The sequence below is a fragment of the Onychostruthus taczanowskii genome, unplaced genomic scaffold (genome assembly GCF_017590055.1).
Source record: "Onychostruthus taczanowskii isolate IOZ18803 unplaced genomic scaffold, ASM1759005v1 scaffold57, whole genome shotgun sequence".
NCBI lineage: Eukaryota > Metazoa > Chordata > Aves > Passeriformes > Passeridae > Onychostruthus > Onychostruthus taczanowskii.
In genome coordinates this window covers 1,846,674-1,917,769 of record NW_024503346.1, presented here as the reverse complement: position 1 = coordinate 1,917,769, position 71,096 = coordinate 1,846,674, and the positions used below count along the sequence as shown (strand labels likewise).

General features: G+C 44.4%; 1 protein-coding gene across 3 annotated transcripts; it reads left to right on the top strand.

The window, feature by feature from the left end:
* Nucleotides 1-13,285: 13,285 nt before the first annotated feature.
* On the top strand, nucleotides 13,286-40,163 carry ZNF217 (zinc finger protein 217). 3 transcript variants are annotated; one of them, XM_041417871.1, is made up of 7 exons: nucleotides 13,829-13,884; nucleotides 26,903-26,988; nucleotides 27,239-29,038; nucleotides 31,098-31,223; nucleotides 32,041-33,624; nucleotides 36,833-36,956; nucleotides 38,111-40,163. In XM_041417871.1, exons 3-6 carry the CDS (start codon nucleotides 27,640-27,642, stop codon nucleotides 36,940-36,942), a joined length of 3,219 nt encoding a protein of 1,072 aa, XP_041273805.1. In that variant the 5' UTR covers nucleotides 13,829-13,884; nucleotides 26,903-26,988; nucleotides 27,239-27,639; the 3' UTR covers nucleotides 36,943-36,956; nucleotides 38,111-40,163. The 3 variants fall into 3 exon arrangements, with proteins under 3 accessions (XP_041273802.1, XP_041273803.1, XP_041273805.1); XM_041417868.1 differs by lacking the exons at nucleotides 13,829-13,884; nucleotides 26,903-26,988 and adding an exon at nucleotides 13,286-13,374; XM_041417869.1 differs by lacking the exon at nucleotides 26,903-26,988 and having other exon boundaries at nucleotides 13,756-13,884.
* The last annotated feature ends 30,933 nt before the right edge of the window (nucleotides 40,164-71,096 follow it).

The window sequence follows — 71,096 nt, the reverse complement described above, 5'->3', positions numbered from 1 at the left end:
TGCAATCAGGTGTCGAAGCAGTTTCAGTTACAGTGTTGTGGTGAATCATTTCCTTCTGATGCTTGTGGTGATCAATCATGTGGGGCCCTCGTCTAGATTTTCGCACCAGCTTCAAGACAAAAGACGTTCACAAAGAAAAAACAAAATATTATCCATCTGTGGGTGCCCAGCGTGGATCTCGCCTCGCTTTGCTTGTTTTCAAACCACGGGGTTATCCAAACATTCTTCTTTTTGAAAATTTACATATTAGTCTGAGACAGGCTTCAGGAGGAAATGGCATAGAAAAAATATCAGTCTAAAATACAAATATTACATTTAGTTTTGAAAGGGTGTGTTTTGTTGGTTTGGTTTTTTTTTTTTTTTTTTTTTTTTTTTTAATTGCTGGCCTTTCTGAGCATTACATATCCAGCCCATATAACAGTCAGGAGAATATCCAGCTTTTCCAGAGGCAGCTTTGAAACTGCAGAACACATTAAAAAAACCCGAAATACTTCCATTTTTGGCCTGAAATAAACGGCAGCACAGGCCTGTGCTTGTATGACCAGGCATTTTTCCCTGCGTGCACAGCAAGCACGAATGAAGAATTTTCACCTGCAGCTATTTGGGAGAGATTGATTTGGATTCAGGAATGCATCCTTGGTGGAGCCCACACTGAGGGAATGCTTCAAGTTGGTCACGCACTCAAAATTGGTCTTGGGGAGGGAAAGTGGTTTGTGACTCGTGGTCTTTGTCATTGGCACCCAAACCCCCTGGCCTGGGTGCTTTCATATCGAAATAATTGTGTGTATATGTAATAAAATCGTGTGCTGATGAAGATCTTCAGCTCTGCCATGGTTCACTGGGAATTCGGGATGGTTGGAGGTGGTGAAACTAACAGCATTTGCATAAAAATGCACATGGGGAAATGAGAACATCAGCTAGATCATAATAATATTCCAAACTATTTCCAGTGTGTTCCCTATTTTTTTAGCTGGCTGATATGTTCAGGGTGGGTTTTGCTGGAAATGTAAATGAAAACATCTTTCCAAAGATACATTTTTTCCCCCTTTTCCTGATGGTAATAGATAATGGAAACAATTTTTAACTTTTCCCCATTGTTCTCTCCATTTTCCAGCCCCGTACCCTGGGGTCTGGGAAGATTATTAACTGTGAGGATTGCTTGCTTTCCATTGCTACTTATAATTATCAAACGGTTAAATGAATAAGGAATCAGGAACGTGACCTTGTCACCCTGACTCACGAGTGATTGTCAAGTGAGTGATCCCAGTAGGTCAAATGCTGAAGTCTTCATTTATTTGTTTCATTTTGCCACGAACGACAAAAGGAAATGCTGTCCTCCCAAAGACTTTGGTGCACTCAGACTTTTCAGATTTTTTAAAATCTGCCTTAAATCCAAGTGTCACAGGAGGGGACCTGAGGGAATGTGAAGTCCAGCCTGTGAAGACCACGTTGTGGGTTCCTGGGTGACACCAAGGGAATTCAGGCAGTGCTGGGGGTGGAGGTGCTCAGTGAGGAAATAATTAAAGTCGTAAGCAAAGTTCCAAACAAGCACGGCTGATGAAAGAAGCAAACCAAGGAAATGTGAAGGTTCCTGCTCTCCTCTCCTTTAATTCCTATCAATAATTCCCCAAACCAGAGGAGGGGGATGGGAACATTTGCATTTTCAGGGCTGAGGATATCAATCCTGTAGGGAGAGCACAGAATAGTGGTGATGTGGAGACTCTGGGATGTTACTGCCCTGCTGCAGGATTTGGGATGGCTGGATCGATACAACATTGGCTGTCCTTGCAAAGCACAACAGGTCAATAAATAAGTTTGTCAGCATTTTTCTAGCTTGCCACGCTGGGAAATAATACAGGTTACTAAAGAATTGTCACCTTTGATTTATAAAGCTAATTAAATGTAGGTGCATTGGATTCTCTCAAATCATTCAGCAAATTAAAAGATACAGGGGAAGGAAATTCTACAAGTGAGCCAGAGGAATACAAAGTACACCTGAATTCTCCTCAGCTCCTGGGGTGAGCTGCCCTTAACTCCTGTGACTGCTTTTAACACCTGCTTTAGTGCTGCTACCCTCCTCTATTGACAAGACAGAGTTTAAGATTCTAGGAATTCATTTCAACTTCAGTCTTGAAACAACAGATATTTTCCTGAGTGATTCTTGCTTTTTCTGCTGTTACAATTTCCTATTGATTTGCATGATCTTATATTAATAATGCTTGGGTTTACGTTTTTGTTTGGGTTCATTTCGTGTGCAGACTGGCTGAACTCTTGTACTAACAAATATTTCACATCCTTAGAGCAGACTTTGGGAATGCTACAGACAATTTTTGTTGTGTTGTAAATGTAAATTTTTGTTGTTATTGTAAATGCAGCTCCTGCAAACTTAAGTAACAGTTCTAGGAATTTTTTGTTTTAAATAATGGAATTTCCTTGGGCACCTTCGGCTTGCAAACAATGAGGGAATCCCTGATAAGAGTTTAATGTTTCATGGCATGAGGATTCCTTTGTTTCATTTTGATGAAGAATTTGGATTTAGGTGGTCTGCATCTGACTGCCATCCCAAACTGTGCCCTCAGCAACCCAACACAGCCTTTCCCAAGGAAAACAGCCTGGCTGGGGTTTCCTGAATATTGCTGGGTGAAGGGGTTGGGACATGTTCAGTCTGAAGAAACCAGGACAATGAACAGGGGGAAATGGAGTGGTTAATGGGAATTTCTGATACTTCCCTGTGGGATTTGGCACTGGGGATGGCAGGTGTTGTCTCCAAAGCCAGGAGTCAATAATTCCTGCCAGCCAGCAGCTCCCAAATCCACACAGCTCCTCCTTGGCTGTGAGGAGCTGATCTGGGCTGGTGGATTTCTGGCTGGGACTCCCTGGACAGAAACTCAGGCACAGGGAACAAACTCCACAATGCACCTGGGGTACCTGGGCTGCACCAGACTTGCTGCAGGTGTGTGAACCAACCCTGCACCCTGTGCTCAAAAACATCCAACATTTCCCAAAAGGGGCACAGGGTCTCCACATCCATTCACAGATCAGGGAATTCGGGCTGTATGGAAGTTCACCCAACACTGCTGCACAGAAATCCCAGTTGTGCTGCTCCTTTAGCCAGAAATCCCAGCTGAGGGGCAAATCCAGCCCTTGGACCTTTCTTGAGGAAAGAAAGGAAAAAAATTACTTTCTTTATTTTGGTAATAAAAAGTGGGGTGTGTGCAAATATCCAAGCTTGGAGCAGCCCTGCTAACCCAGGGTTTTGCATCTTCCCATTCTCCCTCTCCTTGGGCTAATTACTGCCAGATCCATGGATTTGGTTCATTTTCTGTCACATGGCCATTGTGTGGCATTCTTTAAAACTTTTATTCCCTGGCTTCAGTGGCTGTGTCCCACTCTTGTGTCTTGGGGTGTCCTGTGCCTTTCCAAGCAAGTTCTCCACCTGTGAATGGGTGTGGTGATGCCTTGCTGTTTGTGGAGGTGTGAACACATCAATCTCTTGTTCCCGCGGCCATCTCTGATTTCTGATTAAATTATGAGCAGCTTTCAGTGAAACTCGTGCCACCTCTGCAGCCTGGGCCTCTGTAAGACACTCACTCCTGCAAAATGTGGTTTTTAAAAGCCCCACAAACTCACATTACCTTGGATCTGTTCCTGTGTCAGACACGAAAGTCAAGGACATTAGGGCAGTGCTCCACCCTCGCTGAGCCAGCATCAAAAATGGGATTATTCAGAGCTATCTTCAAAAAAGTCTTTTTCCTCCCTTGAAAAATGGTCATGTAGAAACAAAGGCTGTTCAGGTGACAAATGTTTCTTACTGAGAGTAATTTAAATCAATGCAAATATTTATAAAATTAAGTATAGGTGAGTTTAGTGAGCCTGCTGACTTTATGTAACTGGTTATTATATTAAATGCAAGGTGTACTGTAACTACAAATCCATTAACGTTCACTGTGTGCCTCCTTGTTCAAAGCAGTTAACGCAGTTATGAACCTGTAAAAAGGATTAGTGATTTTATTACCTTAAGAAAGGATAAGGATTCTTTCCCCCTTTATTTTACAAATGTATGATTTTATTTCCGAAGCTGAAACAAAGGGAAGGCTGTGCTCCAGCAAGGAGATGCACTGCTCCAGGCTGACAGCTGGAGCACTGGATAGAGGATGGCAGCTCTTGATTTGTCAGCATGTTGCTATGGGATGGGAATCTGGGAGAGGAGTAAAATGCTGGGGAGATATTCTGGGATCTCCCGGTGCTCCCGCACGCTCCTCCATCCCTCCTGTCCACGCTGGCTGCGACTTCCAGGAAGGAAAACAAATCCTCCTGGTGAAGGCAGAAAGCACATCCTGCCCTTCCTCTCTTCCTTTGTGCACCGAGTTAAAAACGGCCGGAGTGAGGGGCAGCACTGAGAATGGGTTTGGGAAAGGGGAATGGAGGGAGGAGAGCACAGCAGAGCCCCCTTCCTGGGGAAGGGAAGGGAAGGGAAGGGAAGGGAAGGGAAGGGAAGGGGGACACGGCCAGGCTCCCCCTGGCCGGGGGATCCAGAACAGTTCTGTATGGATCCAGAGGCAGTTCTGTGGGGATCCAGAGGCAGTTCTGGATGGGATCCAGAGGCAGTTCTGTGTGGATCCAGAGGCAGTTCTGGATGGGATCCAGAGGCAGTTCTCTGTGGGATCCAGAGGCAGTTCTGGATGGATCCAGAGGCAGTTCTGTGTGGATCCAGAGGCAGTTCTGTGCGGATCCAGAGGCAGTTCTGTGGGGATCCAGAGGCAGTTCTGGATGGGATCCAGAGGCAGTTCTCTGTGGGATCCAGAGGCAGTTCTGGATGGATCCAGAGGCAGTTCTGTGTGGATCCAGAGGCAGTTCTGTGGGGGATCCACAGCAGAGGATAAATCTGCCTGCAGTAGAAATGCACAGGCACGTACTCCTAGCGAGCTCTTCCCATCTCTCCTGAGTGTCTGTGCAGGTAAAAGCAAATTAAAATTTGCTCAATTAGCTGCTTCCATGTACAATTATCTGGTTTACATACCCGAATTAGAATAATTACATGCCTAAAGCAGCCATCCAGCTCCACTCACATTTGCAATACTCCTCGAGTTCCTAATTTCTCTTGAAAATCCACCTTTTCTCTTGAAAATCCACCTACTCTACACCAGCATAATTACGGAGCTTTCCTGTATGAAACAATCCCATTCACTATCACCTTCCAATGTCGGCTGGAGGTATTTATCTAAACCTACACACACAACACCAGAGGACACAGCACTAGCAGGTTACGCTTTTCCTGGACTCGTTGAGGGCTTTAATTCACCTCTCAGCCTGCCAGAGATACAAGCCCTGAGCAAAGTGCCCGGCAGGGCAGCAGCAGGAAGGGCCTTTCCATGCACAGGGCTTGTAGTGGCACCAGAAGCCCTTGATAAAGCCACGGTTGCATCTGTTGGGCAAGGATTTTGTCAGCACCAAAAGCTGTTGTGGGAGACCTGGGAGAGAGGTCGACAATCCCACAGCTCCCCACTGCCTGTGTCCGTAGTCTATCCCAAATATTCTGCTTTCCTAACAACAGGAACCAGCTGTCTTTGTCCAAATTGTTACAGAAACTTCATTATTATAGAACTAGAATATCCTATAATTCTGGGAGAACACTCTGCTATTATAAAGCCCCATATCAAATTTTTCTCCTATTTAACCTGCAGTGACACCATCTCAGATGGATAAACTGAAAGTGTTTTACATTTGTAATTTCATATTTGATCGCTTAATTTCTGCTTTTGCTTGCACAGAACAAATGACCTTCCTCTTTGTCTCTTGTCAGTAGTTTAAGCTTAGAGTGTCCTCAGTGAGGTGTGTTACTGTCTTGTTTCAAAACATCCTTTTTAACATTACAAAAAATTCATTATGTTCATTTAAAAAAAAAAATGCTCTCAGAAACTTCATTATGAAGTAAGAGCTAATTTCTTTTGAGAAGGAAAAAAAAACCAGCCATACAGGAAATAATGCAACAATGGCAAAAATGAAGCAAAATCTGATTCTTTACTTTGAATAATATCCTGACCCAAGCAGCCTGCAGGAAGATATTCCTGTGTCCCATACACAATACTTCCATTGTGCAGAGCACCAATGTCACATTTTGAATTTCCACGTGTGAGTGGAACTCTGCCTTGTTGATGGGCAGATTTCAGGGGGCTGCAGTGTCCTGGCAGCACCGTGCCCATCACCCCTGCAGAGCAGGAGCTTTCAGAGTCAAAACTCCCCTTAAGCCCCTAAAATGCTGGGCTGAAACCCCAGCTGCTGGAAATGATGGTGCCTGCATTAAAGGCAGGAGTGTCATAATGACACGCACCAGCTGAAGCTCTGCTCTAGCCCCAGCCTTCCCATCCTCATCCTCATCCTCATCCTCATCCTCATCCTCATCCTCATCCTCATCCTCATCCTCATCCTCATCCTCCTGCATCCCAGCCGTGCCAGGACAGGGAGAGAAGATCCACAGAGGAAGCAGGAGCTCAGCATTTCATACAGGAATGATAACCTGGCAGGTTTGCTGGTATTTTCTGGCTCTCAGGAGTTGCTGCGTGTGACATTGGCAGAGTATTGACCAAAATTCCCCGCTGGGATTGTTTGGGAAGTTTTGGCACGAGTGGTGCAAAGAGGCTGCACTTCAGGCTCGGTACTGAAAGTTCCTTGAAAGCTTCTTGGATTTGGGAACTGTGGGGGTTTGTGTTCCCCTCCCGTTCCACCCAGCCCTGAGATGGCAAATGTTCCTCACCTGTCTGCCCCAGCACCCTCCTGCAGTTGTATAACCTTATTTTTGCGAGAAGAAGGAAGCAGAAAATACAACAAACACAAGAAATGCAAGGAGAGGGGTCAGGTTACTTGTCAGTGGTGAAAGGGGAAAGGAGAATGTGATTGGAAGTAAATGATATCTTCTTGCGGTGCTGAAGAGCAATTCTCAATCCCCTGTGAGTGAGAACATGAGGCAGCTCTGTCCCCATTAACTGGCACTGGAAAGCAGGGAGCTCTGGCACACCAAGGCCTTTGTCCACTGTCATGCTAATTCCCGGCTGGAAACAATTCCTGCTCTTTTAGCACCTTTCAAATGCACATTTTGTGCCATACCAGCTCTGCTGCATTCAGAACCCAGAAGCCTCGGGTTTTTCTTCCTGCATTTCTGATACAAGGAGGAAGTGCTGCCAGTACAATAGGAAGAAACAAATGATGATAACAAAGGCCCGAGCTCAGGGAATTCTTTCTGGTAGCAGATTAGGATGAAGGAAAAAAACCAAAAAACTGTTGCAGCCCTCCAAGAATGGTAATTCCATGTCAGGATTGATCAATATTAGCTTTCTATTTATAGAACACCTTTCATTCTGAGGCTCTGTGGTGTTTATAAATTAATAAACACATGAGCAAGAATCCCACCATCCATTATTAATGTTATCAGCACCTTCAGTTTATGAGAGGTAATTATCATTTTTAACAGCTTGAAAGTGGTGAAAAGAATCACAAAGCCACTTTTTGTATCCTCTTCTCTCTTCTCTATAATTTGGGGAATTAAATGCTGTAGTAGAACTATAGCCCAGTGAGGACACACTCTGAGGTAAATACTTTTGCAAAAGTATGGCTCAAAAATTAACCGAGCTGCCACGTTTTTCTGAGGGGTTACACCTGACAGAGTCTGGGCAATCTCACAGTAAAACCTTTATACAATGAACACTTCCTTAACTCTAAATTAATGTGCAGGATGCCTCAGTCTCTCTGTTATCTCAAGGCAGATAATTTTGTTTCCCTGCCCATGAGAAGTTCTTAAGGATCTGCCTGCACATCACAATTACAAGGAGCAGTAACTGCCACCCTTAAAGGCAGTTTTGGTCTCAGAATACACTTGGAATATGCCACAGGAAGTAAATGAATTAATCTAGAAATGCCTCCTTCAGTTAGGAAACATTTTGTGAGACTCCATTTCCATTATTAGAATCTCCTTCCATTATTTTGATGGCAGATCCTATAATAAATACTATTGGTGTGCTTGAAATTTTGATCTAAGATGAAGACAAAGAGGAGAAAAACTTCTATAATTGAAGGCAGAATAGAAAATGGCCCCAAAAAGGAGAAGTGGAAAAAAGGTGACATTTGAATTACACATACAGCACACGTGTCAGAACTGGAAAATGGCTGTAACATTCTGCTTTATCTACACCAAGAATCCAACACATTACAGAGCTCACAAGTCTGTAAAACAAAGTTGTTCAACTTATTTTGCAACAGGCTTGCACTGAGCTCGTTAATGGAGTGAGAAAAATTATATTAACAAATGCAGAATTTAAGCATGTCATCCTATCCAAACAATATATTTAGGTTTCAATTTTAGAACCAGTTCAGTGCACACCTACCTCTGTATGTGAGTAGTCAGCACAGGGTTGGGCTTTTAATATTAGACTTGTTTTTAATTGAAGAATGGTGTCAGGTGCTAATTAGCATGAGTGAATGTGCTTTTATTTTGCCATATCCAAGCCATAGAAAGAAGCAGTTTATAAATTGAGAGTGAGAAGGCTGTAAGCTCAAACTAATCAAGGAAGGGAGAGGATTAACAGCCAGTGTCTAGATCTAACTCTTGATATTCAGACTAAAAGCCATGTGATACTGGGAAGGACAATTTGGAAAGTTACAAGAAAAGTTTAAGGCCTCTGGCACTGATAACTGAGCCATTCTGGGCAGAGACTTCATCATCCGGAGCTGTTTATCTTCCTGAGCAGCATTTTTCATAGAATTTGTGTTTCACCAACGCATTTCTCTTCCCTCGCTGCCCTGCACAGATGCATGTGAAGCTCATTTCTGTTCCCAGCCCTTTCAGAAGGGCTGCATGCCGAAGAGCTCTTCTCTCTCCTCCAACCACATCTCAAAAAAGATTTTATTTCTCCACACAAATCTTTATTCTCTATCACTGAGTAGCTTCTGTTACTGCTGTCGTGATAGAGCCTGTCAAACAACAACCCTGGGCTTGACTAAATACCAGGAGGATCCCAGGGATCTTTCACCCCATGCGTTACAAGAAAAGAGAACATTCACGTGGTGCTGCGCAGTCATTTTGAAAAGGATCCATTTGCAGAACAAAGTACAGGAACAGAACTGCAGGTTGAGTAAAAAGAGGAAAAAAAGTGAGATGTTTTCTTTGAGAAATCTGTGTGCTGTTGAAGAAGCTTCTGTTTACTTGTATTTTCCTACTCTAGCGTGCTGTGATAAGGGAAAAGAAAGGACGTCATGCTCGAAGTCTGTTAAAGTTCACATGCGGCGAAAACAAAACAAAATCAAGGTCAAACAGAAAATCTTTCATAGCTGGACTGTCAATGCGCCTCGCAGGATTTGAAATCTATGAGTTTACACAGACAGGATGTATAAAGCAGGGACAGAACCCTCCTGCGACTCCTTTATCACTACAAAAACAAACTGCTGTACGTTCAAGGCGCTGCTCAGACAGCGAATTTTAGCGGGGCATCCAAACACCTCCAAGAGCCCAAACAGCGCGGGGGGCGCTGTGAGAGAACGGGCTGGAGGGCAGAGGGGGCAGAGCTGATGCTGCCCGGGGGGGCTCGGCACGGGCTGGGGACACAGCAACATTCCCGTGCCTGCTGCGATGTGGCAGGACCCGGTTTGTCACCTCGTGGCTCATCCGTGCCTCGGGCAGCTCGGGAGCCCTGTGGTGGCCAAATCTGAGCCGAGTGTGCCGGCGCGGCCCCTGCACAGGCGTTTCCTGTAAACACCGCCGCAGCCGCCCCGACAGCGCGATCCCGGCGCGGGATCTGCTCTCAAATCGTGCTGAAAGAGGCGATTTGTGCAAAAAAAACCCAAAAAAAACCGAGACAACAAACCGAGCAAAAAAAAAAAAAAAAAAAAAAAAAAGCCGAGACAACAAACCGAGTCGATAAAGCTTCTCATAAGTGATTCCATTTTCTGGCCTCGCTCTCGTGCGAGCGTTGCACAAACAATTTATTTTGTAAGCGAAGGAGGGACGTGATCCTGATTTTGCAAATAGATGTTGTTGTGCAGAAATGGAGGGTGTCGGGTTTTCTATTCCAGCTCGTGGCCCAACAGCCCAAACAGTTCTAAAAAGGACTTCTCGGCCATTAGGTCACACTCTGATTGTGGCTGCAAGCTTATCTCCTTAAAAGCCTAAAACACTGTGTATTTACTTTATTTATGTATTCATGCCAGCAAACAGAGAATTTCATTTAATAACTTGTAGAGCAGGGCTTAAACCCCCCCCCCCCCCCCCCCCCCCCCCAAAACAGCGAAAATTCGGGAGCTCTGGGAGAAGACTTGCCCAAGATCACACAAGAAGTCTGGGGCAGAGCTGGGACTGAGCCCAGCTCCCCGAAATCCCATTTGTGCCTTAATCACAAGACAGGCCAGATTTAATAGCTGCCTAAATATGAATCTAAAATGAGAGAGTCCCTGTGCAGAAGAATGCAACTTGGCTGATTGCTGCCAGGGACAGCCCAGACGTTCTGCTGCTCAGGTCAGTTGTTTGAGAAGAACACCCCAGCAACCCTCCAAAGATTTTAAATTTAGGTGAAGGCTTCCTGCTGCCTGCTCAGCTCTGTTTTCATTCTCCCTGACAGCGAGGGTTTCCCTCTGTGTGCTCGGAGAAGAGCAGGACTTGAGCCAGATCACAAAACTTCCAGCCTGGATTTTTGCATAATGTAATTGTACATAATGCAATTTAAAAGGACTCAGACATTTAAGTACGTTAGGAGTTTGGGGACTGCAGTGAAACCTGTCAGCTTTCAGCAGTGTTATTTTATTTCTTTCTGTTGTTCTGGAGGAGATTATCACAATTTTGGGCGTGCTGCCTGGTTCTAAAGTCTACTTTGGGGCTAGGTTTAATATTGCAAGACTGTGGAGTAACATATAGTGCAGAGCAGTAAACACAGGTCTGTCAGGGCGTTTGGTGTAGAAGGTTTTGCCTCATACACAAAATATCGACTGGGGAAGCCTCTCCAGAAAGGCAGCAAATGTCCTCAACACCGGGCAAAACAGAGGGAGAAGAAAATCTAGGATTTTCCAAGTTGGCCCTTGCCTCATATCAAACATTTCCAGCTCCATGAGCATAAATCACAGAGGTCACCGTGGCTAATCTGTAAAAATAAATTGGATGTTTTCATTTCACTCCTGTAATGTGATATTATATGATGCATTTTGAGCAAAAGAAGAAAAGTTTTGAAGATATTCTGAGCCTTTTTTTTTTTTTTTCCTGAAGCAGTCTTTTTATTTTTCTTATGTTTTCCACAGAGGTCCCATATCTCGGTGGATAAAAACCATGTGGCTCCTGTGTTCTCTGGTAAGTCATGTTTACAGTTATCCAGAGCCCTGGCTCAAGGGAGCAGCCCTTGGGATCAAGGGGGTCAGTAGATTTCACATGGAAAAGCAAAATTTTTAAAAAATTAAAGAAGGAGGGGGCAAATAAGGGGTTTTGGTGTGTCATGAGAACAAGAAATACCACAACACCTGACTCAGGGAGGCTTTAAGAGTACCAAGTTAAGAGCAAAAATACAAATTTAATATTTTTATTAGTTTGTGTGCCTTGAATTTGTTTTTAACTCTTCAATACAAGGTCTTTCAAAACGCTAACGTCGGAGCACAGCAAACAGAATACATTTTTAACGGACTGTTAAGAGTCATTTGGGTGGCAAAAACTGGTCCCTCCCACACCCATTTCCAGCAAAATTCTGCTTTGTTCTCGTGGCCTCGCTGCCATTTGGAGATCATCAATACTTAAAACTGCTCCTGTGCTTCAGACTGGGAGTGTTTGCGGGATCAGGTTTGGTCACATAGTGCGAGGTGGTGTGCAGCGAGTTCCAAAGAAACGCAGAGCTCTTGCAAGACAAAGGAATATTTTGCATGCACGGATAAACACCGGGCTCTGATACATCCTACTGGAAAAAAAAAAAAAAAATCGCATTAAACTAGCAGGGATTGAGCAATAAGCTCTCCTTTGTCAGTTCAAAACTCCATCCAGGGCTGTGGGAAGGCCGGGATTTAACACCTGGAAGGAAATCTGGGAAGGAGCACAAGGTAAATTCCTTTTCCTCATGGTTCACGTAGCTGATGGGCAGAGATTTTTAAACTTCAGGAAATTAGTGAGGCTACGTCAACCTTATGACCTTTTGAAGGGGCAGGACTTAATTATCTGTATTTTAAAATTTTGGTCTTATCAGGTTTGACTACTTCGTGAAGATAAATCTGCTTCAAGTCAGCGTGAGGCAACATTCAAATTTGCCAATAAAGATATTTCACCTTCCAGAATTACCTGGTAAGTAATTACCGTGTATATATTACACATTCTGTAATGGTTTTCAGTAATCTTTATTTGCCACCTAAATTTCAGCCTGGGTAGGGGTTGCTCGTTTTAGACTGGGAGAACATTTTGAGAACTTTAAAAAAAAATAATTAAAAAAAAACCCCAAAACACATGATTTTAGCTGCAATTATTTTAGAAATGTCCTCCATTCAGGCAGGATGATTTTTATGTTGAAGGAAACAAGCCCCTGGGTGCGATGTAGATGTAGTGATGTAAACTGAACTGACTTTAGCAGGTCTCGGTGTGTCTTTGGGGGAAAAAGCAGAGACCTCATGGAAACTCACCTCCTCCTTATCCCATTTACTTGAGGGAGGCGCTAACCTCAGTCTAGCGGAGATTAAGCACTTTGCTAACAGCATTACAGATTGCATTTAACTCCTAAAAACCTCCTCAGTGCCAAGTGGGACACTCGGAAATGTATTTTAAGTCTTTGCCTGCCACACTTCATGGATTCCTCTGTAGCATCCATCCCTCTGGAGCAGACAGAGCAGCTGGGTGTTCGAAAAAAATGAAAAGTAGATGAACCCTCGGCTCTTTTGGGGCAATTTCCGCAGTAAATCTGTGTATTCTGTCCCCCTGCTCCTCGGGCAGCCCTGTGTGTGCCAGGCCCCTCACGGAGCCCTCGGGATCATGGGGGCTGCAGCCACACGACAAAAAGGGTCGTGCTCATCACGTCCCCAGTGACCCACGCAAGGATTAATGCTTCTGAGGTGTACTGGATTTGTGTCTGGGTGATACCGGCTCCGTGGCTCGTGTTTGGCTGGGAGCCGCTGTGTTTCGGAGCGCGTCCATCACTCCTTGTCCGGCCTGAGGGGACGGGGCGTGGCCACCGCCGGGCGTGGCCCTGAGGGCGTGGCCAGCCTTGATTGAAACGCGCCGGGCGCGTGGCCAATGCAGGCCCCGCCCCGCGGTGGGCGTGCCCAGCGGGAGGGGCGTGGCCCGGGGCTGCCCGAGCAACAGCTGCCGCGGAGCCGTTTACAAACAGTGCCCCGAGCGCGGCGCGGCCGCTGCCCCGCGGCGCCTCGGCTCAGGTGAGGCAGGGCTGGGGGGCACCTGCCGGGGGCTCCGGGCCCCTTCCTCCTCCTCCTCACCTTCCCCGCCCCGCCGGGGGTACCTGCGGCAGGCGCAGCCCCGTCCCTCGGGCGGCCTCTGCCGTGAGGGGCCGGTTGTGCGAGTGAGGCGCGGGGGGGGGCCGCTGCCGCCGGGATGTCTGAAGGGTTTAGGGCGCAGCCCCCCCCCCCCATCCCGGTTCGAAGCGGGGCTCGGAGCCCCCCCTGTCCCCGCGCTGTCCCGGGGGCAGCAGGAGGAGGAGGAAGGGCAGCGCGGGGCCGGGGGGGGGGGGGGGAGGTCCAGGNCCGCCGCCCCCTCCCCTGGCGCCCCCGGACGGGGCCGCGCTGCCATCCAACACCTGGGGGGTCGCTGGGCCCCCCCCGAGGCGCCGGGCCGGGCCCGGGGGCCGCTCTCGGCCGGGGTGGGGGTGTGCAGCGACCAGAGACTTATTTCTTTGTGAGTCAAAGATGTTCCTGGAAGAAGGATTTGTAGTAAGTGGCTCATGGGGCGGAGGAGGAGGAGGGGGGGTTGTTAATGAAAAGTTTATTGATCCGTTTTGCCAGTTTTTGTTTCATTTACCTTTGTCTTTCAAAGACCAAAGCCTTCCCGATCATTTCTTTAGCATCGTGTTCTTTTTTTTTTCTTTTATTTTTTTTTAAGGGGAATAGGGAGTTTAGAAAATAAATAAATAAGCCTCAACTGACTTCTTAAGCAACAAAAGAGGTTGCCAGGAGAGGACAATAAAATTCTAGAATATCCAGAGATTGGATTTCATTCCTGTTCCGTGATGCCCCCTGGACTTTCTGGTTTGGGGTGTGAGGCTTTTTTTGTTTGTTTGTTTGTCTCCCACACAGAAAACCTGCACCCAAAGTAAGGTCTGTATGTTCTCTAATGAGCCATCCCATAAAATGTGCTGTGTGACTCCCAGTAAGTATTTGAATTGAAGTGTAATAGTTTTGAAGTGGTGGGGAACAAAAATCTTTCTGTTGGGTTATTGATCTGCTGATGAAAGGCGTTTGAATGTGAAAAGGGTTTAGTTTAGGGGGGTTGTGTGTTTAAAGGCTTTTTTTTTTTAAGGCAACATTTTTTTTTTTTCATTTCTGAAATGACCTTGAGAGCTTTAAAACTACATCAGTTTCTACCAGTGGGTTTGAGGGGGAGGCAGGAGCAGAAGAATCTAGTGAAAATCGAAAATAGAAATAGGAACTGAAGTATAGCTGCAGTGAAATATTTTCTTATAGAAGTATGTGAAAAGGGAAGTTTTTGTAAGAATGTGTGAAAAAGAAGAGAGGGAAATAACGCAGTTTCAGATGCAGGGAGGGGTGGGGGGGAGAGAAGGGAGCATATCATTCTTCACATTTTATTAGGCCGTGAAATGCAGCAGTGATATGATCTGGAAGACACAGAAATAAAACGCCTAACTACAAGTTGAATAGCAGGCATTGACTTGCTGACCAACGCTTCCATGCTTGGTGGGGGCTGCTTCTGGGGCTGCAAAGGTACCAGAGCACAGGGCTGTGACAATGGCTTGCAAATACTTTAACGCCATGTTTTATTGCTCTTAGGAGCTCTTCTTAACTGGAGGTTTGGGAATACGACTGAGACTTTAATTTGGGATGTCCACACTGAGGTTTCAGCCTTTCCTTGGATAATAGAAAAGGACAGTTGCAAATAAGTAGGATAAACTGCATTCTTTGGCAGAGGGGGAGGGAAGAGGGCGAGGGTGGAGGAGGGTTTTTTTTTCTTCCCCTTTACTAGTTCTGTAACTGAGTCAATATTTTAAGATCTGTAGCAGGAATGTGGCTTTGTGATCACTGATCGTTCTGCAACGTGTTTTTTTTTTAGTGAGCAATCTCGTCATGCTGAGCAAAATACTTGGATTTTCGATCTCTAGGCTCTCTCCTGAAATCACCATCTGAGTTTTCAAGTTTTGCCTTTTAAGTTTTTCAGGGTGGTGAATATGAAAAACAAATAACTTTAGAACCGTGGCTATTACAGTGATTATTGATTGGCTTGGCCTTCAGCCAAGCAACTCTTCTGCATGCAGCAGAGTTGCCGATTTAAATTCTGTGGATTGTTTTTCATAAGTTAGCATTTTTTCTTTTAATCTTTAAACAGCATATATGGCAGTTGAGGAACAGTAGATCAGTTTTTAGTTAAGGTTGTTCAATTATGTCTTCATCGCTTTGGAGTTGGTTGAATGACTTGACATGAGATTAAGCACAACAAAAGAAAAGGCAGGGGAACAACAGCTGCCTTCCAGTACCAGAGCTCCAGATTCTGAGCACTTCAGCGTTTTACCTTTTACTGGTACGTGGTGTCAGGTTTTAAATGTGAATATTTCTATTCTCCTTTTCTAGAAGCTCAATCTTGCTGATAACACATCAGCCACTCAAAGCCTGGATGTTCGTGTTTTGGGGGTTGTTTGTCTGCTGCATTTTGCAGAAAATGATCTGAGGATCTGATACTGAGCGGTGAATTGATCTCATTAACTTTTAAGACAAAAGTAGCAAACAGTCCCCACTAGTTTGTACTTGTTTAGTTACTGTGTGGTAAGAACTTTAAGGTGTGTCCTTAATGGCAACTGACGATTCTTGCTGCGAAGCCTTGTTTATTTTAGGTAGATATTTTATACAGAATTTCCAGTGGGACAAATTACTCCACTGACTGCACTTATTCTTTCTGAAGGCTGTCTGTGAGCATAAGCGAATAATTTTGTCATGCTGCAATCAGGCTATATTTAAAAATTGAAGCCATTAAGTTTTGCTGTGTATTTTAAGGCTTTTCCTACTTCCTTTGTTTAAACATTCTCAAACAGTGCATATCATAGATGAGTTTAAAACATTCATATGGCACTGTTGGGGCCGAATTTAAAATTAAAATGAATACCGACGTCCTTGTTGATCAAAATAGAAAAAGCATTTCTTTAAATAAGTGGATGTTTTCTGGTTTTGAGGGTGGTAAGGAGGCTATATTGGTGTCTTGTAAACAAAGTTTCATATTAAGTAGTCTTTAGAGAATGGCTTCCAGGCTTTGCATTAGAGGATTTCTTTCTCTCCCTCTTTAAGTGAATAATGTTTTTTGGTTTTGCTTTGTTTTGGTGGAGGGGTGGGGAGAGCAAGATTTAGGGTAGGGGCTGGAAAAGAGGGGAAGATAATAAACTTTAGCACCTTTTTATCAGACTGTCTTACACAAAAGGCTACTTGATTCTGGTTTCCCCTTTCATTAGATCACACTCCAAAAATTCCTTTTTGAACACTTATTCTAACCTTCAGAAATACCTCCTCTTGCCACTGTATTTTCATTTAGAACTATGCTGATAGATTAATACCATATTTTATACAAAGTGCTAAGTTATTACTGTAATCAGGGGGGAATTATTTTAAAAGGGAACTGTGGCTTTCACTTAGACTTTCAATCCAGTGATTACAGTAAACTTTTAGTTACAAAAAAAAAAAAAAAAATCTGAGAGTTTGCAATTAAGAAGCTCTGGGGAAACGTTAAGTAAATTTTAACTTCCCTTTGTTCTTTGGGACTTTGTGTTGTCCCAGTTCTTTCTAACCTGAATCTTGATTTGGAATGCATTGTCCCAGGAAAAGATTCCATCCAGTGTATATGTAAATACACTCCCTCTTTCCTGTGTTATGAAATGCTGGCATATGGAAAGAGCAGCCCCCCTTTCCCCAAGGTAAAACGGGCTGAGCTTTCTTTTCTTTGCAAGAAGCTGAAAGAAGAGTTTGACCTTTGAACTCAGCCTCACACTTCCACGCTGCTTTCAGGATGATTAAATAACCAAGGATATTTGCCTGTGTCTTATGCTTATTTATCTCACTTTAAATGTTGTAATACTTCACTGTTGAGGTATTGTCTTTAAATATAGCAGGACGAGCCTTTGGGTTGCAGCAGGGCTGCCATGTGCCAGCTCAGCTCTCACTGGGGACACTCTGCATTTCCAACCCCCCTCAGAGCCTTCCCCATCTCATACCGGCATGGTTTGCAGATTGCTTTTAACTTTTAGCCGACTTTGGGGCATTTCTGATCACCCCCCTGCCTTTCTAAGGTGACTTTAGGAAAAAAAAAGTTTTTCTTCCTGGTGCATGAATGCACTGAGGGGATTCTGCTGACTACTGTACGCTGCTTTGAGAGAGATGTGACTCATTCCACAAGAGATTTGCAACTGAATACAAAAGTAAGGAAAAGGATATGACCAAGCTATGTAAGATTCTCAACACATGTTGTATTTTAGGATTAAAAAAGCCTTTTTCAGCCTCAACTTACCTAGGTTTTTATGTGCTTCCAAACAGAAAGTTGCTTTGTCAAAATAATTTGCTTTTAGAAATCAACTTTTTTTTTCCCTTCAGTGAAATTGCCAAATAATCTCCTTTTGTTGCTGATGAAGCTTGTTTATGCCAAACGTGGGTGTATGTCAATGGGAAAAATACATAAAAACTTCTACTGTTGTAATCATATGACTTTGGTCAGAGCATAGTTTATAGCTTATCATAAATCTAGCACTCTTGATTCTTCCTCCTTTTTTTTTTTTTTTTTTTTTTTAAGCAGTGTGATAAGAGCAGACTTTGCAGTTTCAGAGTAGAGCAGTGTACATGCTGGGAAAAATGAGTTTGAAATTAAAAATATAGGTGACATACGTGTTTAGAAACACAATGAGATGGAATTGCTCATCAGGCTGCCTTGAGGATTTCAAAAGAAACTACAAGAGGAAATGTGGGTAGAACATGCAGGGAAATCTATGTAGATCAGGGTGACTTCAAGACTGGAGCAGAAAACCATGCAAGCAGAAGTGAATAATTGACTGGATGGTGCTTTTCTATGTGCTGCAGATTTTATGTAACTAAAAGTATCAAAGTCTGAGTTTGTTTATGCGCAATAGGTACACTTGCATTTCTCACTGTAATAAAGGGGGTGCAGTGTGCTCTGATTGAGCTGCATCAGGGAAACTGAGGCCTTTGTGTTGTGCCTGCACTTTGTTGTGATGGCAGAGAGCTGGATGGGTGAAATCCTGGGGGTTCTCTCAGCCTCTCCTTTGGTACTCAGGAAGAAGCAAATTAGATTTGTTTAGATTTACACAAGGACTCGTGGTTGGTACCATGTGGGCAGAATGGATGTAAAGGTGGCCCAAAGAAGCCTCAATTTCTGTTCACCTTTCCTGTTTGTTTCTAACTTTTTTTTTGTTCTTGTGCTGGTAAACTTGGAGCCTGAAGTTGCCTGTTAGCTCAGTTTCTTGCAGATGCTGCCTCTGCTTTACAGGCCAGCTTGGCCCTGTGCAGCCCAAGCTGTTGGGTACACCCCACACATCCCTGCAGCCCACTGCTGAGGGGGAATGTAAGGCTGGGGAGTTAAAAAGTCTCCATCAGTCTCTGGGAGATCTCCCACCTGCATGGGAGAACGGAGGCAGCTTTTGGAAGGGTCTCTTTCTGTCACTTTTCTATTTTAGTACCTTCAGATGCTACTCCAGGGCATGACTGAACTACAAGTAAATATCTTTTCCCTGGACTCTGTACCTTCTTCCATCTTTCAAGACTGCCTTTTGCAAGCACCTGATTGTGGTTTTGTTTGGGAGTGACAATTTCCAAGTGCCCTGCAGAGGACAGGGATCAGATCCTGCTCTGTTCCTTCCAAGGGGCAGCAGTTTGAGCTGTGCTGGGTGAGAGTTGGGTTCAGACTTGAAGCCAGGTGAGAGCACTAGGGCACATTAATGGCCTTAACAAAGAGAACTCCTTGGAAGTGACCACTGCTCTCAAATTCTGGAGTAGTAAAATAATCTCTTTTCCTGTTATTTCACCTATGCTGCCCAAAGGGATGCAACTTGCCTGTAATTGCTACAGAGGAACTCCTGGCTCTTGAGTAATAAGGAATTAAGTCTAATTTGGTAAACTGAATTTACCACTTCTTTGTAGTTGTGGCTGTTGGAGAGACCTTACATCCCTCTGCCAAGAAGTAAAAAAGTCAAATTTGCTTTTAAGGTCTCTGAAAATACCTTCTTTTAAATGAAAACCAAGACTAAACATACAAGGCAGTCTGTGTAAGGTGAGACTGACTCAACAATAAAAATGTATCACTCATTCCACCGAGAGCCTTTACCTGCTGTGGAGAGAACAATAAACTGTTTTGTAAGGTAAGGGGTCATTGCCAGTTTAAGTGCATGTAACTTCTTGATTTAATGAAGTTGCATCATCCTACAGCAGTGGTGAAATGTGTCCCATACTTATTTAAAATAGGATTATTCTTGTGTCTTTCAGCTCTTCTACAACAGGTATTGGCCACTTCTGTTGTCTAAAGAACGCTTTGGTTTTGTGGCTCCTGAGAAATTCTCTCCTAATCAGAGGGAAAAAGGATAAAAATCTGGCAATTTGAGCAGTCCTTCTGAACTTTAAAAGTCAATACTTACTTGTAGTGCTTCCTCCTTTAATGCCAAGAATTAGTCTCTTTTATATTTGCTCTTGCTCAGTGGAGGAAAAAACATGTGCAGAATGCTGCAAGCTTATACGTTGCCTGCTTTAAAAGGCCTAATTGCATCTTTTGATAGAAGAGGCATTCAGTTCTCTGAGGAGACACACTCAGCTCATCCATCCTCTGCCAAACCCCTGGTAGACATCTAGCCTTCAAGAAAAAGGGACTCCACAGGAAAAGGTTTTTTAGAGAAAGAGGATATCCTTTGTTTTTATTAGTATAGATGTCTGAGATGGGGGGAGGGAGTTTTCCTAATATTGTTCATTATTAACTATGAGTTATTTTCCACTGGTGATTAAAATCCTGTTTGCGAGGCTTCAGGGGGGAAAATGACTCGTGTGTGTGTCTGTTTTATCAGACTGCAAAAGGGCTTTCAACACAAAACCTTTTTGAAGTGTGTGTGCAGAAATGCTTGGATAATAAGTCTCAAATTCTGTGTACGTTCTGGTTGTGTTTTTGTGAATTGTTTTCGGATCATTGTGTTGGAAATCTGTGGTGGTGTTAGAAGGAGCTATAACTGAGCGTCTCTCCTGGAGGGGATAAAAAGGATAAGCCATGAAAGAGTTTAAGTTTAGGATAACTTTGAAATCTTCAAGCCTGAAGGATGAAGACTAACGAGGGGGACTTAAATTTGCAGATGGAGGGAGTGGAAATTCCAGTTTAGGGTCATCTTTTATGTTCTCTTTTCAACCTGAACATCTTCGTTTTGATCTTTCCTGCAACCGAAACAAACAACTCTCTTCCTCCCCTTCCTCCCCCTGAATCTCCATTTCCTTTACAAGTGCTCGTGTTGGTTCTTTATCAGGCTGAACTGTTACCAAAGTATAAAAAACAGTTTTGTGCTTGCACAGTTGGTATAAAAGGCTCCGTGTGGACGAGAAGCAGCACTGGGATCACTCACGTGCTCCTCCTAACACAGAACGCTCTGGGAAGTTGTGTGAAATGATCTACTGTTAAAGATGGGAGCAGTTCTTTCCCTCCCTAGAAAGCAGCAGAATGCCCAGTAATGAGGAATAATTCTTGGCTTCTGTGCTGCTCTGCAAAGTCAGGTTTTATCTGGGCTCACTTAAATAACTCTCCGCTGTTGTCACTGGAGTCGTGGGCAATGGACAATTGTGTTCTTTGAGAAATAAGGTCATGGTCTGTGGAGCAAATAGTGCATCATCTTCGCTGCAATCGGGGACTATCCCTGTGTCAGCCTGGGGTGGCAGAGGCATGTGTGCCTGGTGAGGAAAGCCCCTCCTGCCCCAAGCGTGACTCGCGTTTCTGCTGAAGCGCGCGGAGGAAGTGCCGCGGTTGCCATCAACCCCTGCTACCTGCAGGCACAAACCCGAAGTTCCACGCCGTGGACTTTGGAAATCTGACTCACCTTTTGGGGCAGTTGGTGAGTGAGAGCCTCGGGATGACACTTGGCTTCCCTTTCTGACTAAGTGTGGGAGCTTAGGGATGCCAGGGTACACCAGAACTGCTCCCGGCACTGACCTGGGGTCACTGGTGGCTTGTGCAGAAACCACCCTCAGCCTGGACACTGGAGGGGCATCCCAAAAGCTGGAGCTCCTAAATATTGTTAGGAACTATTTTAGGGTGCTGTTTCTGCTTAACTTTGTAGGTGTGGCACAGCTGCCTTAGCTTTATGCAATGATGTATATGTATATTAAAAAAACGTTCTAAAGGAGTGGAAGTTCAGCTTCAGCTCAGGTTTTAGTTGAGGATTTGAAGGTGTATTTATTTATGCATGAGCTGCTCTGCCTGTGATCAGTGTTACACCTGAACACAGCTGTGCCCAGATAAAACAGATAACATACATAAGGTAGTTTTTATTTGTGGTCCCAGTGAGGTGTTGTTAAAAGTGATGTTAACTGGTTTGTTTTATCTGTGGTCTTTAGGTAGGACTGGAACAACTCAAGTAAATCTTTGAAATTGGAAGTAAAAAAAGGTGTTAAACTTGTAATTTCCAATAAGCAACCAGCAGTGTAAAATCTATTTACCAGCAATCTGTTCTGGGGCATAAACACACCAAGAGGAAAGAACAGTTCATGTAAAATGACTCTTAATATCCTGAAACTTCTTGAAACATGAGGAAAACTGTAGGGTTTTTTTTAAAGTGGAAATGAGAGTTGCATGTAAGTTTCTCAAGTTCAATAGACCCAGTTAAAAATTAAGTTGGTTGATTTGCAGCAGCTGGAAGAAGCTGGTCAGCTAAGCAGTGATAGTTCTGCTGCTGGCCTTGAATTTGAGAATTTGGGTTTGTTGAGGTAGTTGTGTCTTGAGTGTTTATCTGCCAGAGAAGAAAAGTAACTTCAGTGTCCTGGATTTGGCTGTAACTCTTCAAGTTTTCTCACTTCTCTTTTTAAGAAAGTGTTGCAGCAACTACTTTAACTTCTGTAATTGTTCCAGGTCGCTTTTAACAGTTTAACAATAGTTTTGCAGCAAGAATTAGCAAAGAATAGTTGTTTATCCTGAGACTTGCCATGCAACTTTTATTCCCAGTGCCTCTGTAATGTGTTTAAAATGGGAAATTCAATGCTTAGACTGTGCTATTCTCTGAAAGGTGTGTCTAGAGTCTTTGTTACATATTCATGGAAATTTTGAAATGCAGGAAGTAGAAATGCAATAAAATTACTCCTGATAGGTCATTTCCCAAAGAAATCTTCAAGACTATGTAATATGTTGTCTTGGGTTGTGTAATTTAATGAAAATAAATTAAATTTCTCTACAGGCGCTTAATTAAACTTTTCTCTGTTTTAATAATCCATTTATATGCAGCAGGGTTTTGGTGTGGTTCTTAGGTTGTGTGGCAAGTGCAATGAAAACAAGATGTTCTCATGTGTCCAGTGGAATCTTTATGGGTGTTTTGTGGTGTTTATAAATGTAATGGGTATCGCTGTGAACCTGCTGAAACACTCAGCCAGGGATGACTCACTTGTGAGCTGAAGTGTGCTAAATGCTCAGGCTAAAACTTTTCCAGTAGTTTTATTCTGTATTCTCAGCTGAAATATATTTCTGGTGACATCAAGTGCAGTAGGTGGCACCCTGGAACTGAGGTGGATTGGTGACTCCAGGAGAAGTCCAGGGGAGCTGTGCAGGCTCCTCCTGCCCTGCTCACTCCCCTTGGAGCAGCCCCTGGAAGCTCCTGGAGGGGCAGGGGGGTGTTTGCAGGTGAGCCCTGCTCACTCCCCTTGGAGCAGCCCCTGGAAGCTCCTGGCTGGGCAGGAGGGGCAGGGGGGTGTTTGCAGATGGGCAGGGAGGTCACAAGTGGAACTTCTTGCCTTGCTCTGTGAGGGGGATAAGTAATTTTTTATTTCAACCTTGAGTTCATGTGTAGCGAGTTTATCGTTTTTCAGCTGTTGGAAGGAAGGATTTCCTGTTTTGTTCCGTTCCTTTGCTCAGTATCTCTGATACTGGTGTGTCCTTTTGTCTTCTGAAAGTGAAAGAAGACACAAGAAATGCAGGTACTGTACTTTTATTTGTTGAGATCCTGCACAGACCTTCAGCCGTAGTCGATCTCTGATACTGGTGTGTCCTTTTGTCTTCTGAAAGTGAAAGAAGACACAAGAAATGCAGGTACTGTACTTTATTTGTTGAGCTCCTGCACAGACCTTCAGCCTTAGTCACAGTGTTGCAGGTTGTCCACTTTTCCAAGGAAACAACAGAATTGAGGCAACTCTGGACAGTATTCCTGCTGCCTCCAGGGTTTTGAATACCAGGAATGTCATTAATCAGCGTTTTTGGTCTTCAAATCCAAGGCATATTATCCTCAGTAGGAAGAAAGGTTTGTTACTAATGGATAAAATCCTGGTGGGGATATTTGGGTTCTAGTTCTGGCGTGTGTTGGCTTGTCTGAACGCAAGAGCATAAAATCCTGCCTACTTGTAAAAGGCATGGATCTAATCAGAGTGAAGTGTGTAATCACCAGATAGAGAATAGGACTGGAGCTTTCTAACTCACCTCCTGACTCCAGTGCTTGTATTCTTCCTTCTTCTCAGTTTAAATACATTCTTGTCTAGTTGTATCTGCACTTCCCTCCCGAAGTGCTACCTCCAGTTTATTCCCAGTCTGTAGCTGCTCTCTCCTGTGTATCCAAGAGCAAGAGCTGCAAAGAGGCATTTCAGATTCCTGAAACAGGAATATCTTGCTCTGTTTGCAGTGCTGCCTAGAGGATGAGCTGTGGCTGGTTCTTAGGACTGCTCAGAGCCTCTATGAAAAGCAGTGAGAGCACTGAGCAGCCAGCACAGCTTGGTGGAGGCTGCAGAGTGCTCTGATGAAGTCTCCAAAGGATTTCAAACCTATTGATAGCCACCAAAATTGGCCCCAAGCTCCTGTGGAACTCCTGTCATGACTCAGGTGTTGGTTGTACACTCTGTGTTTGTGTGGTTGTGAGGACAGGTTTTGTGTGCCAGACAGCTGAGATGGGATTGAATCAGCCCTGTTTCCAAAGACCAGAGAAGATATTGATTGATTGAGGTGGATTTTTCACCCATCCATGACCAGCCTGGGGCATTCCCTAGATGTGATCTTTGCCTGTTGCTTAAATTGTAAAAATCCCTGGAGCTGTGGCTGTCAGTGTTGGTTTTATCCTAGGCTGGGTTTGGTAGGCCATGTGTGGTGGCCCATGTCAGAAGGAGCTCTCTTCTCCCCCACCTCACCTCACCTCACAATGCTACAAAGAACAGGGCACTCAGGGTGGATTTTGCTGCTTCTCACCTGTTTCCTTTCTCCAGTGACTCAATTCTTGTTGCTCTATCGTGTGTTTGCTGTAGTGCCACAAAGTGGGAGTGTAACAAACCTTAATTGCTTTTTTCTGTTTGTAGACACGAGCAAGGAAGTAGTGGCTGATGAGTTGCAGCAGTTCCCTTTGTGGCACTGCAGGCACTGCCCTTTGGATCTGCCTTCATGCCCCAGAAATGCCTCTGGCCTCTCTGGAGCATGATTTTTACACTTCTTCCTGCAGAGCATTTCCCTATGGCTCTGAAAGCAAATGCGCTCAACTCTTAAGTTTGTTCCACTTTTTTAATCTTGCCTGGATTGTTTTTTTGAAATTTGAAACTTATTTTCAGGCAGATGCTCACTGAGCTTTGCTGTAGCATGTTGGGTAAAAAATACCTTTTAAAACTCCAATAGAAATAGAACAAAAAGGCAAGTTGAAACATGAAGCAGAAAACATGCTAACCAGCAGCCTTTGATATGTTTTCTCCTGATGTTTTACAAAAGAGAAAAAGTTTTTTGAATACTTGAGCTTCAGACTTTGGTTCTGGCTCCTTCACCTGCCTATAGAGAGTGAGGGAAGGTCTGAGCTGGGAGGGGGAGAAAGGCAAAGGCTGCAGTGGAAGCAGAAGTGTCACCCCACACTGAAGGGAACCTGCCTGTTACAGGAGATTTTTGATTCATTCTGCAGAGAGGAAGTGTTAATCATGGCAGTGATGAAACTGAAATGGGGATAAAGGGCGTAGTTAGAAGAGAGACTTTGGCTGCAGAAAATGCAGGTTCTGTTGCCATCAGCAGTGATCTGTTCCTCTTACACTCCACCTTACCCTGCAACATCCTGCATTTGTGTCTGACTTGGGATAAGTCTTTGGCCCAGGTCTAAAACAACTTGGGATTAAAAAACCCTGTACAATTCTTGATATTAATGTGCTGATGGTGTCACCCTGGGTTAGAGGACTGGGTGGTGAAGAGACTTTAAGCTTTGGAGAAACAGAAAAAAATGAAAAGCAGTTGGCAACAATAATTTTCTCCTGTTACTGGCATTCTGGTGTGGTGGTGTTTTATTTTCTATTTTATTTTCTATTTTTACCCATGTTCATTAGGCCCCAGGATCTTGTGGTCTGCATGGTGGGAAAGGAGGTGCTGACTTTTCAGATTAAAAGCGAGGAGTGTTCTCAGGGCAAGGCTGCAGGAAGTGAATGAAGTGTTTGAGATGCTGGATCCATGACTCCTCAGTGTGTGCTGAGGTTTCCTTCCCCAGCTGCTTCTCTTGCCTGGGCTGATTCCTACTGAAATGGTTTAAGATTTAATGGCTTGAGACCACTTTTTCTGTCCAGCCAGCTCTGATCAGAAATAGCTGAGAGTCAACTGATAATCATCTTTATCGTGGAAAGCTGACAGCCTGAACCATTGCAGGGCTGTGGTTGAGTTATTGTCCTTTCTTTGGGTCAAATAAAACAAAATGCTTCCTTTTTCTCCATATAAAAGCAAGGCAAAGGTGGAAATTGAGGTGAATTTTAAACCCCAGCTGTGTCCATGCTGTTTTCTGCTCTAAGAGTTACAGAGAATAATGTATTTTGGGGTCTATTAGTTCAAGTCATGTGGTCACTGGCCAGCTGGCTCTTAGGAAATAATTTGCCAAAGTTTGAGTCAGATTTTGAATGAATTCTTTTCATTAGTTATGACTTTATTTGGAAATGTCTCAGAATTATTCTTCTGCAGTTTATATTAGTCTTGTATTAGTTTGCTGGACTTTTCCTTTACCCAAAAATTTCATCAATTAGAGTCCTGAACTCCACAAAAGTATAGTTTGTCAGCCCAAAGTGTTGGCCCATGAGTTGCTGCTAACAGGCATTACAACTCAGAGATTTAAATTGGAGTTGTAATTAACTATATTATAACCCTGTTTAATCTCATTGAATCTTAAACCTTCCTTTGTGAGTATAACCAATAAAAAATTTTTTGTTTTGTGCCACTTTAAAGGTAGAAGAATTTTGTTTTCATAATGTAATAATTTGCCTCTTGGATGATTTAAATAATAAACCACTGTTCAAGAAACGGTATTATTAGTTCATACAAAACGTTGAGATCTTCTTACGTACCAGGCCAGAATTGTCACAGACATTGTAAATTTGTGGGTGATAGGGAAAGCTTTGAGTAGTGGGGCTGGTGAATGGCTCTTAATACAGAGATTTGTGCTGACACTCCCTGTGTACCAGAACTATAAAAGCTATCTAGTCTTAAAAAAAAAAAAAACAAAAAAAAACCAAAAAAACCCTTTTGCTTAACAGCCTTTAGAGGACAAACAAGTGAAGTTCTGCTGTGGTTTTGCAGGTTCAAGGGAAGGTTACTTGGGCTACTGCATTGTTATGAGTTCAGGAGTGCACTGAAATACGGTTTCAGCAGCATTATATAACTGGGTAAGTGCAGGTTTAGAAAGAATAGACAAAGTCTTGCAAAGAAATAACAGTTGTAAACAGAGGGATGGATGTTCAGGACCAAACTATTTCAACTGTGGCAGATAGAAAAGTGACCCAGGTGCCTTTTACCTATCCCTCGTTGGCTCTTAAAAATACACTTTCTTCTAAAGGTTCTCAGCCCTAATATTTTCATTGTTTGGGAGACAGTACTTCTCTTTTGAAAGGTCTGACTAACTCGTCTCTTTCCCAGGTGCTGGAGTTTCATTGTGGCACTGAACTTGGCCTTGAGTGTATTTTACCCAATGCAACTATTTGAAAAGTTTGTGCAACAAAACTAAGTGCAACTGACTGTATCTGTAGACTTGAAAACTCTCAAGAAACAATCCAAAAAAACCTCATCCCGTCACTGAGCAAATCTGTGGATACTTTTGCTGGGATGTGTGAAAGCACATAAAGCTGAAGAAGAAACAGTTTTCTGCTGATGGAAAGAAAAAATTAAAAATAATTTTCCTGGCAGAGGTTTTCTAGCTGAGCAGACTTTTGAGCACATGTTGGAGAACTCTACAAGTGTCCTTACTGCGATCAGGGAGCACCCCCAGAGAAGTGCAGGCTGCCATTAAGAGATGTAAAAGGGAGCAGAAGGGAGGAAAGATGCCCACGCAGCCTCTCTTGGCATACATGGACGGACCCGAGGGAATCGCCAGCGCCGTGGGAGCCCAGATGGAGACCAGCGATGCCTCCATGACCATCAAAGGAACCAACACCATCTCCTACAAAAGCCTGCAGGAGAAGTTCCTGCTGCAGGCCGAGGGCTGCATGCCCCTGGACTGCATGTTCTGTGATGAGACTTTCAAGCACCCCGAGGAGCTGGGGAAGCACGTGTTAACGGAGCACAGGCCCACGCTGTGCGAGCCCGCCGTGCTCAGGGTGGAGGCTGAGTATCTGAGCCCTCTGGATAAGTGTCAGGTAAGAACCAGCTCACCTTCGCCGAGCAACCAGCAGGACAGCGAGGAGCTGAGCTGCAAAGTTTGTGGGCAGACGTTTGACAAAGCTTTTGACATTGAGGCGCACATGAAAAAGCATAAAGATTCTTTCACGTATTGGTGTAACGTCTGTGGGCGAAGATTTAAAGAGCCGTGGTTCCTCAAAAATCATATGAGAACGCACACTGGAAAACCTGGTTCTAGAAACAAACATCAGCAAGGTTCTGAAGGCCCCATAACAATAAATGAAGTGGTGCAGGAGCACGTAACTGAAAACGTAACGTCACCTTACAAAATTTGTATGGTTTGTGGTTTCCTATTTCACAATAAAGAGACTCTAATTGAGCACAGTAAAGTGCATACCAAAGAATCAGTTCCCAATGGTGAAAGCCCCCAAGTGACTGCTGAAGTCAATGCAGAAGAAACATCTCAAAACCAGGAATTTTTCCAATTCTTGAACTTAAGACCAAATTCGGTTCCAGAAAAGGACAAACTGCAGAAGCTTGCGAAGTGGATCGCTGAGCTGGATCCTTTCACCACGTATCAAGCATGGCAGCTGGCTACCAAAGGTAAAATTGCAGTTGGCCACGGGCAGATTAAAGAGCCAGGGCAAGAAGGAAGTACAGACAACGATGAGTCATCTTCAGATAAAGAAGAACTCTGTGAAATTTGGAATGCAAATAAAGGTAGCCAGGCTGAAACTACAGGGAAGTCAAAGGTAAATAAAAACAGCAGTTTCACAGGGAATGGTAACTTAACCCAGGACAAACTGAAACATCCCGCTGGTGAAGTGCCTTCTATGGAGATGGATTCTAAATCATCCCAGAACAAAGAGAAGCCAACCCACTGCTCTGAGTGTGGGAAAGCCTTCAGGACATACCACCAGCTGGTCCTTCACTCCAGAGTGCACAAGAGGGACCGGCGGGGCGATGGAGAGACCTCCTCTGCTGCCAGGACCTTCTGTGCCGACATCATTGGGAACCTGGAGGAGAACGGGGCAGCAGAGAGGATGGAGGGAGGCTCTGAGGATGGCTCTGAAGATGGGCTTCCAGAAACAATTAATTTAGGTGAGTAGCACGGGGAGCACTTCAGTTTGAAGTGGCTGTTACTGAGAGTTGTTTAGGAACTCCTTAGAGCCAAAGAATGCGTCGCGCTTTTCCGTTATCTTTTCAGAACGTGATAGGAAATGTTAAAAAACTAGATAGGGAATGTTATGGTGGGGGAAAGGGAACAGAGAAAAATGAGAGGTAAGGAAGGTTTGGATGCTGCCTTCTTTGAAGTTGTGTTGGGGCTTCTTGCTGTTACTGCAGTCATTGAAGTAGATTTCATAGCAGTGAGTTTAACAACTGGGAAAAGTCACTGTTTACTCACTCTTTATCTCTGACTTTACTGAATGCTTTGGAGTGTTCTATATCCCTTCTCATCCAGCACATGATTTTACAAAGAGTATTTTATGAGAAATAATTGCAGTATCACTTTCTTCCTCCCTTTATCTTGTAAGGGCAAAAAATGTTCAGTGCTCGACACCAGCAGTTTTTGAGGCTCTGAGAAGTAAAGAGTAATTTAAAACTTTTTTCTATGTAACTGCAAGTTCAGTGTTTGTTTTGAACAGTAATTTGAAAGGCTAAATGTCAGAACCAGCATATTTGAATCATTTGTGTGAGGCCACAGGCTGTTAATTTGTGGACCTGTATGTAAGAGAGGTGTATATTTAACTCCTCTGCCTGGAAGGATTGCTGACAGCGTGGATGGATTCCATCTGTACATTACCCAGGATTAATTCTGCGTGTCACAGTGTCTTAGAAAAGCAAGTGATACTGAATGATTCCTTAATTGAAAAAGATTGCATGTCAGGGGACAAAAGGCCTGGCAGAAAGTCTCCAGCTAATCTGCCCTTCTGTGTGTGACATGCTCCCAGCCGGCTTTGAAGAACAGACACTTGCATAATCTCAGGGCAAGACACGGCGTACAGAACGTCCTGGCACCCACACAGGCCTGACTTTGCCATTTCTGGTAATGTGCAGCCCTTTATTTCGCCTGCAGGAACAAAGGAATGAAATGATTACCTAATGTGAAGTTGCTTAGTTTGTTTCCCAGCGCCTTATCCTAAAGCAGAGCAGATTTTGGTGCGAGCTGCTGAGTCACACCTCTGGAGACACGAGCTGTTTGTTTAACTCACCAGGGCTGAGCCATGCACAGCATTTCCAGGAGAGACTTTCCAGCAGGCAGGAACCTCAAAGAACTCTTTCAAGTCTATTATATATCCGACTTCTTAGTCACACCGAAGGTCTCCTTCCTCCCAAGGTTTCCAGTCAGCCTTGCCTTGGGTGTTGAGTGCAGTTGTCTGGATTTTCAATGGGAGCTGCAGTCGGTGTTTGGGTGAATTCTCTGCCATTCTGCTGTCCCTGCCGCCCTCCTGTGGCACCTCCTGCCTCTGCACTGGAGTGCAACTGCTGGTTATCCCTGGGTTTGTTCCTGGAATACCCGGGGAACCAACCCATTGGGACACCCTGGCATTTCCTCACTCCCTAACAATACAGTGAAATATTCCTCTTGCATCTAAGGAGCTTGTAGGAAATATTGCTCATCAAATCTAAGGAGTGTCTCTCTACAGACATTCCACTGATTAGCACATAAATAATGCCGTTATTAGAATTAATTTTAAAGAAAAGGTATATTTGCCTTCCTTCTCCACCTGTCTGTGTTTGGCTATCATGCACAGAGAGGTTTTTGTCTGAATCATCCCACTCACACTAATTCAAACACCCCTTTAATAAAATAATACAGTTTATAACCTGTGTGAGTATTTGAGGTGGGCCATTCTCCATCAGGGTCCTGCAGGTCAAGAAAGAGAACTTTTTTTTTTCTTCTTTGAATCTTATTTTGCATCGTTTGTTCTGTGGGCTCCTTGGTCACTGTCACAAACCACAGTGTTGTGGACAGAAATCTCTAACTCTTGTGCTCTTGTTACTCAGAGTGCAGCAAAACACAGCAAAAGTTACTTGCAGAGTGTAGAATTTGACTGCAGTTCAGAATTTTATGTTTATCATGAAAAAAATTACTGTTTTTAACAAGACTGCAAATTTGCATTTGCTCTTCGTAATATGCCTGTGTTTTCTCCCAAAGATAAAAATGAAGACAGTTTGGAAAGAACAAAAGTTAAAACTCTTGGAACCTCCAGAGAATGCAGCTACTGTGGAAAGTATTTTCGCTCCAATTATTACCTCAATATTCATCTCAGAACTCATACAGGTAAATGGGGGCTACACCTTTTGGGGAGGGAAGTCTGCTGAATCCACTTGGATAAAATGTTTGATTTTGCCTTTGAAAAAAGGCAGAAACTGCCTTCAAAATTGCTGATGTTAAGAACAAAGCTTTCTCTTAATTCTAAGCAAAATTAAATAATTGCAATTAAAATTTATTTGAATTATTTACATAAGTATAAATGGTTTTAAGTAATGCTAATTGCATTAAGTATTACTAAAACCATATATTTTAAAGTTTTAATTTTTTCTGCATTTAGTGGTATAGTGAAAGTTTAGGGTTTGGTTTTAATTTAAAAACCAGCCAATTTCTCAGGTGTGAAGTTGGTTGTCTGCCAGCTGCTGCTACCTGGGGAAAAGCTGAGTCTCTTTTTCAACTCAGCTCCTTATTTTGCATAGCCAGACAAACCCTTGCTGCTGCTGCCTGTGTGTTCTTGGGAGGCAGCTCTGTTTCCAGCTGAGCTGCCCCATTTGTGTTGGGAATAGGGCACTTGTGGGGTGATCAAGGGCTGGAACTTGTTGGGGTTGACCCAGAGTTCCACTCCTTGCTTATCTCTGCCAAGCACTTTGTCAGCTCCCATCTCCATCCATAGGCAGAAACATCCCAGCACAGCCAGAAGATGTCACTGTAGTTAGTAAAAGCATTAGGATACTGTTGTTTAAATGTTTTACATGAGTTTGGGACTTAGGAGTGTGGAAGGGGAGAGAAAAATCAGTTTTAGTGTTTTAGAGTCCACAATGTTCCCTTGCGTTTGTGATCAAGACTTCAGATCTCAGACTGATTTACTGATAAATCTGTGTTGCAGGTGAAAAGCCGTACAAATGTGAATTCTGTGAGTATGCAGCAGCCCAGAAAACTTCCCTGAGGTATCATTTAGAGAGACACCACAAGGACAGGCACGGTGACAGTGCAGCTGATGGGAAGGGTGACAGCAAAGGTTCCCTGCGGGGTCAGGACACGGCGCTGTCGCTGGCTGCTGATGCTGCTCCAGAAACCAAAAACCTGAAGAGGCTTTTTGATGGTGCCAAAGATGCTGAGAGCTGCCCACCTGCCAAGCAGCAAAAGGAAGTTCTGTCCTTGAGCAATGCAATAGGCAGCACAGTCTTTTTAAAAGTAAAGAACAATTCCAGGGAATCGAACAAAGGTTCTGTTTGTAGCGGTTTGAATCAAGTACCTGAGAACGTGCCTGGTCCTTACCCAGAGAAACTAAGGGCTGAGAAGGAAGCCAAGGAAGCTCAGCCCAAAAGAGAGAGAAAGGCTTCTGTGGCATCAGAGGAAGATGATGTCCAGTATATCTGTGCTTTTATTGGTGGGAAAAATGTGAACAATATGCAAGAATGCACTGAGAACTACAAACGCAGACCTGTCGTGGACTGCCACGAGCAGCCCTTGGACTTATCCAGTAAAACTTCCCAGGAGTGTTCAGTGATTGCAAGCAGAGGCCTGCTGGCCCCCAGCACCTGCCCCTTCTGTACCTACAGGACATTTTACCCCGAGGTCCTCATGATGCACCAGAGGCTGATGCACAAGTACAACCCCGACACTGTTAACAAGAACGGCTACAGGAGCAAGGCTGTGGCCAAGGCCCGGCGCACGGGCTGCCCCCCGGCCCTGCTCGGCAAGGATGTGCCTCCTCTGCCTCTCCATCCCAATAAAAACAAGGCTTCCACAAATCCACAGCAAAAGCCACTGCAGACAGGGAAAGCCAAGCAGTGTGCCCCTCCTCAGAACAAAGCCCCTCTCTTCTCCGTGAGCGAGTCGAGCAGCGCAGCCCCGAGTAACCTCAAGTTTCATAAACAGCAAAGCAACATTGGAGCTCAGGCAAACAACTACAGACAACCTCAGCAAGAAGAAGTGCACTCCAGTTTCAGGATCTCTCCAGTACTGGACAGAGTAAAAAAATCTGAGTATAAAATCAAAGTTCTGGGTGCCCCAGTGACTCAGTCCGGTCTGGTCAGCAGCAGCATGAACGGGGTTCTCGAGTCTCACCTCAATGAACCTGGCTGGGCTTGCCAGAGAGGGAGAGACTATCTCTGTAGTAAATCTGGGAGCAATGCAAGTCTGGACTATGGAGAAACCTCTTCCAAACGGATGAAACCCTCTGTGGTAGCTGTGGAGCACCTGGACTCTCCTCTGGCTAATTACAGGAGATACGAAATGAGCAGATTTCGTGTTGCAAACAGATATGCAAATCTGCTACCTCAGGAATACCCTCGTACCAAACCCACATCCTCTGTTCTGCCAACCAAACAAGGGCTCCTCAGTGCAGATGATGCTGATCCTCCCAATGGATTGACTGCTCTCAAAGCTTACGAGCCTTACAGCTCTGGATCACTTTATGGTTCCTGTGGATCTAGCAATGGCCAAGTCACCAGCTCGACAGGAGAAGGTACAATCCCTCCTTCCCCTCTCACACCGCTGCACAGGGAGGGGAATGGGGTATAAATGAATGTGTGCCCACCTTGAAACATTGAAAATACAGCTGTACTTAGCATTTCACCAGGTTCAGTCAGTGCTTGGATTTTAAACTTAAAATCCAGGTTCAGCAAACTCCTGGCTTGGGGAGTTAGGTGTGGAAGGGCTGAATTTTAAAGGGGGGTCTGAAGTTCCTCATGTTCCCCCTTCCCCTCTGCCATGGGTTTCTGATGGCAGACATGTATTGTTTGCTCATCAGACCACTCCAGACATGTTGACTAATCCAGGATATGGAATGATCCTTTCTGCTTAATGTGCCAGAAGTCTTGCACCATCTGGAATATTAATAATACTTTTTACCAAAAAAAAAAAAAAAAAAGCTGCCATGGACAATTGTTCCCTTCAAGAGCAGAAAAGGATGTATTGCAATCATAAAACTGATGTAGATTTTAGACTTCTGCTCTTCAGTGGCTTGGTTTTTTTTTTTTTTTGCAATGTTTAACTTCTAGTAGGAACAGAATACTTTGTTAAATCAAGACAACAGATCTCTGCTATTCTAATTATGGTGTAGCAATGCTCAGTGGAAACTTTTGGGCCTAGCAGAGATAAATGATTTGTGATGTATTGGGAGATCTCTGGTACTTCTACAAAATACATGCTTTTTGTGTTTTGTCCTTGGTCAACATGTTCAAAAAGTCAGCAGGAGGCCAAGATTAAAAGGTGCTGGGTGATATTTAAGCAGTTGTCTGACTATTTGTAGAAGGTGGTATTTATGACTTGAAGCTGAGCTCAGCATGGACTTAGCTACAAATACAGGACTTTGAATTTTGAGACGAAGATCCCATTATAAAAATGAATAGCCTGTGTGGGCTGTGTAGTCTGAAAGTCTGTGAAGTGGCTGAACTCTGAATGCTCCCGTTCTCTGCAAGCAGTAAAGTTGCTTCTCTGAAGTAGTCTGGGATGGTAACAAGCAGGGGTGTGTTCCCTCAGGTCAGCAAACACTGAATCCACATTTAGTTATGAGGCAAAAAAAAAGTATTTGCTCACTCTGTTCTGCTTTTTGCTTGCTTGTTTTAAGGTTGTGGGCTTCAAAAATACATCACATAGAAATAATTCATATTCATATATAAATATGCAGGCTTTCCTAGTGGGTTATGGGAAAGGTGAGGGAAGGTGTCACAGCTGTGTGCCCAGGCTGGGCAGGATGTGGAGAAGGAAAAGCACCAGAGCTGAGTCACTGGAGGGTGAGGAAATGGGGTCAGCTCCTGCTTTGGTGCAGGTTTGGGGCTGTGTACCCTGGGCTGCTGTGAGAAATGCACAGTGGGCCCTGGGCTGCAGGAGCACAGAATCCGCAGAGCTGGGGGTGTGCAGGGATCACTGAGGGATGGGGAGCTGTCAGCAGGGAGCCTGCTGCAGGAGCAGCTCTGGTTTTCAGCACTGACTTCCCTGGAATCCACCTGGATCTTCTTTTGGGAGCTCCACCTGTGCAGAATGGTCTCAGGCTGGGCTTTGCTTCCGCTTCCCTGGGGCCAGCCTGCAGACACTGCCCTGCAGACAGGAACTTTGTTATTTAGAGCCCCCAGAACTGTGGCTGCAGCTAATTTGACAGCATTGTTGTCATGGAAATGAGGATTTCATTGTTCATTACCCCTGCTGCTGGTGGCTCAGGGCGAGAAAAGCAACTTTTTATGGCTGTTACCTCCATTGGAAAGGCTCTGAAACCAGCCCCCCTCTACTGGGCTTTCATAGCAACTTCCATAAAAGCCCTGGGCTAGAAGATGTGGGTTTGTAAGGTTAATTTCTTGGTTTTTCAACCAATTTGCTTAGAAATACCCAGCCCAAACCTTGATCATTATTGAGAAGGGTACAGGATAACAGCCCAGCAACCTGTCTCACTGTTAGAATTTTATTGTGGGGGGAGAGCAGAGATAAAAGTTTTTTTAAAATTCTTTTTATTTTTCGTTAAAAATCTGAAACACAACAGCTCCTCTAGACTTCAGCTGTGCGATACCATCTGCAGAGTTGTGCAGGTGCAGACCTGCAGCTTTCTGCCCCCTGTTCCCCTTGAACCCTGCTGATTTTCTAATCCACGATGTCAAAACCTTGTTCTAAGGGCCCTGTGCCTCGTGGCAGCATCCCCGTGGTGCCCCCGACGTGTTCTGTCTCATGTTAAATGCTGGATCAAGTTGTCAGGAGAATATGTTCCACTTGGCAAACTTGATTAAAGCATGATGCCTTCCCTTATTGCTTGTAAGCTTTGCCATCCCGTGTTGCCCTGAAGAGACAGAAACATTCTGAAACCACTCAGTTTGTGTTATTCTCAAATTAGTTGCCTTTGCAATGGCAACATGTTATCAGGGATAACCTGTTGGCTGATTGATTTGGCAGAGGCTGCAAATTAAAGACAATTGCTCGTGACACACTCCAATGGCTCCGTGGATTCTGTTGAAATATTAATTTGGCTGTGCCATTTTAATTTAATTAAAGATCAGGAGGTTTTTTTTTTTTTTCGATGCTGCACTGGAAGCTTTCATGGAATATGGATGGCAGTTGGGCTTTTTGGATCCTGTGGGAGTAATGATTCTGGACTTTTTGCCTTAATTTTATGAAGTGTTTTTGACTGCTTGCCTAAGCCAGTAAGACTTAATATGGAGCAGGCATTGATTTCACATTTATAAATGTGAATTAATGGTCTCAGATAAACACAAAAGTACCTGTATACTAGGCTGAAAATTGCTTAACAAAGGTCTGCAAGTAAATGTGTATTAAAAGTCTTTAAAGTGTCATGAGTTCCATGTAATCCTTGATGGCAGCAGTGAAGCCAGTTTCCCTCTCAAATACTCATTGAAAAATTCAGTTTTCAGACGAATACAGGAACTGAATTAGGCATTGAGGGTGCAGCACTTAGACCTCCTTAGGCAGGGCATCTGCTGTGGGATGAGTTAAGCAAAGACATTTCTTTCATGCAAATGAGTGAAATTTGGAGCTGGACATCACCTGGATAAAACTTAGCACAAAATTGTTAAATTATCTTTTCATTCTCCTTGTATTTATTCTGCATCCTGAATTCCCTATAATAGGAATATCTGATTGTGAGATGATTTGTCAAGTTATTTTGGATTCTGGATGCTGGGAGGAGCAGGAAATAATGCTAACTCCCTTAAATGATTTTTTTTTTCCAGGAAAGAGATCAGTGTCATACCAACACTTACCCAGCAACCTGCTGCAGAAGAGAAGTTACGAGCCCTTTGTGGGGAACACACCCTTCAGACCCAGTGACAAGAAGAACTGAATCACTCAAGAACGGTACACAAACCTTCTGAACTAATTGTTCCTTACACGTTGCATGGGGTGCTGATGGCATCAAAGGTTCCTGTGCAGCATGAGGGGAGCTTGTGAAAGTCTGAGCCTGAAAAGAGAAAAATCCTCCTTACAAAATCACCAGGTGCTGGGGTGGCAGCACCGATTGTTTGGAGTAGTGGCAATGGCTTCTTTGATAGGGACAAAATGCTCCTTTTTCAAGAGAAATGGGAGGGTCACTAAATAAATACATTAATTACTTACAATTCCAGTGGGAAGTGTTCAGTGAAAGCCAGGATGCCGAAGTTGAGCCAGTCCTTGAGGAGGGTGGAGGTGCCTGTGGCACTGCTGGGGGTGCTGGGGGTTGCTGGCTGGGCCCTCCTGAAGGTGCAGACCCTGCTCTTGCTGCCCCTGCTGAGCCCTCAGCACTCCTCAGACCACAGCTCCGGCGTGGCTGAGGCCAGAGGGAAGGGAGACCTTCCTGGGCAGCCCCTCCTGTCATCCAGGGTTATCCCAGATGTTTTCCCTGCTTGGCAGAGGGAGGCTGTGCCCTCCTGGGGAGGGAGGTCAGCTGTACCTGGTGCTGTACCTGGTTCATCTCCTCAGTGCTGGATCTGAGACCTCAACACCCTTGTGCCTGCAGCAGCCTTCACTGCTCAGGACAGAAGTGCTCTGCAGGACTGGAAATAAATAGATGTGTTTGCATTTTCTAACCCAGAGCTACAGATCATTTCCCTTTTAGGGTAATACTTAAGGAGTATTTCTGGAATGCTGTAGCACCTGGGCCAGCACACATGATTTTATGGAAAGAGCTATCAGACATTGAGTTGACAGCTTTTAAAACACTTTTATTTCTTGGTATTCTTCTAATCTTACTGCTCTTATTGTCCCCCTGCTAAGCACAGATGTGTCTGGTTGTGTTGTTAACTTGATTTCATGCCTGAAATTCTTCCTGGGGCTGAGCATCTTCCAAAGTAGACTTTATTTGCCAGATAAAAGCTGGCAATGCATGCTTCCATGGCAGTATCAATTCTTTAGCAAGGACGTGGAAGGAATTCCCTTTGTTATAAAGACACTCCTCCCAGCAAAAACTGTGCTGTATTCTAGAGCTGTACACCACAAATTCATATTTATTCCTCTTTTTTTTCCCACCCCCCCAGGTCTAAGGACACAAGTGCATATTCCATGGAGTTATACCTGCAGTTCATCCCCTGAGGAAGAGAAAATGGTGAAAGCTACTGAACTAAGCTGTGATTGTACTGTATATAGAAACACTACAGTTTTATAATATTGCTTCTTTTAACATTTTGTACCAAATAGCCATACAAAAGTAGTCTAAACAGTTGGGTTATGAAGGTGTGTGGAGAATGTATATCTTGACCTTGACTTTTGAGTATTTTTCATTAGATTTAATTGACCAAATATTAGGTAGGAGTTCTATTTTTACATACTTGAGCGCTGCTGAAGAGTTTTCTCTTGGAAAGAATATATATCGTTGCACCTCAGGTAAACTGTAAATATTGAAGTTGAAAATCCTGTTGGCGTAATGCTCCTTTTTCATAAAAGTGAAAGTTTCTCATCTGTTGGTTTGTTTTTTTTTTTTTTCCCTGTTGAACTATGTTAGTTTTTTCAAAGTTCCAAATAAACTGTCTGAAAGTGTCCGGTTTATAAATGTTGTGAACATTAAAGCAACGGTGCTGACATTGATCTGCCTTGGCTGGGTGAGGACCAGGACGTGCTGGAGGGCTCTGCTGCTCTGGGGTTCTTTCCAGCATGCTTTTAAATGCAAACATGAGGCAATACTTGACATTTTGGATTTCCTGAAATGTGGCTGGATTCTTCTCTTGGCACTGGTTGCTGTTCTTCAGAGAAGCCTCTTAAAAACACCTCTGCCACCATCCAAACAGAAAATCCCTGGGACTTGCTTGAGAAACAATAATAATCTTCACGTTTCAAATGTTTGGTTCTGTACTAAGCTCCACACAGTCACATTTCAAGAAAAAAAAAAAAAAATCCTTTGCACCTTTGTCCAAAGCTGTAAAGTCTCAAATAAGAGCATTGAAATATGAATTTGGGTTCTGCAGACTGCAAAAGGGATGTGGCTGTGATGGAGCCTACTTGACTGTGCTTGGAAGCTTCTTGATGTCAAGTTTTAGCATCTACTGGGTGTTTAAAATGAGTGAGAAATAACCTGTAAATGGGAGAATATCTCCTTTTATTTTTTTGTGAAGACAACAAGAGTTTTTTCTAATGCACATGCAGTTTAATTTTTGTAAAGGGAAGATGGCCAGTTACCAGCCAGTAAAGCAGAACTGTTGCATATTTTAACTTGCCTTCCTCGTTTCTTCTCATGAAGTTGTAGTTAAGAGTTAATTCCTTCTGTACCTGGCTTTGACTTCCATATATTTTAGTAAAACAAAACAATTAAATATTTTGCACTGTTTGTTTTTCTCTCTTCCCTCTTACAGCAAATGTAAAATAGCAAAACCTAGAAACTCTTTGTTTTTTCATTATGCAACTTGAGATGTTCCAGTTGTCTTAGTTCCTGTAAGTGGGACTGGTTTTTAATGTCTCTGTAAACTGGCAATGGAATGAAGTGCTGTGTATCAGGAAATTGTACACTATTGACCTGTTTTCCTGTTCATAAGCTGAGCCATATGTACATAATCTAGATTTTGTTTTCCTAGTTTTGCACTTTTATAGCCTATTTTTTGAAGATGAATTCACTTGGAAAAGGGTTAATCTATTTTTGTGTGTGATCTCTCCCTGTCCTGGAGGTGCAGGGCTGCTTTTTAACGTGTTGCAGCAAACAGACCTAAGGCTTGTTTGTTTTTAATCTCCCTTCATGCTGGTACAGTTTCCCTCAAGGCTTTTTTTGGGGTTGGAATGGAAAAATGGACCTGAAGACTCCATTCCATGGCAGCATCACCACACTTTGCCCATCAGTATTAACTATTGGGATACTACTGGTTTTGTATGTTCCTTTGGAAATAACAGTGCATATATAGAGGTACAAATTGTTGATTTTTTTTTTCCTTTTTTTTTTTTTTTTTAAATGTATTTATTTCATTCCATTTTGTTCTATTTTAATTGTTGGAACCGGAAGTCGGCAAGCAGCAGGCACACATTACTCATTTAATTTATGATGTATTTCACTTTAGTTGAGTATATTATTACATGTGGATGTAAATATAGACTTGGTGTTTTGCAAAACTGGTTTCTGTGTCTTGCTTTTAAGGCTTAAAAGGAGTTGCCTGGAATTTCATGTTCACTTGACCTTTCACCATCCTCGCATTGCTGGGGGAGAGGGAGAAGCTGCCAATAAGCAAATCCAAATTCATGTTCAGTTACATGAAAATACTGAGTCACTCCCCAGAAAATCTGTCTTGAAATAAGGAAGAAACTTCTGCTTTCTTCTCTTGCAGTTATTTTCCTTCAAGAAAGGAAACTTGAGTTATTAAACGCATTTTTTTGTGATAATAACATTGAGAGGAGCATTAATTGTGGTTTTTATTGTGAGACTTCATAATTGACATTAAATTATTATTGCCTTTTTTAAACCAAGTATGTTCTGCAAAACTTTCTAGGTCTCCCGAGGTGCCAGACCTCACCAGCACCTCTGACCACATCTCAAAACTCAAATTCTCAGCTTGGAAGGCACCTGGGGGAGGCTGGTCCAAGGCAACTCATCCTTGGGAGAGAGGGATTTCACCTGCTGAGAGCCCCAGCATGCCCCAGCCCCATTTGGGGCACTAATGAGGGGGCACTAATGAGCCCAGGCTGGGCTGGTTTGTAGGAATAGGCTGAGCCTGGCTCTTGGTTTAACAAAAGCAGCTCTGCTGGGGAGGGTGAACCCTTCCAAAGGTGGGAGCTGAAGGGCAGAACGCTGTGGAAATGGAGTGGTGAGTGCTGGGTGGCACTGGGGTCACGGGGCTGGGTGGCACTGGGGTCACGGGGATGGGTGGCACTGCTGGAGGGGACAGCAGGGTGCTGTGAGCTCTGCAGCCAGCCTGAGCCCTGCTCTCCCTGGTCCCTGGGCTGTTTCAGGTCAGACCTGCTTGCTCAGGACTGAGCTCAAAGCTCAAAGCAAGGAGCAGCCCCAGTGCTGAAGGTGAGAACCAGCACAGAATATTCCGTGTGCTCGGTACCTCTGAGTGCCAGGCTCTGTTTGCTGCCTCCAAGCAGAATTTTGGGATTTCAAGCACTGTCCAAAATAGCTAAACTCCGGTGTGGATGTTCAGAGCAGCATCACCAGCACTTCTTTCTCTGCTTTTAGCAAATTTCCCCTTTAGATCCATCCCTGACTGTCCTGAAATTGCAAGGAAGCAACTCGTTCTCACTGAGGAGGAAGAGCTAATATTAAACTACCAAACAGTTTCTTCTCCCCCTTTGTGAAAATGGAAAATATGCAAGTGCTTTCCCGAGCAGATTTCTCTGTTCATTTGCACACACTTGAGAAAAGTGCATTTAATTAGGATTAGCAAGTCTCTAAATTGCAGATGGTTCTCAGGGGAAAAAAATAGTTATGAGTGCATTCATGACATTAAAATCAGTACATTTAATTCAATTTCATCTTAATATTAATTCATAACATCTAAAGTAGTAGTTCCTACTGAAGATATTCATATGATCCAGGATTACTGAGGAAAATGAGATCTGGCAGTTCCAAACAGGCTGCAGCATGATTGATTTACCACGTGTAATTATGCAGATTGAGTAATCACGTGCTAATTGCAAGAATGCCCGTTTTGACACGTGGTATCTGGAACGAGGGTCAGGAGTGTGATGAGCTTTATTTAGTTTGGTGGACACAGAGTCCAGGACTGGGTCAGGTGTGAAATGCACCAAAAATCAGGAGCTGGGGGAGCAGCTGGAGCAGAATTCCATGGAGGAGGCTGCCGGGATGAGCACTGCCAAACACAAAATGCTCTGGGTTCAGGCTTCTCCTCCTGCCCCAGGCTCTCCTTCCTGAAGGATCCAAGGGGAAGGTGAGGTGTCCTCCCAGCCCGCCCTCACTGTGGGATCAGTTCTGTCTGGGCTGTCCCAGGCAGCCCCAGCAGCTTTTTATCCTGTCTGTGTGTGAAATCAAAGCACCCCAATCCACTCCAGCTCCTTCTGCAGGACAGGAAATCTGGATTTTGGGAATAATATTCCCTCTCCAGAAGTTTTCCCCCTTTGCTTCCCTTCCATTTATGCCTTTCCCCAGCACTGAGGACTCCATCCAGGAGCTCCCCCGGGTTGTTTTAGCATCTCTCAAATGTCCCTGAGCCTCCGGGGGTGCAGAGGCTCCGTGTGCGCTGCATCCCGAGAGAATCCAGCGCTCGGGGGCACCGCCTGGTCAGGGGCTGGGAAGGGCTCTGGGAGCAGCATTCCCGGTGCCAGGGGAAAAGCACTGCAGCATCGTTCCCGGTGCCAGGGCTCTGGGAACACCATTCCCAATGCCAGGGCAGGGCTCTGGAGCTCCATTTCCACGCCAGGGCTCCGGAGCTCCATTCCCGTTCCCACACCAGGGCTCTGGGAACGACATTCCTGTCCCAGAGCTCTGCAGCTCTGTTCCCATGCCAGGGCTCTGAAGCATCATTCCCAGTGCCAGGGCAGGGCTCTAGGGACACATTCCCAGTGCCAGGGCTCCGGGGCATCAGCAGCTCTGTTCCCATGCCAGGGCTCTGAAGCATCATTCCCAGTGCCAGGGCTCCAGGGCATCATTCCCATTCCAGGGCTTCATTCCCATTCCCATTCCCCTTCCAGGGCCTTGTTCCCGTTCCCATTCCTGTTCCCATTCCCATTCCAATTCCCGTGCCCATTCCCGTGCCCATGCCCATTCCCGTGCCCATTCCCGTGCCCATTCCCATTCCCATTCCCGTTCCAGTTCCCATTCCCGTGCCCATTCCCATTCCCCATTCCCATTCCTGTTCCAGGGCTCCATTCCTGTTCCCATTCCCGTTCCCGTGCCCATTCCCGTGCCCATGCCCATTCCCGTGCCCATTCCCGTTCCCATTCCCGTTCCCATTCCCATTCCCATTCCTGTTCCCATTCCCGTTCCCCATTCCCATTCCCGTTCCAGGGCTCTGACTCCGTGCCCATTCCCATTCTCGTTCCCGTGCCCATTCCCTTTCCCGTGCCCATTCCCGTTCCCATTCCCGTTCCCGTGCCCATTCCCGTTCCCATTCCCGTTCCCGTGCCCATTCCCGTTCCCATTCCCGTTCCCGTGCCCGTTCCCATTCCCGTTCCCACTCCCATTCCCGTGCCCATTCCCGTTCCCATTCCCGTTCCCACTCCCATTCCCGTTCCCACTCCCATTCCCGTTCCCATTCCCATTCCCGTTCCCGTTCCCTGCCCGGCGCTCCCGGGGCCGCTCTCCCGGCGTTAGGTGGCGGTGTCGGCCAAGCGGCGGCGCCGGAGCCGCGGTCCCGAGCGGCGGTGGCTGCGAATTCCCGAATTGATCCCAAAGAACCCAAGAGCAGCCGGTGATCCCGGCGCAGCCCCGCGGGGAAGGCGCTGCCGAGCCGCCCATTCCCAGTGTGGGAATCATCCCCGGGAGCTCCAGGACGGGGAGATGAACGGCAGCAAACCCCCCCATCCTGAAAGGTTATCCCTGATTTTCCTCCTCTCCCCGTCGATATCTCCTGGAATGTTTTGCCACCGAGAGGATTTAGCTGCTGGCAAACGTTATTTGTGGCTGCTGGAGATCCCACAATTTACGAAGGGATGCGTTTGAACGTGGACACTTCACCAGGACAGAGCCTTCTGCATGAGCAGATTCAGCCACATAAATAATTGTGGGGCACGCTGGCATTTAAAACTCATTTTGCTCATGTAAAATGTTTTCATTAATCCTCTCTGAAAGTCATGACCTAATTACTGATTTTTTTGTCTTGTTGAATAATTACAAAGAACTTTGCTGTGATTTCATCCCTTCGCTGGGACAAGGGGGAAAGAGTGAAAAGGCAGAGCCTGAGCTATCCATGGAAGCCAAGGAAAGCAGAGGCTCCTTGGTTTACTGATAATTCTGGAAATTCAGGAAAGAGCTTGCACTTAAAGCAAAGAAAAAAAAAAATTAAAAAAAAATCACATTTTGTCATGAAATATCATTTCAGTTTAGGGTAGTTCTGAATTTTTAATATATATATGTATGCTCTCAAAAGTCTAATTAAACATTGCTAAATAAAGTTGATCTGAGCAAACCCAATGAAATTTTAATGTCAAAGTTGAGCATAAATAATTTGGGAAAAGAGAAGATCAGAACTGAGTGAAATGATAATTAACGCTGAAATACATTTTCACCAAACTTGATTTTTTTTTTTTCCTTCTGTTTCTTTACAGCCCCCTCCCACCAGAACCTCCTGAAACCTCCCACCTTTCCAGCAGCAATATTTCCTGCCTCTGGGATGGCTCCTGCTCCCAGCTGATGGCTCTGGCTTCTCCAGGGAACATTTCCAGGCTCATTTTTGGGATTTTTCCACCTCTGTGGGACACCTGCCCCGCGCTGGTGTTGGGTTCACTCCGTGTGCTCGTGGAGGGGCTGAGGATGAGACTGGGCATTATTTAATTCCAGTTTCCTTTAGGAAAACTGTTTGGGGTTGGATTTCTGCTCTCCCTCGTGAGGTTCAAAGGTAATTGAACTCAGCGTTTCTCTTCAAAGTGGGTCTTGTTAAAGTCTCTTTTGGCAGAACCTAAATCTGGGCCTTTGACATTTTGACAGAATCTGTTTTCAGGTTGAAAAATCTCTTTCCTGATAAGATTTTGAGTTGTTTTCCTGTTTGAGTCCAAAAGCCTGAGCTGATCATCTTTAAAGCATTAGCACAATTACTTACAGATGGACTTTTCATATAAAAATGTGATTTCCCCCTTCTCCAACCAGGCATTATTGCTGTTTGCCCGGGCTCAGGGGCTTCTCCTTTTGTTAATTTAACCTCAATATGTTCTGGATGAGTTTAGCCAGAGCTATTGGTGTTTTATTAGCTTGGAAAAACAAGCAAACAAAATTCTTTAATGCTTGTGACACTGTTCAGCTTTTGTCAGTAAAAGGGGAATATTGAATACACTGGTGCACGAAATGCTTTGGATTTGGTTTTAGTTGTGGATTTTTATTTTTTTAAAGATTTCTTAATGATTTTTGGCAGTGGATTTATAGAGCCCATTCTCAGGACACCTTAATCCCACCTGAGCTGCCCCACACCGCTGGGCTGCTCACTCAGAGAGCCAGATTGACTGAATTTGCTTTTGAATGCTTTAAAAGTAGAAATAAGTGATAGCTGGACAGCAAAAAGCACTTTTTGGTGGAGGGCCATGACTGGAAACTGATGAGATGTAGCTGTACTTGCATCATTATAAATTAAAGTTGAGTATTAACGTAAAGCTGGCATCCATGTCTAAAAAAAGAAATGTATTTAAGGTGGATTTCTCTGGGAAATCTGTCTTTTATGTAATTTAATCTTTCCTTGGTGCAGTGCCACCTGAAATGCCCAACCCCAGGGGTGCACCCTGCTCTGCCTGGTCACACCAGGGGCCCAGGGCCTCCAGACAGGGAACAGAGTTCACATTTCAGGGTTTGTGTGTTCTGCAGAGGAGCTGGCAGAGGCCTTGGCCCAGGTTACCACTCAGGCTGCAGGAAACTGCCACCAGCTCCAGGTGTGCTTGGAGCCTGCAGGGCAAATCCTGGGTCACACACCACAGCCTGGGACTGGGAGGGGACTGGGATGGGATTGGGATGGGATTGGGAGGGGACTGGGAGGGGATTGAGATGGGATTGGGAGGGGATTGGGATGGGATTGGGGTGGAACTGGGATGGGATTGGGATGGAACTGGGATGGGATTGGGGTGGGAATGGGATGGGATCACCCAGCCCCCTGGAGCAGGTGGCACAGGAACTCGTCCAGGTGGGTCTGGGGTGTCTCCACAGGGGATCCACGCCCTCCCTGGAGCTGTGCCAGGCTCTGCCCCCTCCACAGAAGGTTTGTCCTGATGTTGAGGTGGAACCTGCTTGGTTCAGTTGATGTTCCTTGTTCCTCATCCCACCGTGCTCCACCCCTCATCCCGTCCTTGTTCCTCATGCCTAGGTGTTCCTGGGAAGAGCCTGGCAGCCCCTCCTGGCACTGCTTGGAGACATTTCCATGGATTGATGGGATGCCCCTCTGTGGTCTCAGGAAGGTGTCACCTCCCCCCCTGGGCTGTCCCCACCCTGTGCCAGGCTCTGCTCTCTGCCTGCCCCGTCCCTGGTGCTGTCCCCTCGTGTCCTCCTGCAGCCTGGGGGTCCCTGCTCAGCACCCGGCCCCTCTGCCAGACCATTCCCACTGTAAAACACCCAGCAAAGGTAGGCAGAATTAAATTTATTCCTGAATTGTTGAATAATGTAATATTCGTGTTGTACATAAAAGAATCACAAACCACCCAGCCTGATTTTCCTATGAAAACATTTAACTTTTATTAAATCAAGACAGTTTTGAGGAGCAGCGAAAAAAAAAAAAAAAAAAAAAAAAAAGAAAGCAAAAAACAACTGAACCAGCTTTCAAAGCTGCCCTGTAGCCAAAACATCCATCTGAGAAGCTGAAGGGTTGGTTTTATTTGTTTGTTTGTTTGTTCTTCTGCTGGAGTGAATCACCAATAATTAAAATAACAAGAAAAGGGAGGCGAGCGAGTTCAAACCCTTGGAATAAATCAGAGCCTCTCTCCAGGCTGCTGGGAGCTGCCTCCAGCTGCTTTGGGGTCTCCAGGATTTGGGAACGCTGAGCTGGGGGCACCAGGGCTCTGGCACAGGGGGGACATGGATCCCTGGTGTTCCCTGGGGATTCCTGCTGATCCCTGGGGATTTTTGGGGATTCCTGCTGATCCCTGGGGATCTCTGGGGATTTCTGTGGATCCCTGGGGATCTCTGGGAATTTCTGGGGGTCTTTGGGGATTCCTGTGGATTTCTGGGGATTCCTGCTGATCTCTGGTGATTTCTGGGGGTTCTTGCTGATCCCTGTGGATCTCTGGGGATTCCTGATGATCCCTGGGGATTCCTGTGGATTTCTGTGGATCCCTACTGATCCCTGTGAATCTCTGCTGATCCATAAGGATCTCTGTGGATCCAATCCCAGCCCCACAGCCCGGGGATGCCACAGGCAGGTGAAACCCCCTCCCAGCCCAGTGAATTCCAGCTTTGTGGGGCGCTGGAATCTCCGGGGTGGGAGGGCAGGTGAGCCTCCCTGCAGGCAGGATTTGGCCCCATCCCTGTAAAAGATTCCTGAGCCATTCAGGGCCTTGCAGGGAAGGGGCAGAGGACCCAGAGCTGGAGTTCAGCCAGAGAGGCGAGACAAAGCCCAGGGGAGCAGAGCAAACCTGTATTGGCAGACAGCAAGATGAATTGGATGATCTAATAGTCCTTTTCCATCTCCAAGTTTTATGATTCATTTGTTATTTTAGCCATCTATATATATTTTTTATTTTACCCTAGAGGGGTTTCTTGAAATGTGTGCAATATATTCCTTTAAAAAAAAAAAAATCACTTTAAGAAAATGAGAAGAGGTCGGAGGCAGCGTGGGGTGTGCTCAGCATGGGGATGGGATGGATGGGATGGGTTGGGATGGGATGGGATGGATGGGACAGGATGTGTGTGTACCCCACCCCACAAATAACCCCACAGCCAGAGGAGGGAGAGGGAAAAACTGGGAGAAACCAACACAGGGTGGTGGTGTTGCTTTCCCCCCCCCTCTTTTTCTTACTCTAAATTATTATTATTGAAGGGAAAAGAGCTTGTAGAAATCCTGCGTGAGTTTTACTGAAACAGGCACATTCCTGTGGTTTTTTTCACTCCCACAGCCTCTCCAGGTCAGTCTTTTTCTTTCTCTGCAGAGAAAGAAAGGCAAAAAAGAAAAAAAAAAAAAGAAAGAAAAGAAAAACCCACACAAAAATCAATCCATCAAATGTCATTACAGATTTATTAAGCCTGATGTAGAAAGACTTTTAACAGTAACATCTTCAGAAAGCATAAAAAGAGCACTTCTGTTCAGTCTTGTGCTTTGAAAATCTAAATATATTTTTATCATATAAATAATTCTTTTCATGTTTTAAGTGCATCTGTTTTTTTTTTTCCTTTTTTTTTCCTCCTTTTTTTTTTTTTCCCCTTTTCAAATTTCCATTTTACAATTGGCCAAAAAAAACTGAAGTCTGCATTGACTGAAATGAAGCCATTTGCAAAGCTAATGATGTTGTGAAGCATGTCTGTGGTGAGCCGTATCAGCTAGATTTCAGAAAGGTAGTTCAATGAGTGTAGCATTAAAATGAGGGACAGCCTCCAGCAAAATCATAATTGAACACACCCAAGTCCTTAATGTCTGCAGTTGGGTTTCCTGATGCAAATTACGATAACATTTCAGATGTGAGCAGTCGCTTTCCAGTAGCTGCAGTGGAAAAGAGACATTTTATGCCACAAAGGGAAGAATTACCATGTTTAAAAATGTAAATAATATATGTATAGAAACCTTTTTTATGGAAATGAGGCATTCAGGATTATGTGAACAGTTTGGGCTATTTTTTTTTCCTTTTAAACACAACAGATAAAGATGTGTGATCTATTATTCAGGGCTTTAATTACAGTTCTAAAACTGTAGTGATTTTATTAAAAAAAAATAAAATCCCTGGGCATAAAAAGTAATGTTTTCGGTGGGAAAGTTGAGGGATTTTTTTTAATACAATGTATTTGCTGTGGTGAAAATACAGAACAAAAAAATCACCATTAATAGATTTCAATGCTACAAAAACATACACAGAAATACATCTTAAATGCTCTGGAATGCAGTCATCTTCCTGTAAATCAGAAAAGGCCTTAGATAAATAGGTTTGACCTGATTTAAATTTAATGAGATACATAGTCCTGATTGTTAATAATTGGTTTGGGGGAACCCAAAACAATAAAAGCAATAATCTCCTCTGGTATAAATTATACGAATTTATTTAGCAATCAACCGAAGGGGGAGGGGGAGGGGAAGCCATTAACATTATCAATTTGTTTAGTTGAAGTTAGTTATAATAAGCAAATAATTGGGAGCCAAATTGCCAGGCAGGCTTGGAGCAAGTGAATATTGGGAAGATGCTGTGTGTGATGAAGCTCTGGGGCCACTAGATGGTATGGTCCTCCCAGCAGAAAGGGCTTTTTCCGTGCAAGGCCCATTCATAATCATCCAAACCAAGTGAAACATGGTTTTGATTAAAGCAGCCTGTTGGCTCAATAATCTTGGTAATTTTAAAAACATCCTTAATGTGGAAGAAGAACACTGCAATGTCAGAGATGGCCTTGGGGCCCATTATAAACAGCAACAAAATAAATAAGGAGAAGAAATGAGAGGTCATGAAAACAAAATTAAGCTAATGTTTCAAATTTTGACAATTATGAATTGTTCCTCCAAGAAGACATTAAAAAAATAATTCAGGCACTATTAGATAAAATACAAAGAGAATAATTGTACATGTATGAGTTTCCCATGGGACTAAGCATGCTTTAAAAGCAAAACTTGACTTAGATTTCCCCTCTTCCCCCCGCCCCCCTTTCTAGCCAGCAATTGGGCAGGTCTCATGCAAACACAGACTTGCTTCTCCGAGTTCCTCCAAAAACTCCTCTCGAATTCCTTTATGAGCCATTAAAAGATGATGACCAAAAAACCAAACAAACAGAAATTACAAGCGTATTTTCGATGGAAAAAAAAAAATAATATCCCCCATGATGGACCTTTTTTTTTTTGTTGTTTTGTAGGAAACCGAAACAAGCAAATATAACAAAATCTGTGTTCGTAACATGGCAATATAGTTAATATATACAAATATGTACAGTATAAAAATGCATCAAAGGCGCAACTTTTCATCCAAACAAGCTGCAGTGCCCGAGGAGGAGCAGCTTGGCCCCCTCCTCTCTGAGTTACAGGCAATATGTTCTGTACAGCATGCACTGGTTACAAAATGAGTGCAGGAGCACCGAGACATTCGCCAGGGAAAGTCACCACCAGGCCCCTCGCGAGGGAGTCCCGTCTGCCTTGTTCATATAAAAAATGGGTTTAATCTCGCTTTTTTTTTGCCATTTGGAGTATATACATTTGTTTTTTTTTTTTAAAGAGAAATGAGCTTTTGATTCTTTATTTTCCTTATTGTTTTTGAAACAGGGTCCTGACACCGCGGGTCACAGATGTCACCTGAGGATGCTGCCAACAACAAACGTGCGACGAAGCACCAGCGCTGGGGCAGAGCAAACCCATCCAAATTCACCAGTGTGGCCAGCTGTGCTCCATGACTGAAATGGGGGTGGGTCCCTCCTGATTCCTGCTGACATGTTCCAGGTAATAAAACCCAAAACAAACACACGGAGTAAAAGACCAACAAAGGATTAAGAAGAGGTGCCCGAGCACAAGACAAAAGGGCGCATTGTACCAGAGACATAGGACAGAGAAGTACCCTGAGCCAAATAAGAACTGTTGAGCTTGTCAGCTTTTGCAACCTGTATTGCACATTCCAGCATCTGCTGCGGGGTAGAGCCAAGATCCTGCCCTGCACATCCTGCAGGTTCCTGCTGCCAGCAGTGCCCAGCTGCTGCCTCAGCCCCGGAGCCGCTGCCTGCTCCTGAAGGGATGCACGCACACACTCACCCCCGTGTGCCCACGTCTGATGGGTGCTGTGGAAACGTCTGTGTGCACCTGCACGTCCTCCTGGATACTCACAGATATGCCATTCTTAAATGTTACCTGGACCAGCTTCTAAGTGAAAGTATTGCCCACAGAGATCTCCCACGTTTCAGGCGGTTGGGAGGATGTGTGATGCAGGGAAAGCGTTCCCTGCCTTTAACGTGGCTGCGTTTTTGCAAGATGCTATTTTCATTTTCTTCATGAAATACTGATCGTTTTTTCCCGTGCTATCTCATCTGAGGAATCTAATGAAAGAATTTGTTGCCTTTACTTAGATCAAAAAAGGAAAGGAAAAAAAAAAAGTTTGCTCAGCTCGATGGTGTGAACTGAAGTGGAGCTGTGCAATCAGCCAGGATTAGTGTTTAATCTGTTGTCTCAAACAGGGCTTTTTACAAAGGCCTAAAGACATTTCATGAGCTGAGAGGGATGATGAACTGGAAGTTTATTACTCTGCAGTTAAGTCCAGTGGTACAGCGAGTTCACTTTTAAAAATACTCTCCAAGAAAATATGGTGCAAACATTTTGGTACAAGAAATAAGTGTTGTCTGAAACTTCATCTACTCTTCACATCTCTTCTGGCATAATGAGGGCAAAAAATCCACCACTAGACAGAAGGATACTGGCATGAAAGTGCTTGCCCTGGTATAAAAATGGTCCAGCAGAGCAGAGGGAGCTGTACCAGTATAAAGTGCTTTATAGTGATACAACTGGTGTTATTTTACAAACATGGTCACATCAATATCAAAATTTTGCAATCACCTCCCTGACATAAATAAAAACCTTCTCAAGTGCAATTTGCCTGGAGCTAGAGACTGAAGTTTGCTGGACTTGTTTTCAAAAATGCCTAAATATGTTCAGAATCTGAGGGTGGGACGTGAGGATGGAGTTTGGAGCTGAGTAGACAGAGGGTAAATCTGCTGGATTTGAAAGGGTGGCTCTGGATTTACACAGGAATAATGCATCCAGAATCTGGCCTCTGTTTTTCAGACATTGGACTGAAATGGGAGGGAGGTGGTTGCAGGGAGGATGGGGGGGATGTGGCACAGCACGTGTGGGGTGCAAAGGTGAGTCAGCTTCCAGTACCACTGCAAACCCATTATTTTTATTATTTTATTCTTTCACTTTCCTTCAGAAGACAACTGGAGAATAAGAATGTTGAATTCTACGTGCTTTCCACTGCAGGAAATAATGAAGGAAAAAAGAAAAGCCAGGAAGCATTTCTGGAATAACAACCCAGTGGCTCACCCAGGGCCATCAACCAACAGGCTGGTCTTGAGTTCAGGTGCTGACAAATTAAGACCTCATTGATGAAATGTAATTGAAATCTGCCTTTAGATCCATGTCCTTTATTCTTTTGTTATGTTAAAAAATATTGCACTTGCAGTGGTCCAAATTGACACAAATGGTCAAAGGCTGGATTTGATGATCTTTTCCAACCTAAAAGATTCTGTGAGATAAAAAAGGCTTTGTTTGCACCCACAATGTCCAACTCAAACTCTTCAGCACCATTATGGAAATGTTCTTAGTTCTAGTGAAATTCAGGAACTTCTTGCTGACCATTTCCAGCTGAGGACAAGAAAAATTGTGACCTGTGGGACAAATTGTGACAGGGAGCAGAAAACCCAGGTGAGGAAAACCCCAGTGCCACTGACCCTGCTGTGAAACCCAAGGAGAAGCTGGTCTGGGGGCTCTGGGGTGGTCAATACCCAGGAGTTACAGCTCCATAATTCCTCATCCAACTTCCTAGGAGCAGAAATGACATGTCTGTGCTGGGAGAAGATGGGCACATACCAGGAGCACTTGCTGACAATCTATGGAAGTGGCTCACACGGTGCTCCTGCTTGGGGACAGATGGCCTTTAAAGCCTGCTGTAATTGCAACGTATTGATCTGGAATCTGTGATCAATACTGTCTTTATAGAGAGAATTTTAAATATAAATTGCATCGTATATCTGTTGGTGAGGACAAAAGCCCTGTGTGATGGAGATCTCCCTCAGCCAGCCCCGGAGTGACGGTGGAATATGGACGGGGGACGGCCCAGCCAGAGCCACCTCTTCAATCTCTGTCCAAAATCAGGCTGCTTGCCTCATTCCCTTGTGTTCTTAATGGGTTTGATTCCAAAGTAACACCCCCAGCATGACCCTGAGTGTCTGGATCAGGCCAGGGGAACAAGCACAGAGCCAGTGTCCCCTCAGCAGCTGCCACCCAAAACCCCAAGATTCCCTTTTCCTGGTCACCTGGGGCAGCTCGTTCTCCATGCAAATCCCGCACGGGTTCTTCCCAGTGGGAATATCCCCTTCTGGTTTAGGAGCTGAACTGTGGGTATGAAGTAATCGATAAATATGGCACTTTATCAAAACATGATTAAGGAAAGAAAAAGAGGCCAAAAATTAGGGAAACAACCCTGCCATTTGAATGCATGGGAGTTGACTCAATAGCCTGTAAAGCTGGCTTGGAAGGCTTCACCCCGTATCGTGCTAATATATAATTATTGATTTTTAAAATGACTTTTTATATCCTCCCTGATCTCTAAAAAAGCTAGGGAGGTCAGTCTTGTAAATACTTTTACAAGTAGGTAATAAAACCCATAATAACTTGCATTGACAAGTAATTACTGGGCAGGTTTGTTAGCAGATTCTCAAAGATATTCTTTTAACCCAACAATTATTATTGTACTAATGACAGCCATTTTTAAAGTTAAGTGTCCTTCTCCCTCTCAGCTTAAGTAACAAAAACCTGGGAAAACCACCTGAGACTGATCCACTGAAATTCTTACATATTAGGCCCCAAAGGGATGCTAATTACATCTCCCTGTTTTAAAATAGAACATTTTTTTTTTCAGGTGATATGGCTTATTTTGACATGGATGGTGGTGGGAAGGGAGCTCTGGTTTCTGAATAAATCTTTCAAAGCAGTGTGTAAGGGTAACAATTCTTCCTGCTTTATTTGAGTGCAAGAGCATAAACAGCTTGGATATGTGGTGTATCAATATGCCACTTGTTAATAAGCAAGGGCGTGAATCATAAATATTCGTCTGTTTGATCACCAGCCTTTTAATTAATGTTTTGATGATCTCCAATAAGAATAAAAGTCAGAACGATAGATATTGAGTAGCAACGACAGAGAAGAGATGCAATGATTTTTTTGTGCTACCTGATTTATATGACAGAAAAACTATCAACTCATCCAGTTTCGTACAGAGAAAAGAGAGGAGAGACGTACATTTTCCCTTTTTTATATCGCATTGTAAAAAAAAAATAAAAATCACTTAATTCAAATGTGTACCTAAAACGTTCCCCGAGGACAGTGATGCAGGCAAAATGATCAAGCTTTAGCACTGTGTGATAAAGGTTTGTGGCCAGATCTTTAAACAGAGTAGCTGCTCCCACACAGTGAAGACTCCTGAGCAAAACCTGACCTCCCTCAGGGGATTTGGCCTTCCCAAAATCTCCCCAAACTTTTGCAGCTCCAGGGTCCTGGGTGGGGCCATGAACCCTATGGTCACCCTGAGGGCACCATAAAGGTTTATTTCCTGCCAAAATTGAGCAGCTGGTGCCCCAAATAGCCCCAGCTCCGGGTGCTGTGGGCTGGCTGGGGACTCCAGTCCTCCTTTTTGTGGGAAGAGGCTCCCGAGAGCTCCCCATGTGGGAATTCCTACAGCCTGGCCTTGCCACAGGTGCAAACCCCTGCCTGGAGAATCCAATTAAAAACCAGCCAAACTCCCGGCTGTGACAGCATCAGGGCTGGGAGCTTCACCTGCCACATGCTGCGAGCAGCCCAATATTTTCTCCCTGCACCCAAAAGCTCAGGGAAAGGAGCCACACGTGCAGTTTCTCCCCCTGGTGATTTTCTTTCCTTTGGGTCGGCACCACAGGCCCCACCTTGTGCAACTTCACCTCATAACTCTGGCCTGGGCTGTGCAATTTAACAGCTTCTGAGGAGCTCGATGCTAATGCATTGATTTTGCTTTAATAGAATTTTGTTGTCGATGGCCGGTGCTCAGCATGGTGCAGGCTTCAATCTTAACCCATCTGAAGGCTCTGCTCGTTTCCAGTTGAGCTCCGTTCATTTCCAGTTGAATAGGTTAAGCAAAGACAGACCTCACTGTTCTCAATTCACTTTATGATCCTCCCATCATAAAAAATAATATCAGCACCTTGCTTTTCATGTCAGAACTACATTTGAGCTGCTATTCCCTATGCCCATGAGTAAATCCCATAAAAGCCGCCCCGTTGTACTGTCGCTATTTTTCCTTGTGGATGATTGATTGATGGATGAGTGCTGACACTTCAATGAAGCTATTTCGACTGCCATCTCAATCCGATGATGTGAGGGGTATATTTTCTGTCCATGCCTCATTACTTCAGAATGACATTCCTGGAACTTCATTTACTTTTTCCCTCCTTCCCTCAAGCGCCATATTTTTTCCCATCTAGGTTATGCATGCCATAAAAAAAGCAATTTGCTATTATATGTGGCATAAGGGCAACACTTTCCCTAGGAGGTAAATAAGAAGGGTCTTTTTTTCTCCTCCACGTTGAGTTTAGGGATCATGTCAAAATTTCCCAAGCAGTGCCAAAACAGGCCCTTCTGCACAGGCCACAGGGAACGCAGGGAACGTGTTTAGCCTGATTTTGTGACTGCTGCACTTCAATCATACCCTCGAACATCGCGAACAAAACAACAGAAAAAGACACTCCAAAGCCCTTTCTGATTTGAGAAAGAGCCTCTTCTCCACTTGTGCCTCACATACTTTGAATATTTCATTTGCCACGGAATAGCGATTTACAACTTGATCCAGACTTATTTTTCCTTGGAGGATAGGGGAAGTTCATCGTTAAATGCAGAGATGGATTTGTCTGCTGGAGGTTGTTGTCTCTGAGCGAGAGCAAGCAGGGCTGTGCCTGGATTTCCAAGCAGTGCACTAGGAACAGTGGGACTCGTGACATTGGCATATCCTGGAAGATTCTGGGAGTTGACTTGGGACCCGATTTTAATCTGTGTAATACAGTATTCCCGTTAATAATAATGTATAATTAAGACATCCGTTAAAAATCCATAACGTTAATTTAATGGAGAAAATCTAATACAGTTCTATTGGAATTTTTACGTTAAATTAACTTTAACGGGCTTTTAATGGATGTCTTAATTAGATCTCATTATTAACGTGAATATTCCACAAATTAAAATTGGGCCCTCGAAGTTTTAATGAAAAAAGTTACAAGCACAAATTTGAAATTGCCATTTTTGTAGCCCCCTTCTCCCAGGTCGGGGTGGGTTTGAAGGCACGGCCGGCGGTGCTGGCCGGGCCGGACAGAGCTCGGACACCAGATTCTGATCCCAGTTTTGGTGGCACAAATCCAAAGTCACTCTGTTGACCACAACAGAGTTTCAGATTTACACTCACCTAACTGAGAAAGGAACTCTACTTTTATTCTTTTATATCTATATATAGATATTTATATAGTGATATTTATATATAGATATATCTATATTTATATAATGTTCAATAATCTAACAATAGTACTTTTGTTTAAAAACCCCTCCATCCCATATGTCTCGTCATAAACCGTAATGGAGATTTAAATATATATATATATCTGAGGAATAAAACAAACTGAAAATAATCCATTTCAAACAAATCTTTGGCAGCAACATGGTTAAGCATAACTATTTGAACAACTTGCACAGAAGATTAACATTGTTCAGAGGTTTTTTGGCTCAGAATCTGTTTTAACTTAATAATTCTTGTACTTACTGTGATGTATTGATCCCTAGTGCAATGACTGGATTGGGCAACCCAGGTGCAACAGTAATAGCTGCACAGAATAGAAACATTTCCTTTAGACAAACTATCCCAAAGGGGTTATAAATAGGAAATGGACATTACCATGAAAAGTAAAGCTTCCAATGTGACTGCATCTTGTGTAGCACACTTGGACATTAAACTATGAAGAATTTTTTTTTTCCTGTCAAGTGTTACAAATTGACGAAATAAGTACATCAATGTTCTCAGTCATTATCTTACTTCAGTGGCACTTTGTTTTAGTGACAGCAAAAAGGGACAGTGGAGACCAGACAGCCCCAGTGCAGTTTATCAATGAAAATCTAATATCGTCCATAAGCAGGGGAGTGGAAATCAATACTTCATTACCAAATTGTTAGTGAAGATGAAGAAGAATAGCAGGAGTTTTTTGGCAGCCTCCTCGGTCCGGGTTGCTGTGAGTTCAATGTCAGGGCCGCGGTGGCGAGCGGGGCCGGGCGCGGAGCTGGGCTGGAGAGCTGGACTAAGGCATTCGTCCTGCAAGCACAACAACAACAACACAGCCACAGTTACACGGGCTGGGCACAGCCACACCTCTGAGCAGGCACTTCCAGCCGTGGAAATGTCTGCAAACGAGCTCTGCTTTATTCTGTGCACCCACAGGCTCGCAGCAAGGCAGGACACGCAAGCGTGGCCGGAACCCTGGTGCCACAGCCGTGCAGGGAACCATTCCGTGGGTGAACTCCAGCTGGTGCTGAGGCTCTGCCTGGTCACTGAGCCCCTTACTCTGCTTCTCCCCCATGTTCCTTAAACTTGGAATTTTAGAGCCAAGAACATGCTCTAAGATCTTCATGGAGAGTTGGACATCTCAGTACCCACACAGTGTCTAATTACCCCATTATTCCTGTGTTATTCCTACTTGTTGTGGTACCTCCCCAGCATTAAAAACCATCTTCCAATGGACCTTTTCCATCCTGCAGCTGCTAAAAGTGCTAAGTGACTCAAGTTGGGAAGCTACTGCTACACAGAGACAGAAGGGGCTTGTTTTATTTAATTTCAAGATGTGAGTTTAAAAGTTCAGCCCAAAGTTGGGTTCTGCTTTGCTTGTAACCTGGGAGAAAGATACTGAGGAAAGCAGAAGAAAAAAAACCAACTGGAAAAATAGGGTGAGAAATGAGGCAGGCAATAAGTAGAGTGAAAGTCAATCTGGAGAGAGCACAGAGGAAAAAAAGAGCTGCAGTGGGCAGAGAAATATGTTACTGAAAAATATATTATCTGTTCAAGGCCATGGCTATTTCAGCAAACACAACTCAGATCCTGCAGTGTGTTCTCTGTGTTCTGGCTAAATCAACTGGAAATTCAGTAGCAGCTTTATTTAAAGTAAAATAAACTCAGCTTTTCAAAAAATTCCATACGAAAACAAAAAAGTCCATTGACTTCGTGCTAGTTAGTTTATAATTTGGTTTGGTTTACAGTGTCTTCACCTTTTCAGTTTTCACAGTGATGCTGAGTTTTGCATTGGCAACCCAGACCTGCTGTGGAGAGACTGTTGGAAGGCAAGAGGAGGTTTTGGCAGCTGAACGTGGAGACTTTTGGCAACTGAGGATGCATGGAAGTCAGTCTGAAATTGTGGTGAATACCTTGGATCATTATTCCCACTTAAAAGATATTAAAAGCAATCCATGTTGACACTTTAAGATGTTGCCTTTAGGTTTCAGAGGTAAGGCTCCAGAGCAATTCTCACTTTGCAAAGCTATTATTTTTCACTGCAAAAGGGCAGAGCTGTGCCAGTTTGTACCCTGCTCAAATGTTAAAGAAATCCAGAAGCATTGCTGTAGCAGGGCCTGGAGCTGACACACAGCAACACTGCAGCCAAATTCTCACTGTTGGATCAACTCTGCAAAGGATCCAAGGAGAGAATGGGGATGGAAGAGGCACTGGGCTTTACCCTTCCCAGAGGTTTCCAGGGTGAAAAACTCCCTGTGGCATGCCAGCTGAGTCCTGCCTTGGATCCTTTGGAGGTGGGACACAGGCACTGTGTGGTGAGGGACACTGGTGACCCAGCTGGGAGCAGGAGTGGTGACTCTTTACTAGGTTAACCCTGCCTCCAGTACATTGTTAGGATAACTAAGCCAAATTAGTGTCACTGAAAGTGCTAAATCTGGGAAGGAGTTCTTGGAGTTACTGCAGAACACTGGTTCCCTGCCAGTGGGAAATATTTATAAAAGCTTGGATTGGAAAAATGAAAAGCCAAACTCCTGCCCCCTTTTCTTTTTGTGCCATTGTGAGGAAGGCCCTGAGACTTTTGAATCAGCATGGCAATATTCCTGGTCACTTCCCTGTCACAGAATGACATTGAGAACACTCTTAGCCCTGGGCAGACACTTCAGAGGCACATTGGTCTGAGGGAAGGTCCATGAGAAACTCTTCTGGCAACAAATAAACTTTTGAGGCTCAGTGTCCATGTACTTGAATAATGGTAACATCTGTGCACAAGTCAAATCAATTGGGACTTGGCATTGATTTCCACAGGATAAATACTTCACCCCTAAGGTCTTTTGGCCAACTGAAGTCTCCATCCTTGTGGGTTTTGTTGGTTTTTTTTAATTGATACCACTGCAGGCTGGGACAGGACTTTGGGAAATTAATTAGTGTGAGCCCTGATCAATAAGGGTCATAGTTTATGTATTTCATTATCAAGTCTGTAAGAGATTCAGGGAGTTTGTGGAGAGCTTGTCACCTGCAGTCAGGGCAGAGCAGCCTGTACATTCCAACAGAACGTGATGGGCAGAGTCTGGTGCTTCCCAGGCATTTGCTGAAATGTAGCTCACCCTGTGCCATAAAGAAAACTCCACCATTTAAATCATGTTCTGAAAACGTGGCTGAGGGTGTTCATTATACTGGTGTCTTGTACAGCATATGTGAAATATCAGTTGCAGATACTGAAGCTTTGCTTTTATTTAACACTAATTATCGAGCCATCAACAGATGTAAAAAGCCGTATCTATTTTAACGCGGATGTGTCAGGACTCAGCATTCCTCCTCACAGCCTCCTTCCCTCTCCTTGTCCATGGCACAGCTTCCCTCTCCTCATCCCAGCAGTGCCAGAAAAACACAGCTGTGAAACCTCTGAAACGGGAGCTCTCGAACGCGTCTGCAGCCCCAGACAAGCGTCAAGCGCGCGTCAGCAGCTCGTGGCACGCCAGGCCCCGGCGGTGACAGCGGCACTGCCGCTCCTGGAGCTCCCAGAGCTGAGCTGGGCTCAGCTGAGCTGGGCTCCCAGCTCACACAGCAGCGACCAGCTGGGCTGCCACAGCCCCGTGCTGCTCTGCTCTCTCCGTGTCCCCTTTTCCCCACGGAGTGACGCGGCCTGCTGGGGGTTGCCCCTCATGGGGTGGTTCTCACGTCGTGGGATCCCAGAATGGTTTGGGTTGGAGGGACCTTAAAGCCCATCCTGTTCCACCCTTCCACTGACTCTGGGGGCTCCCAGCCCTGTCCAGCCTGGCCTTAGGCACTGCCAGGGATCCTGGGCAGCCACAGCTGCTCTGGGCACCTGTGCCAGGGCCTGCCCACCCTCACAGGGAGGGATTTCTTCCTGACATCTCACCTAAATGTCCCCCCTTTCAATTTGAAGCCATTCTCCCTTGTCCTGTCACTCCAGTTTCTGCTGAAGAGCCCTCCCAGCCTCCCGTCAGATCCTGGAAGGTGCTGTGAGGTCCTTCCAGAATCTGAAGTCCTTTTCTTGGGGATTGCTGTCACCATTTGATTTTTGGGTTCTGCCACCTCTTCAGTGGCTCAGACTGAGGTGGGATGGAACTCCAGAGCCAGGTAGATGACAGCAGTTTCATGCAATTATAATGTCTTCTCTGTATTTCCATATCTTTGCTAATATCATTTTTTCCTATTTATGCAATGGGATAACAAAAATGACAATATTCCTCTGTGATCCACCCACCACAGTCCATGGGAGCCTATGGATCAAAACTTTTCCAGGCTGCAGCTGTACCTATCACAATAAATTGCAGGACTCTTTAAAGGCCACATAGAAAGGCACAGACAGGCCCTTTGTGGTTACCAAACATGTTATCTCTAGATGTCATTTCTGACCTACTTTTGTTAGATTTTTGCAGCAGCACAAAATCTGTTCCTTAAAGAACCATGCCACGCGCACAGTACCTAGAAAGGGGGAAACAGCAAATCTGGATATATTTTATTTCATTTAGGACTTCTCTCACCATGAATTACAATGTTACAGGCTCTAAACGCCTTCTCGTTACCCATAATTATAACTAAAATTATATCAATCTAAACAGTAACTACTGGAATGATTCATCCTGATTGGGAGGAGCATGCTCCCTGGAGCTCTGCCTGCCCATCCATTTTAAAGCCTCGTGGCAGGAATAGCTTTCCAGAAGGTCATTTAACAGCACATTAAATAAATAAACAGAACATATTTGCTTCAGCAAACACACTCTAATAGGATGAGAAAACATTTTGGGAGAGGTAGGAGCAACCCTCATGACCACCAAATCTTTCTGTTCTCACCTTGCTGGGGGTGCAGCACTCACCCAAAGGCAGGCAGAGGCTCCATGTGATGCCAGCAGGGACAATCCCTCATGTCCTGCACACTGAAGGGTCCCACAGCCCACCACTGTCACCAGCAGGTCCCTGAGCCACTCGTGTCCCTGCAGGAGCCACATGGAGAGGGAAGCGTGGAAAACATTTCAGATCTGGGCTCGTGAGAGTGTGGGGCAAAAGGAAGGAAATGTGGGCTCTGACTCAGCTCCTTCTGGGGTGAGTCTGCCTGAACACAGAATTAACTGCTGTAACACCAGATGGAAGAATTTAGACACCTTGCCTGGGATGATGCTTTTTCCCCCATTGTTTGGGCAATCCAGAGCTTTGCAGGGAGCTGATTCAGCAATGGTGCAGGAGGGACAAGGAGCTCAGTCCTGAATGAGCCAAACAGAAAGATGGGAAGAGACAATTTCCAAAGGTCTGGAATGATAGGACAAGGGGGAATGGCTTCCAACTGCCAGAGAGAAGGTTTAGATTGGATATAGGGAAAACATTCTTCCCTGTGAGGGTGGGGAGGCGCTGCCACAGGTGGCCCAGAGAAGCTGTGGATGAGTCAAACACAAAGCTGGGGCTGCAGCTCCCCGTGGCTCCAGAGAGACCCCATGGAATCCTGGGCTGCTGGAAAGAGAGGGATTTGTGCCACCTGTGTAGAGAGAGGCCAGGGTTTTACCCCTGAGCCCAGTATGAGGTGACACAGTGACACACAAAGGTGTGACATTCACCTGGACCCCCAGCTGTGTCTGGAAGAATTACAGACTTGGAAAGAGGGAAAAAAAATACAGGGAACATTTAACTTCTATTTCTTCCTATAAATAAAGTATAGCCATCCAATCACAATGTATTTAGGAGCACATGTTATTGACAGCCTATTCTTGGAGGGGAGGAAAAAAAAAGTGGATTTTTTGGCAAAGTTTCCTAAAGATTAAATTGTTCATTGTACAGGGCACCATCTGCCCTTGGAGAGAGATTTAGTTGATGGCAGCTGCAACCAAAGTGTGGAAGATAAAGCTGAATTTCTGGTTTCTTTTCAACTAGCAACTGTCATTACAGGTCACATGCAAACTGTGCCATTTTCTGTGACAAGCAGGTTCTGTGGGATTGGGTGCTCGCTACATTTTAAAGTGCCACCTGTAAGGATCCCAGCCGAGAAACAGCTTTTGGAACACACCTTGCCAAACGTGAATTTACAGCTCACAAGACAAAGCAATTATGGACCAACCATCTGGCCAAGGGCTGTGTGTTCCAGAGCCAGGTGCACGGGGATGGAGGTCAGGAGGAACTCGTGGGTCACCCAAAGGGACATCCCTCAATTCATTTGGGTGCTTAGAAAGGCTGAATTATCTGCAAGAGTTCACTCAACTGTTGCATAATCCAAAATTGCCTCCCTGTGTTCACTGGAGTGTAATTCCCCCCTGAGATTAAATCCCACATTTTTTAAACCCTGAAGAGAATTTCTAAATCACCAAACCAGAGGCTGCTGTGGGTGGGTTTTTCCTCAACCCCACCTCTGAGCTATGACACCGAAATATCTCTACTCACTGTGAGGCAGCAAAGGCCACTTGACAGTGGTAAGATGCTGATTTGTCTCTGCACTCTGAGTTACTCAAATATCACACAAACCTCGTCCTGGCTACAGCAAACCCCTCCAGCAGGGAATTTGTACCTCCTCCCTCTCTCCAGAAGACTTTCACAGGAGAATGATGTTCCCTTTCTCCTCGGAACAAAACGGGAGGGGAGAAGTTAAGAGCACACTGGTAGATTTTATTAGGACTAAGAAACAAAGCAAAACAAAAAAGCAAACCCAAAGCTCTTCCCTTTCATCCCTGCCTTGCTATGAAAATGCCTTCATATTTGCAGGCTTGCTGACAATATTTCAGGATGGTACATCACACACCGTCTCGTCTGGAACAGCAGACATTGTCAGTGCTGGGAGACAACCACTCTCTGGTTTGTACTTCACAAAGATTCTCTATAAAGCATTTCTATAGAGGAAAAAAAAAAAAGATTTTTGAAATTCGTGAGTGTCTCAGCCTTTCAGACAAGGATGAGTTCTGGTTAATTTTTTTTCTGATGATTTCCACGTTTTCTGCAAGGAAAAACAACAGCTACCATTGCCTTAAGACAGACTGAAGTAGTTGTGACATGCCTAGATCCGAGATTCTTTTTTTTCATGTAAAAGAATTTGCAGGACATAAATTCCTTGTTTAAGTTTATTCTGTTCAGTTTAACTTGTTGGCCTTCTCTCCCATTTTATCACAGTAGAAGGGGATCATGTTTTGAAATAGAAAATGCTACCATTGGTGGCTTTTTAACCAATCTGCTGTGATTAAATCCATGCTTTTGGATAATAAGATTGTTTTTAACAATATTTTAAATATTTAAAAATATTATTTAAAGATTATTTAAAATATTGTTTAAATAAAAGCTTTGCCTTGCAACATTATTTTTACTGCTCATAATTATTTTTGCTCATTTTAATGCTCATGATGATATTGCTCATCATTTCAGGTGTCAGTGACTCTGATGGCTCCGTGATGTGTCCAGACCATCCAAGCCAAACCTCCTTGGGAAGATTCCCACTTCCATGTGTGCTGCTGCAGAACAGAACCACACTCAGGCCCTGCTTTTCCCTAGGGAAATGCACCTTCCTCCCTCCACGTCTGCCTGAGCCCAAATGCTTCCAGGACTGGGGCCTTTAAACAGGCATCCATAGAAAATTTTAAATTTTTAAGACGCTGCCTGTTTTTGTTCCTTTTTGCAGACAGCATTAGGGGGTAGGAGCGGAGGCTGCTCCTGTGAATTAGTGTGGGATCTGCTGCTTTCTCCTTTCTTTGTGAGGAAGCTCTTAAAACACCAATTCCCACCTTAAAAGGCGAACGGGCGCGAGCTGCGAGTAAATCACGGCCTCCGTGGTGCCAGAGCTGCACATGCTCTTCTGCTGCTGATTTGTCTACAAAATATATCACATGCCAGTTACTTGAATTAGGATCATGGGGAGAAGGGAATCATTAGAGAGTAGAAGAAACTCTAACACATAAAGAAAACTTATCCGTTTGTCTCCTCAGCGCCGCCTGTTTTATTTCCTCTTCAGGCGCTGACAGCACTGATGAGGCAAAGGATGCTGCAATCCTGAGCGATTGCTTTTGGGGGGAGCATCATTAGGGCTGGAAGTGTTTGACACAGGCAGAGCTCTGCATTTCCAGGCCCTTTTCCCCGGTCACTCGGCGGCGTTGGGCGGTGCTGGGAGGTGGAGGCACAGCCTGGATCAGGTATTTCCCTCCTGGAGCTGTTTCCTTTGCTCTCAGAGTGCCTTGGAAAGCCAGGTAAATTAGACTTGGAGAAAGGGACACTGCATCTTTGAGTAATGAGGCTGGGAAACAGGGAACACATTTTCCACTAGCTCATGTCTCACTGTATGGCATTCTGATTTCCTGACACTTCATAATAAATCATTGCTTATCACTCACTTGGGAACATAACATGGTTCAAGTTAAGATTCGTTAGTGATTGTAAAGAAGAAACATGAATTGCTCTCTATCAGGGCTTTTTGATCATCTTTCTGTCCACTGCAGGTGTTTTTTTAATCAGAATATTTACAGGAGCCATTGTCTAAGGCATAAATAAAAAGGAGAAGAAAGAACAGAAAATATGAATAATGAAAATGAATTTATTTGTCTTATTTATGTGTTCATGTAAACATTTGGCAATTGCTTTGCACAGCAGCTTGTATTCAGCGTCACGGGCTGCTGCACCAACATAAGTTTGAAAAGCTGGGGTTTTAAATATATATATATGTGAGTGTGTGTCTATAAAAATACCCTAAATGCCAATACATTCATTTTCTGGAGAAGAAGGTTCTAGCAAGCACATCCAGAGCCTGTTTGCCCTTAGGATGGCTTCCACATGGAAAAGAGAGGCTGATGCTGGTGCTGCTGGCCCACCTTGGATCAGGGGGAGTGGAAACCTGGTGAGTTCAGAGGCTGAGTGGCTCTAAGGGATGAGACTGGGATGTTCTCTGCAGCCTGGGGTCCATCAAATCTGTGGGAAACAGGGATTCACTTCAAAAAAGGGATATCTGAGAGCTGGGACAACCTTGCTACAGCCCCTGTCGTCCCAGTGAGCTCAGGGATGGCAAATCCTGAGCTTGGATGGGTCGGGAATTGGGGAAGGAGCAAGTGAAAGGACGAGGGGAACAGCCAGGGGAGGTTTAGGTTGGATATTAGGAACAATTTCTTCCCCAAAGGGTTGCTCAGCTGTGGCAGGGGTGGCATCCCCATCCCTGCAGGAATTGAACAGCCGTGGGCATGTGGCACTTGGGGACATGGTGGCCTTGGCAGTGACAGGGAATGGTTGGACACCAGTCTCTGAGGGGGCTTTTCCAACTAAAATGAATCCAGGATTCCGTGAATTCAGCTCTGTATCCAGGCAGTTCTCTGCCTTCTCTGACCTTCACTGGATGGAATTTTTTCTGCAGTCACAACTTTTTCCTCAGCAGCTTAGGGAGAAGGCTGAAAAGCTGATGGGTTTACAGATGGTGTCAGTAGTGCTTTAGGGGAACAGGGAGTTTCGAATAAAAAGACCTAAAAACTGAAAAAAAATGGGAACATACTTAAAGAACTATAACAAATATGCAGAAATTTTTCACAAAAATAAAAAAAATCTATTCCTTCCCTTGTTTTACAAATAGTTCTCCTTTAATTTCTTTCTTTATCTTTTGGGTCTGATTGTGGGAAGTACCTAAAACTTTGGGCTAACCCGAGAGAAATCAGATAAGGGAACTATTTGCTGCAACTATGGCTTTGATTATTCCCCCTTCAGTAATTTGCTTTTTACTACATTAATCAACGATATAATGTGTCATTTCTACTGCTCCCTGGCTGAATAATTTCCAAAACTACAAACAGCTTTCAAGATAGTTGCCAGACAGGCGCAAATTAATACTTTCAGAAATTGTTCCTAGAAATATTCCCATGAACAGAAGCTTTCACACCCTCTATTTGTGTAAAGACTTGGCTCAAAAAAAAAAAAAAAAAAAAAAAGCCAAATGGTTATTTTAGGCAAATTCTTGCATATATTTTTTTTCTGGTTTTATATATATTTCTAACTAATATTTATAAAATATCTGCAGTTTAGAATAAGCAGCATTAGGAGACAGGATGGCAATGGAAATCCATATGGAGTTAACTCTTTGTAGGTTTAATTTAGTAGTTACAAAAAGGAGGGATCTGATTGCTTTCATTGAGGCAAATAATCCCCTTGATTTGTGGACAGCCTGAGGAAAATGGCACATGACCCAAGGATTGTAAATTCAGCCTGATCCAGCTGATCTTCCTCACAAATTCCAATATTTGTGGCTACTCCAGCCTCTGCCTCTGGTCCCCAGCCTGCTCTCCTAAACTCAGATTTCCTCCTGGTGTTTGTGGCCCCTGGAAATGCCTGTACAACTTTGCCTTGTGCTCAGAAAACCCCAAACCCTCTACCAGAAATGTGTTATGCACAAAAATGTGAAACGTCCCTAGTATCAAATTTTTAAAAGAAAAAAAAATTCCTTCTGGTAAAGCACAGCATTGGATGTATTTATTATATCTTACTTTTCACCTACTACCAAGAGATGATTAGAGACAAGAATTAAACCCCTCAACTCTTGACCAAGGAAAAAACCATGTTTTTTCTAATACATCTGAGCCAGGCCCTGAGTCTGCACTCACTTGAAGTGGTGCAGTGAATGGGAATATTCTCCATTTATTTTGGCTTACACTAAACTGGAATTTTTGCCCCATAAGCTTCCTGTAATTTTTATAAGTGGAAATGCCTTTGTCAGCATTCCTAATATTTCCCCACGGCAATGGTATTAAAAATCAGCACATTTGCCCCACAATCTCACGTTTTATCCTTAAGAAATGAGGACTTCGGGTAGATTGTTTTTTGTTGTTGTTGTTCTCTCTTTCTGCAAGAAAATGGCTTAATAAAAATCTCAACCAGAGGCTGGAAGGAGACGCTCCATCTTCCAAATGTTAATTCTCTCTCCAACCATGCCTGGGTTAAAAACAGATATTGAAACAGGGGAATAAATATTTGACAATGCTGTTAAGGCAACTTTGCTAACGATTTTTGAACAACCTCCAACTGAGGTCTAAATGTCTGCAATATCCATAAACAACTCTATACTGTCCAATTAGGGAGACAAAGACATAGAGTCCTGTCAGGAAGATTTGCATGGCTAAGTGTCTGAGATCACGGAGCCGATGAGGGATCGCTGCCGCTGCCGGGGGATGCACACAACGGATGACTATCATTAGGATATTACAGAGGCTTACACCTTCCCAATTACTGGCAGGATTCATTAGTTACTGCTGCATTTCCCTAATAGAATCCTCTCTCTTGGCTTATCGCTACCTTCCCTCTGTCTACATAAACCCACAACTCAGCAGTCGATCACCTATGAAAAATTAGACGCCGGAGCTTGCAGTGGCCTATTTAAAATGAAAAGGGAGCTGAAGAAGAAATAAAGAACAAAAAAAAAAGGAAAAAAAAAAAGAAGAAGGGCAGGAATGCAGATATGTGGCATCAGATGGGTTTGGAATTCTCTTGCTATTGAACTGTTTGAGGGAAAAAAATAATCAGTGGCAGCTGCAGAGAGCAGCACCGTGGTGGGTTTAAAAGCACAATGAAAGTGTTTTACACAGCCCTACGTACACACACGAACTGGAGGCAGATTGCAAAGTGACAATTACTTAAGGCCTGCTAGGCTGAAGTTTCCCAAGTAAGATTGGTGAGGATTCCAGGGGCTCGGTGCTGCTGCAGTCGGCTCAGCCCCATTAAAGATAATGGTGTGAGCATTTCCATGCTGTCATCGTGTTGCTATCAACAGCATTATCAGTATCAACTGCTTCTACAATTATGCACAATGCACAATTATGCTCTTCCTGCACAAAGACTTAGCAACCACCAAACTCGTTTTCCTTTTAAATACACTGAAAAGAGTGTAGATTTCAATCCTTCATCTGCTCACAGACGAAATAACATTTCCAAATCATCACTGATAGCATTTTTTTCCTCCCATTCTAAGGATGGCCAACTGTTCTCAGCGATTTCTATTACATTTCCTACCTATTATTTCATGTAATGGCATTCCTTAAATTTTAAATTAGCTTTGAAGAATAAAAATAATTGAATTCCTGCTGTTTTGTGTACATAGAGGGTGACAGGAGCTAATGTGATAATTTAAACTGTAAATGAGTCTTCACTTTGTGTTCATTAATTACAGCTAATTACTGAATTACAAACCTTCTTGGTTAGGCACTGTTATGTATTCATGTAGCATGTTGGATTTCCAGCTGGTAGAAAACTGTTTTATAGACTTACAAGCTGACACACCAAGCTAGCGCTGAAACAATTCCGTGGGAGAAATAAAGGGAGGGCGGGGGGCACGCCGCTGCTCCTGCTCTTTGAATCCAGGCAGGGAGGAGAAACAGGGCTGCAAACCTGAGCCTCAGGTGAGCCAGGATCCCGTGTGGATAATTAGGAAATATTTGCTGCATTTGGGAGGCAGAAATGTGAGTTTGAGCTCACATTTGGGGGAAGAGCCTGCCGTGCTCGCTCCTGTTTTACACCAGAGTTAATTCCCAGGTTTAAGCAGAGTTCCTCCTGCTCAGGGCACAGCAGCGAGGCAGAAATGCCCCTGGAAATGGGGCCAGTGCTCCCAGCACTGCTCCTTTGGCTCTGCTCAGGAGCATCCCAGGCAATGTGCATTGTATTCCATCCCTGAGTGCTCATTGTTCCTCTCTGAAGGAGCACCTCCAGCGCTGTAGGGCTGTCTGGAGCATTTACTCAACAGTCTCTGCACTGAATGGCTCTGTCCAAACCTCTCCTCTGGATCCCTTTTGTCTGCTGATGGTTTTTGTGGGAGCTGAATGCACGAGCTGAAGTCTGTCTGTCTGCAGGGTGAGCGGGAGGAGCAGCACGGTGACAGGATCAGCCATGGTGAGGTTGTGGGAGCCACAAGAGAGACAGCTGTGGCAAGTGGCAAAACAAAGAAACCCAAACCTCACCTGCATTTCTGTAAATACACAGACTGAAGATACAGAGATTTCCCTCTCACTGGCATTCATTTTCCAGTATTTCATGTGTTTTGTTCTCTTTTGACAACACAGGCCAGCAGCCTGTCCAGATCCCTGAGCCCACACCTGCCCTGCTTCAGGTAACCCAGCAGAGACTGCAAAAACTACCGAGTCAAATCATTACCTGAAAACTGTTTAATTAAAATAATCTGTCACCCACTTGGTCTTCCAGGCTGGGGACTGAGGAGACACAGACCAAGGGTTCAGTGTTGGGCCTGTAGGGCAGATCCTTCTCAGAAGGTTTGGCCTGTACTGGAGGAGGTCAGCTGAATAATTATCAACAGACAGAAATTAAGAGCCAGATCCTCAGCTGATCTAAAACTATGTAGCACCATCAATTTCAAGAGAGTTCTGCTGATTCCCAGCAACTGAGGAACAGCTCAATAGGTCTGTAATAATAAAGACTCTGATGAAAAGCCCCTGAAAGCAGCAACACTAATGTGTGACTGCTCACATAAACACCAGTTCAATGACAAGGCTTTTCTGCCTAAGAACTAGTCTGTGTCTTCAGGTTTCATGATAAGTACTAGTCTTTTGTCCTTAAATAATAATTTTCATCTGGAGAATGGCACAGTGACTTGTTCTAACACCAACAGAGATTCAGCAGTAGGCTTCTCAATGGGATTTGTGTCATGTCCTGTTCCCTCATCACCTTCCCATGCTGCCTCTTCTCTTTCAGGGTATGAAAAGAGATGGGGAAACCAGGGCAGAAAAGATGTGCAGGCAGAAATTCCTTTTATTCTGTGGGTAGTAACTCTCTGCTATCATATAAAGATAATGACTTTCATTAATCTTCTGTAGGTCTTTAATCAAAGAGTTTTTTCACTCCATGCAGAGACACTACTTAAATGCTGCTAAATGTTAAGTAAAAATGAGAATTCTTGCTATCAGATACACAAAAACGGTGTGAGAGATAGCACAGTGCAGCACAGTGCCCATAGGGGCTCAGCACTAGAGGTGGGTCTGCTGTTCAGGAAGTTACCAGCCACCATTTCCAGGCAGTCTTTGACCCAACTTGTTTTCATGTCTCGCTCCTTTTCAATCTCACAGTCTCTGGCATGCAAATCTGCACTGAAACTGAGCCTTCCAAATGTGCCAGAGGGAAGCAGGGGCCTCACACCTATTGGCAGATCAGTGCACCTAACGCCCTTTGGCTTTTTTCCCCTCTTTTTTAACAGAAAGGCTGATTACTCCATTAGCTGAACAACTTGGAAGAAATGACAAGGAACTAACAAGAGGGTAACACTGTATTTTCTATTTGTTTTCCTCCCTTGCAGTGGTGCTAATTAGAGGAGTTCTTGATACAGAGCTCTGGGAATGCTGATGAGAAGCACACAAAAGGCTGGAGTGCCTCTTCTGCAGAGCTTTGGATGCTCAAACCCAGCACCCTCTGGACTGTCACTGCCCTTGCTGCCCCACACAGCCTCATCTTTGGGACATCATGGCACTGATTTTAGAGATGGGACAGACCAGCCTTTCTGATTCAGCCAGCCTGAATCCTCACCTAGGGGTGAGTGATTTCACCTTAACTCACAGCTTATCATAACAAAATACGTTTTCAAGCAGAAATACCAAACCTGCATGGCAGCGGTGGGAAGGGAGGTGGGGATGTGTCTCCAGAGGGACCTGGGCTCTGTGCTGCTCACAGGGCAGGGCTGCACTCGGTGGCAGTCATTACTCACCATCCTTCCTGCAAAAGCTTCCCTCCCTGGAGCCTGCTGCTTTTGCAGCTCTTTGGGCAGGCCAGCCCCAGCGGTTGGGAGAAGGGGAGACAGTGCCCTAACTTCCCAAATGCCACCAGCAACAGCTTCTCCTTCAAAGCCTTCCACCCCCTCCTGGACTCGGGAAGGGGTCGTGGGGATGGAGGCTGGGAGGGTAGGACAGCACCTCTTTCCCATTCACCAAGGTTTGATTCCCTTTATGAGCACGATCCGCCAATCCGTAATCAAGGGTTAATTTCACAGCTCACTGCTTCATCTAGCATAATATCCATTCAGACTAATTAAATCTGTCTAATAATGTGAGTGTCTTTGTC

What these genes read in the sequence shown, in the direction of transcription:
- ZNF217 (XM_041417868.1), top strand. Translation starts at nt 27,640, where the DNA reads ATGCCCACGCAGCCTCTCTTGGCATACATGGACGGACCCGAGGGAATC. An exon ending in TCATCTCAGAACTCATACAG is followed by an intron (nt 31,224 to 32,040) that starts GTAAATGGGGGC and finishes TCTGTGTTGCAG; the next exon opens with GTGAAAAGCCGTACAAATGT. An exon ending in CACCAGCTCGACAGGAGAAG is followed by an intron (nt 33,625 to 36,832) that starts GTACAATCCCTC and finishes TTTTTTTTCCAG; the next exon opens with GAAAGAGATCAGTGTCATAC.